At 34.2% G+C, this 72,089-nt stretch overlaps 3 protein-coding genes and 1 long non-coding RNA gene across 4 annotated transcripts; all 4 read right to left on the minus strand.

Annotated features, from left to right (window-relative positions):
• Positions 1-8,659: 8,659 nt before the first annotated feature.
• Positions 8,660-15,620, minus strand: LOC126697485 (heat shock cognate 70 kDa protein-like). Its single transcript, XM_050394502.1, has 2 exons — positions 15,344-15,620; positions 8,660-10,639 (listed from the first exon to the last, which is right to left on the minus strand). Exons 1-2 carry the CDS (start codon positions 15,555-15,557, stop codon positions 9,015-9,017), a joined length of 1,839 nt encoding a protein of 612 aa, XP_050250459.1. The 5' UTR covers positions 15,558-15,620; the 3' UTR covers positions 8,660-9,014.
• Positions 15,621-24,783: 9,163 nt separating this feature from the next.
• Positions 24,784-30,213, minus strand: LOC126697477 (heat shock cognate 70 kDa protein-like). The gene is made up of 2 exons (XM_050394490.1): positions 29,903-30,213; positions 24,784-26,781 (listed from the first exon to the last, which is right to left on the minus strand). Exons 1-2 carry the CDS (start codon positions 30,114-30,116, stop codon positions 25,124-25,126), a joined length of 1,872 nt encoding a protein of 623 aa, XP_050250447.1. The 5' UTR covers positions 30,117-30,213; the 3' UTR covers positions 24,784-25,123.
• A 21,088-nt stretch (positions 30,214-51,301) lies between these two features.
• On the minus strand, positions 51,302-54,869 carry LOC126697490 (uncharacterized). The gene is made up of 2 exons (XR_007646210.1): positions 54,585-54,869; positions 51,302-51,514 (listed from the first exon to the last, which is right to left on the minus strand). It is a non-coding gene; the product is annotated as an uncharacterized LOC126697490 (long non-coding RNA).
• Positions 54,870-59,158: 4,289 nt separating this feature from the next.
• LOC126696582 (heat shock 70 kDa protein 4-like) lies at positions 59,159-61,165 on the minus strand. Its single transcript, XM_050393294.1, has 2 exons — positions 60,709-61,165; positions 59,159-59,847 (listed from the first exon to the last, which is right to left on the minus strand). Exons 1-2 carry the CDS (start codon positions 61,163-61,165, stop codon positions 59,159-59,161), a joined length of 1,146 nt encoding a protein of 381 aa, XP_050249251.1.
• Between the last annotated feature and the right edge of the window lie 10,924 nt (positions 61,166-72,089).

Below are 72,089 nucleotides of genomic sequence, written 5' to 3' on the forward strand. Positions count from 1 at the left end.
CAAGATAACCGTATGGCCAGTTGTCCTGTTTTGTCCTGTAGTGCTCTAGCTAACATGACTGTTCACCTTCTGGCATGCTTGGCACGTGTGCTGCATCTGGCGGCTTGCAACCGCAAGTCACCCGCGAGATCAAGCCGCGAGTTTCTGTTTTCTTGCACACTCTTGAGCAATCACCACTCTATCTCACTCACTACCCTTACAACAAACCCACCTAAATACAAGGTTACTAAATGCTGAAATAAAAGCAAATTTGGCACAGAATAAGGCCAATAAGATGGTTGATTAAATTCAACCTTACAGTTTTCCCTCCAATTTCTTCAAGGGTTTTTGACTTCTAAGGTCGGTAAGACCTTTTTACCCTTCCTTTTTAATGTATTTTCATGTTTCATGCATTTTTGTGATGCATTTTGGGAAATATTCGAACCTATGAAAATTTGGGGTTTTTGTTGATTTCAACATTTTCTTTCAAAATTGATCATTGGGTTTTGTTGTGGGATGTTAATAAACTGATCCTTGTAGTTTAATTTGATCAATTTGGTGATTTGGGAAAAATTGAACTTTTCTAGGGCTTAGAACTACCAAAATTGGGGATTTTGTTCAATTGAGCATAATTTGATGAAATTGGCTTGTTAGATTGATTAATTTGATCATTATAATCTGTTCTCTATCTTGTGTAATGATCAATTGGCCAATTTGTTGAAATTTATGAAAGTGAGTTTTCAAAAATTGGGGTTTTTGGATATAAACTCTATGCTTAAGCCAATTTTGTGATTTTACAGTGAAATTGAACTTATTCTCACTGCATTAGAGCATGCATCATGGGTTGATATTGTTCATGCATCATATAGATTGTTATTTTCTATATTATTTATGTTCTAACTTGCAGTCTGCCCTTGGTTTTTCTTGTTTTTGTCTTTTGTCTCTTTTCTGTCTGTCCTTTCTGCTCTTTAGCATCATGGTTAGGAAGACTAGAGCCCATAGGAAATCCTCTTTTTCTTTTACTCCATCTTTTGATAGTGAGAGGTTTCTGAGTGAGAAAAACCAAGAGACGTATGAGAAGCTGAACATTCTTAGGAATGTGTGGGCAGAGCGGAAAGTAGTTTTAAATGAGCTTGACTCAGAGATTAGGAGAAACTTTGAGCGTAGGGGCTAGTTGCCTTTGTTGGATGATGATCCTCCTCCTCCAGCTACCTTGATTAGAGAGTTCTATTCAAACCTCTTTGTCCACTCCTATGATTCCAACACTCTGGTGAGAAGTTGGATACGGGGTGAAGAGTACACCATTACTCCTACAGTAGTGGCCTTTGCTCTTGGGGTGCCTTTGGTCCAGCATCCTATTTATCCTTATGATGAGTCTCCTCCCCTGAATGACATCATGTCATATCTTACTGGATCTTCTATCTAGTGGGGTTCTAATCCAAGGATCACCTCTCACGAGTTGACCAAGATTCATTATCTTTTTTTTAGGATTTCTTGCCATTCGATTTGGCCCATCTCTCATTTGCATACTATTCCTTTAGAGAGATGTGCATTTTTGTATGCTCTTGTCACAGACGCTCCTATGAGTTTTTCTCATCTTTTCATTCGTTCTTTGATTGAGGTTCATAGGATTAGTTCTTTTGCTCATGCTTTTTTTTTTTTTTTTTTTCCTGTTTTTATTCATAGGATTTTATTACATTTAGGGTTAGAACAGTTTCTGGCGTCGAAGCCTGTTCATATCATAGCTCCTATAGGTGCCACCTTCCTTCAGCAGTGGGCTGCTTAAATGCGAGCTAGCTCTAAATGCCCTAGGGTTGAGTCTTCCTCTGGTGCACCTCCTCCTTCTCGTCCTCCTTCTTCAGGTGATGTAGCTGCTGATGAGTTTATCAATCTGACTGCTGCTGATGCTCCTCCATTGTCTGCTTCGGATGTTGCTAGCATTCGTTGTACATTGGATGCTGTCATGACCGTTCAGGCAGCTCATGGTTAGCTTCTGGTGGATGTTCTCACCAAACTTCAGGCTTTGAGGGCGGATTTGGCGAGTTTGAGACAGTCACCTCCACCACCTCCTTTTAATGATGAGTGATTGCCCTTTGGCAATTCGTCACAAAAGGGGGGAGTATATTTGGATAGGAGATTTTGTTGATAGGGGGAGATTTTTTGTTGTTTCGGAGCTATTGGAACTTTTAGATTGTATTTAGGTGCTTCATCTTGTATTTATATTTTTTGGCTCTTGATGTATTTTCTTTTAGTTGAGTTGTCTATGATAGGGGGAGATACTATGATGTATTTATATCTATTTCTTGTTTCACATTGTGCTACATTGAGTATTGATTTATGTTTATGAGGTTATTCATGATATATGAGGTTATTCATAGCTCCTATAGGTGCCACCTTCCTTCGGCAGTGGGCTACTTAAATGCGAGCTAGCTCTAAATGCCCTAGGGTTGAGTCTTCCTCTGGTGCACCTCTTCCTTCTCCTCCAGGTGATCTAACTGCTATTGATGCTCCTCCACCGTCTGCTTCGGATGTTGCTAGCATTCGTTGTACATTGGATACTGTCATGACCGTTCAAGCGACTCATGGTCAGCTTCTGGTGGATGTTCTCACCGAACTTCAGGCTTTGAGGGTGGATTTGGCGAGTTTGAGACAGTCACCTCCACCACCTCCTTTTGATGATGAGTGATTGCCCTTTGGCAATTCGTCACGAAAGGGGGGAGTACATTTGGATAGGAGATTTTGTTGATAGGGGGAGATTTTTTGTTGTTTCGAAGCTATTGGAGCTTTTAGATTGTATTTAGGTGCTTCATCTTGTATTTATATTTTTTGGCTCTTGATGTATTTTGTTTTAGTTGAGTTGTCTATGATAGGGGGAGATACTATGATGTATTTATATCTATTTCTTGTTTCACATTATGCTACATTGATTATTGATTTATATTTATGAGGTTATTCATGATATATGTCTTGTAGTTTATGCTTATGTGAAATCAAGAATTTATTTTGTTTTACTTGTGTTTTCCACATATGCGTTTATGTGTTTGTTAAGTGTTACAGAAATACATAGGTTAATTTAGTTGCGCTGCTGTCTACACTTGCAACTGATAGATAGTAGTTAGGTTGAATTTGTTTTTGTTGGGCAATGTTTTTGTAACTTTGAGCACTTTGTCTAGTTTGTGTTTTGTCATGGATTGCCAAAGGGGGAGTTTGTTGGGTTCTAAGATTTTAGGTTTAAATGTATTAGAACTTCATTTTATAATGTTGGCAAACCATGATCAAAATATTTAAGTCTTGTTTTTAGACTTGCTCAAAGTATGCTTATGTGTAAAGTTGGAATCGAGTGTACTATAGGATTTACTGTGTAAATCTGCCTGGCTCGATTGTTAAAGCTCGTGCAGATTGTTTTTCTGCAGAATTTTCCAACTCATCCCAAGCCTGTTTGACGTGTAGAGTTTTATGTTTTGCTCTAAGTATAAAAGGAAAAATCCTAGCCACGTTTTATTGTTGTTGTTTATGCTGTGTATGTGAATCTCTTGTGAAATCTAGATGTGTTTTCCTTCACATATACTTAGGGTTATCAAAAATCAAGATTATGTCAAGAACTTAATGATCAATTCAGTTGCTGCATAAAGAGCTTAAAGATACACAAGCGAGAGTGCTTGTACTTGCTGTGAATCCAAGAAAGAAGTAGTTCATGGACTTGGAGCTGTCACGTGGTCATGGTAGTAATTTCCTACTCAAAGTAGCAATAGGATGTTAGTAATCTAAGTCGCTATTGTGTAAATTTCAATTCTTTCATAGTGGATCTATTTTATCTTGAGAATAGCTAGGTTAAATCCTCTTTAGGTTTTTTACCGGTTTGGTTTTCTTGGGTTATTATATCGTTGTGTTATTTATTTTCTGCACTTTACAATGATATGATATTTTTGTGTTAACCTAGATTTGAATAATTTGACTAAGTAATCACTTGGCTAATTAATTAGGTTAATATGGTTGTGTTTTAAGGGGTCTAAAAACATACAATATGGATTTGATTTCCATATAATCAATATGTATTTGATTTTATCTTGTATGCAATAGGGATTTGATTTCCAAAGTTTTCAACTTAAGGTAATTAATACGGATTTAATCACCTTGGTTTTCAAATTGGTTAATTAATATGGATTTAATTACCTGATCACACTATGATTGGAGATGTGGCATATAATCATGCTTCAAACAAAAGTATGTTTATAAGATTTTGAAACCTCTTATGTATATTATTTAAGCATATTGAAGTTAATATTACTTATTTCATGAACAAGATGTTCAAAGAAAATATTGTACATGTCTTGCTTATGAAATGTTATATAAAGGTATGAATTTTATTATGATGCAATTTTTAGGTAATGTCCTCTAGTATAATCTAAATTTGGTCAGTAGAGGTTAAATTATTAGCTTTCCACCAAAAAAATAAATAAAAAGTTATGTGATTGGCCATTAAAAATGGTGAGTACGAACTAGAAAACCAATAGCCTACCAATTAAAAATAGAGTGGCTATAGTTACATTTTCAATTTCTATTTGCAACTATGGAATAATTATTTTCAATCATGAATATAATCAAATTAGATTTCTCAACAAAATGGAAGATGATATTCTAGCGGACTCTTTTATTCTATACATAAATGAAAAGAAATTTAAAAAAAGAAAAAGGAAATTGTTGCAAAATTTGTACAAAAATAATCATAAATGATTTTGAAGGGAAAAACATTGAGTTCCATTTTAATATATCATATGATTTAGTTGAAATGTATTAAGAAATAGTCATTTGTGGCTTTCATTTGTTTATATTTGCTAATGGTGAATTAATATTTAGATTTTTATGTATTACTTGTTTTTTGAATTTTTGTATATTTCTTATTCTTAAAGATCAAAATTGTTTTATTCATATATTGGCTCCTAAAACAAATTCCTAGGGTACGTTTGGTAAGACTGTAATAGACACTGTAATATAATAGTTTGTCCTATGATTTAGTTATTCAGTAGTTTGGTTATGTTTTTATTATAGGAAATAATCATTCTTTATGAATAGTTATTCTTTAAAATGAGGATTAACTATTCATCTCTAAAAGGATTGTAATAGTTATTCCTTAGTAGGTATATCAATTTATAAAATTAATATATTTCTAAATAAAGAAACTTTCCATATGCACATAATAATTATAAAAATAAAAAATTATAAAAAAAAATAACTAATCTCTCTTTCAAATTTAAATATATTACTTTTTAAGAAATATAATTATATGAGTAAGATATTTCCTAAAATACATCTTAAGTTTGATTTAAAATACTTTCATTCCATTATCTTTAGGGTTCTATTATTGTATTATCACCAAATAAATTAATAGTAATAAGTATTACATTATAGTATATTGTATTCCTTGTAATGCATATTTCTATTACTATGTTATTATTGTTATAGTCTACCAAACATGCCCCTAATTTTGTCTCTAGGCATAGGTCTCAATATGACCCCCATTTTTTTAAGGGTTGTTGATACCCAAAAAATCACAACAACAAGCCCAACTTGGGGAACTAGACCATGGGCCTTATGTGAATACAAATGATCCATTTTTCTATAAAGACACTCTTGTAAAAGAGTCTAAAGAACCATGAAGAATGGGGTAAAAGCCTATTAGTAAATAAAGAGAGAAAATGGCCTTGAATAAGGTGCAAATGACCCCAGAAAATGGTCATCAAAAAGGGTCCTTGGAAAGTCTAGCAAGAAATTGGGCAAGCCCAAAGGAGCCCACCAAGGAACCAATCACCAGGATCGAGTTCCTTGGTAAAAGGAGAATGAAGTAGACGCACTATGCTCCAAAAGGTATTGAAACTTTGGAATTGAAATTGACTAATCTATAGGAAAAGATTCGAGTGACCTCGGTCAGAGGAGGAAAGCAAAAGGAGAAAGATGCTTGGGAGGCTTTCGGAGTTCACCCATCTCAAAAAAAAAAAATATATATATATATATATATATATACTACTTTCAAGAAAAAGAGCCAACAAGAGAAGTTGCTATTAGCCTAAGGAACCTTCGAAATGTATCTTTCTCAACCTTGAACAATGGGCCCTTCCTTGATGAACTCAAATGGCATCTGATCTACAACTTTCTATGAAGAGAAAATAATTAAAATACTTTCGGATGTGGGTTCCTGAAAAACAAAACAAGAGTGGAAAGAAGAAAAAAGGCCCACCAAGCTCCTTCAAATTCATGGTAGGAAGCCATGGTTGATCCAACAGACTAAAGACTACACCATTTTGAGGAACTGAACCATACCCACTCTAAAGGAACATCAAAGTAGAAGAGAAAAAGGGGGGGGGGGGGACACTGAGCATCTAAGATCTGCACAGTATGAGGAAAAATAAGCAAGAAACACTAGCATCAAGGACCTTGGGAGGAAATATTGTGTGAATAGAAATTTCAACTTGTAGAAATACTTGGGAGCTCCACACTAATCTAAGGTCCCAGATCTCACAAGTCTTGTAGAGTCTCAAGGACCTACTTAAGTCTATGAAGTTTGGGATTTATAAGCATTGTGGACTTTTTCCCTAGACTCTCTAAGAAAAAGAAGCATTGTAGAAAGGAAAATCTATACCTATAGAACTTGTATTTTTGAAAACCACATTGATCTAGGCTTCCAAGTCTCACAAGTCTTGTGGATCCTAAAGGGTCTATTGAAGTTTGTGGAACTTGGGATTCAAAGGTCTTGTGGTTCTAGGAACCAATATTTTGGGTTTCACAAATAAATAATAAAATCAATTAGACTATTCTTTTTTCTCTCTAATTCTTTTAGTTCCTTAATATACATATATGTATTTTTCCCTCTTGGATTTTTGGATTTGTGTTTGCACACAGGTTGGTTTTGTGAATCGGATTTATCTTCCGTGGTGAAACCAAACCCAGCTCACCCATAACTCTATTATGGCCTTGCAAAGCCCAAGTCTTAAAATTAGAGCATGGGCTTGATTAATGACAAAAAATTGGCTTTCAACAAGGGTTTGGTTTATTTTCAATACTTTTTTTATTGGAATCTCATTTTGTTTTAATGAGAAACTACCATATCACTCATTAACTAAATAAAATATAGAGATTCAAACTCATTACCACTTGTCATTGTGTATTTAAAACAAAAGGAGACCTTCAGTTAAAAAAGCACTGGGGGTAAACCAAACCCTTCTTTTAAGATCATGCAACATACCATTTATATAAGTGTAAACTATAAAAAATCAAATATAGTCTTCGAGTTGTACTAAGAAAACAAAATCTGAGAAACTTGCTCAAGCGACCATGAGTGTCACATGAAATTTTTGTTTCTCGAATAATGATTGCTTGAGTTGTCGAGCAATCTAGAACTTACTTGAGCAAACTTGCTTGTCTTCAAAAATTGAAATTGTTGCAAAATTTGTACAAAAATAAACATAAATGATTTTGAGGAAAAAAAATTGAGTTCTATTTTAATAAATCAAAGAAACTTGCTTGAGTGACCATGAGTGTCATATGAAATTTCTGTTTCTTGAATAATGATTGCTCGAGCAGTCAAGCAATCTAGAACTTACTTGAGCGAGCTTGCTTGTCTTCAAAAATTGAAATTGTTGCAATATTTGTACAAAAATAATCATAAATGATTTTCAAGAAAAAAAAATTGAGTTCTATTTTAATATATCATATGATTGAGTTGAAATGTATTAAGAAATAGTTATTTGTGGCTTTTATTTTGTTTCTATTTTGCTAATACTTGAAAAAATTATTAGTTTTAAAATTTCATATATTACTTGTTTTTTGAATATTTGTATATTTCCTATTCTTACATAATCAAAATTGTTTTATTAATATATGTGGTCCTGGAAAAATTCCTAGTTCTATCCCTGGTATCGATCTCAGTATGGCCACCATTTTTTTTAAAGATCGCGCAACATGTTATTTATATTGTAAAAACTCAAAAATAGTCTTCAAGTTGCACTAAGAAAACAAAACCCGAGAACCTTGCTCAAGCGAATAGCCCGTGTCACACGAAATTTCTGTTTCTTGAATAATAATCTCTCGAGCAATCTAGAACTTGTGCAAGCTTGCTTGTCTTCAATTTCTTCAAAAAAAAAAAAAAAAAAAAAAAAAAAAAAAAAAAAAAACATTGTAAAAGACTAATACACTACTTATATACATTGAAATACAACCCTTAATATGTCACAAGGCATTTACCAAATTAAAACCTAACGGCACCTGCATAAGGATGCTCCGACATCAATTTCTCTGTTCTTCAGTAATTAAAAAAAAAAAAAATTGCATCTTTTATTTTCACAAAATTGTACATGAGGAACTATCTTTGGAGGCACAGTTTGCTTTTATTAACTTATTTCAATTACTACTGGATATTCAAGTGGAGTTGTAAAGTAAAACGTGGGGAGGGGAAAATTTAAGGTTGCCTTCCTCGTCTTTTATGGAAAAACAAGCTTATGATCCTCACTTAGACTTTCCGGTAGAATATAGAAATCCCAGTGTTGGTATCTGGATTGATTCAGGATCCGTTGCTCTCCACTATTTCTCTCAAAACCAAAAAAGAAAATTCTCATATCCTTGAATCTGGGTTTTTTTTTTTCTTTATATAAATTCAGGGTCAGGTTACATTTCACAAAGGCTACGTAACAGGGACAATTTATCCTCTCCATGAGCAGACTCACAGCTAACCATTTATCAATTCATATGGGTTCTTAATCTAATCTAAGACTCTAAAACTCAAACAAACTGGGGCTTTTACTGGGATTAATCCACATTCGAGCTAGACAGGTTGAGGCTCAACCTTTTCAGTGGACATAAAAATGACAAACCAGAAATTAAATCAAAAATTTTCAACCAAGGACAAATTAGAAAGAAAATAATAGAGTTTAAGGTTTGGACAAATAAAGTCGAAATAGTCACACTAGTAACACGATTTGTGGCCTAACATATGTTGCACTGTTGAGAGGTGCTGCTCAATTTTATTTTTATCTATAAATTCTCTAAATGATGGGATTGCAGATGCTCTCAAGCTTTTTCAGCTTGCCCTCATACTCTTCTGAATCTACGAGCTGGAGGCCATCTAACCACTCAATCACCTGTTCAATAGCATCTTTAATTTCTTTCTTACTTTTAGGGGCAAGCTTGGCGCCAATCTTCTCATTATTGATAGCATTCCTCATGTTGTAGGTATAGTTCTCCAAAGCATCCTTAGCCTTGACCTTCTTCCTGTGTTCATCATCTTCAGCCTTGTATGTCTCTGCGTCCTGGACTATTATGTTAATCTCTTCACTGGACAGTCTTGCCTTATCATTAGTGATGGTGATATTGCTCGTTACACCAGTGGTCATCTCCTTAGCAGAAACATTCAAGATACCATTACTGTCAATATTAAAACAAACGTTTATTCTAGCAACACCCCTGGGTGCTGGAGGAATACCAGAAAGATTAAATTGTCCCAATAAATTGTTATCATAAGTTCTTGCTCTTTCACCCTCGTAAATTGAGATCAATGCAGAAGTTTGGTTGTCAGAGACAGTGTAGTACCCCTCCTTCTCAGTAGGAATGGCGGTATTCCTTGGAATCACAATACTCATCTCCGTTCCTTTAACACTTACACCAAGGGACAGAGGGGTGACATCTAAGAGCACGACGTCTTGCAGTTTCTCATTTCTTATACCAGTCAAGATTGCAGCTTGAACAGCTGCTCCATAAGCTACAGCCTCATCCGGATTAAGGCTCTTGCAAAGCTCCTTCCCATCAAAGAAGTCTTGCAACAACTGTTGCAGCTTGGGAATTCGGGAAGAACCACCCGAAAGAACAACAACATGGACGCAGCTCTTATCCATCTTAGCATCAGTCAAGCACGTCTCCACAATAGCGATGCACTTCTTGAATAAATCCATATTGAGTTCTGAAAATTTGGCACGGCTAAGAGTTGAAAAGAAATCAATACCATTATATAAAGAATCGACTTCAATGCTAGTCTCAATTGCAGAAGAAAGAATCCTCTTTGCTTTCTCACAAGCAGTTCGCAACCTTCTAAGAGCTCTGGAATTCCCACTAATGTCTACCTTGTGTTGCCTCTTAAATATTTCAACAAAGTGCTTTACCACTCGGTTATCAAAGTCTTCACCTCCAATGTGAGTGTCACCAGCAACGGCCTTCACTTGGAAGACACTCTTTTCAATGGTAAGTAGTGAGACATCTGCAGTACCACCACCCAAATCAAAAATCAACACATTTCTCTTGTCATTGCTATCTGCAATCTTGTCTAGACCATAAGCAATGGCTGCAGCAGTTGGTTCATTGATTATACGCAGGACATTCAGGCCTGCAATGCCTCCAGCATCCTTTGTAGCCTTACGCTGGGAGTCATTGAAGTAGGCGGGTACAGTAACAACCGCATTCTTCACAGTTGTGCCCAGGTAGGTTTCGGCAATCTCACGCATCACTCTAAGGACCATAGATGAGATTTCTTCCGCAGAAAAGTGCTTCTCTTCGCCCTTATAGTTGACAACGATCATAGGCTTGTCATGAAGACCACAAATGACCTTGAAAGGCCAAAGCTTGATATCTTCCTGAACTAAAGGATCACTGAATCTCCTACCAATCAATCGCTTCGCATCTACATGACAATACCATTTTAAGGAATTAAAAAATGATTTGACAACAATAAAGCATAAAGAGCAGAAATAAATTATTCATTTCTTGTCCGTAGATATATATATTTAAGTATAATTAGAAAACATAAAAAATTGGCAGCTTAAGCTTTTGCTGATGACCTAGAAATTTTTTAATTTAAATCGATACTATATGCCAGAAATTTGTTACAAAGAACTTTAATTAAGCCCATATTCACTACAGTTAATAAAGCCAAAATTGTCCATAATTGATAGCTTTTAACACCATGCGTGGTAGAATTTGAATGAGATTGTGGCCTATAAAATGGTGAATATGAGTGCTATAAAACATTGTGATATTCGTGTAAGTTAATTTTTTTCCAGGTTTTTTTTTTTATTTTTTTTATTTTATTTTTTACTTATTTAATTAGGTAAAGTATAGTAATATATTTATCATTCGAAGAAAAAGTAAAGTTATATTTTTATTAAAAAACATAAGTATAGATATTGTGGGGGGGGGGGGTAAAAGACTAATAGGCCCATTCAATATCTATACTGGGCCAAGGGGCCCAGCCCATGGAAAAACCCCTCTTCGGCCATGGGAAAATCCTCCTCGGATGGATATAGCCAAGGGTAAAAGAGGTAACAGACCACCGGTAGCGAGACTCCAAATCGTTCCACAGGGCAGGGAAAGCACGAAAGTAAAGAAAGACAACAGATAGAATAGAAGCGTCTAAGGGAAGGCTGCCTTTATTGCATTCAGTGCCTTGTGCCTGACACAGCCATACTTCTCTGTCCTTACAACCACTCCCAACAACTGGAGATAGGAGCTGATGGGACAAGTACCTATCCTAGGGACCCCAGTCAGGAGGAAGAAAATGACTATAAAAAGGGGAGTAAAGAGAAACAAAAGAGGGAAGAGACCCCCAACACGCGAGAAGCACCAGAAAAATCTCTTCGGATTATGATGAGGACCCATTCTCTCTGTTAAACTCGGCCTATGGGGAATACCTTGGTGGTCGTTATTCACACACCATAGCCCAGCTCTTTGACCCACTCTCTACAAATTCGTTGTATTGGGTTCACTGGTCTAAGGTTCCATGCACTTTAGGCTTGGCCTGAAAAGATCGTGGCCCTACAGATATATTTTTATGTAATTTAATTTCAAATAAAATAAAAGGCAAATAATAATAAGCTCGTCCAAACATATTACAATGATTAAGTTGACTAACCCCTGCATCTTTTGGCTAATATTTGAGTGTAAACTAATTTTGTAAAAGGAATAACTAGAAACGTCTGGAAAATAAGTTCCATTTTTGCTTTAAATTATTCACTAATCTGATCAATTAATGCATGGAAAATTTGATAAAAGAAATTTATATACCAGACATTCAATTATTAAGTACTGTTAATATTCAATAATAGAAAAGTACTATTAATAAATAACAAGTTAAATTAGAGAATTTGTGGAAAGAATCTTTCCTAATTTAATTAGAAATTATTAAACCTAAAATTAGAATTTGTTTAGTTTTAGGGTACTAGTTATCTCTATGCTCTAGGGGAAATTTTATTTATATATGATACATATTAATTCAATAAGTACTAATAAATAAAATTTAATTAGATAATTTATAATATAAAAAAAGATCAAACCTAATTTAATTGAAATTTGTTGTACCATTTGTTTATTATAAAAAAATGGTGAATTTTAATTAATTTAAACTAATATAGTTTGATATTATTTCTAATTATAAAAAAATAAATTAATATATTAGAATGAGACCAGGTGGAGCTAGGGGTGAGAGGGGCCAATTGCCACTCATTCAATTTCTTCTGCACTTAAGTAGTTTGCCTCCCTAACACGGTTGGAAATAGAAAATAAACGACTCCCACTCTAGAAAAACAGACAATGATACCAACATAAAAATAAAAAACAAAAAACCTTCCCTCACATATCAAAGAATATAAGGGTATGTTTGGTAACTGTTTTTCCCCCTATTTTCTGTTTCTAAAAACAATTTTCTATTTTTGAGACTAAAAAACTTGTTTGGTAACCCAAAATGAACAGAAAACAAAAACTATTCTCAAATCTCAATTTGTGAAGGAAACTGAAAACATGCAAAAGGCTGTTTTCAATTTTTATTTTTTAAAAGTCAATGAAAACACGAATTTTATTTAATGAATTTATCTTATTTAATGAGTTAGTATTAGAGTTTAAATTCTAGTAACAACACATTATAGTATTTTCTATTTTTTTTCTTCGAAATTTTTTTTTTTTAATTTCAACTAACCAAACATGTTTTTTATTTCAAAAATACAAAAAAAAAAATATATATATATATATATATATATATATATATTTATATTCCCAAAAACAAGTTTTTGAAAATAGAATATAAAAATTATTATCAAACATAACCTAACTTTTTCACCTACTTTACTATTCTTTTAAAGTAGCTTTTATTTTGTCTCAGGATTTCATCCACTTTTCTAGTTTCTTTTCTTTTTCATTATTTTCCCCCATTTCACTATTTATGTCTCTTTTCTTGTTGAGTAATTTTACTTATATTGCAAATTTTACTATATTAGTCTTATAAGATGATATATCACAATCACAAAAAAATCAATTTATATAATTATTTATTACCTTTTCAGTGGCACTAATCACATTCTTACCATATCAAATTATTAGGATTTTGTAGTAAAATTTGTAGTAATTTAACATTTCTTTTTTTATTTTCTCATGGAAATTCAATTATTGGGCCCCATAATTACATAAATTAATATATTTTTAAAAAATTTAATGCTCTTATACTAGACTAAATCCCTAAAGGCTAAAGGATCCTCTCTATTGGTTTTTAGACCCCTTAAAACACAATTGGATTAACCTAGTTAATTAGCCAAGTTGTTACTTAGTCCAAATTCCAAGTCTAGGTTATCACAATCAAACAATCATATCATGCATAGCAGTGGAAAATAAATAAGACAATGATATGATCACCCAGGAAAACCAAACCGATAAAAAACCTGGGGAGGATTTAACCTAGCTATCCTCAAGGTAAAAATCAAATCTACTAGAAAGAATCGAAGTTCATACAATAAGACTTACAAGCCCCCACGCTCGACTTCTTATTACTACCAACCAGTAGAACTTACTGACACGACTACGTGCAAGCTCCGAATCCACGGACTCCTTCTTTCTTTGGCCTTTGCAAAACACAAACACCCCCGTTTGTGACTTTGAGATCCTACTCAAAAGTTTAGCAGCACAAACTCTCCTGTTTGTGACTCCAAGACCACCCTTGAAAGTTTAGATCATCAGCACCTTTGTTGACAAGAGAAGGTAGCAACTTCTACAATACCGGATCTTGAGGTTTTTCAAGGAATAACACCGGTAGAAGACATAAGAGAGCTTTTTAGGAATAAAACCCTAAATACAAAAGAGGCACACTTTTTTCTCTCTGAAAAGCCACCTAAAAACGTGCTTAGGATTTCCTTTATATACAGGGAGAAGTAGATTAGAAACCCTAATCCTAAATGGGCTTGAACTGCTGTTTGGGCTTAATTAAAATTCTGCAGATACGACTTTTGATCGATTGAGCCTGTTCTTCGATCGATCGAATCAGGCAGAATATGAAGTCTTCTTCCTGCAGCTTGTATGTTCTTGAATTTTGACTTGAATCACCTTGAACATTATCTAATAATACCTATAGACTCTAAGATCTATATCTAGACAAGTTTGTGTTCACGATTGCCAATTATTCTAAACATTTAGAACCTAACACTCTCTCTATCTCTTTAATGTTTTGAACTTTGGTTATAAAATATAAACCCAAATTTTAAACACATTGAAGAATTTTTATTTTATTTTTAAATTGCAGTTATACTCTTAAAAGTTTTAGATTGATTTTTTTCTCAATTTATTCTAACAAGTCAAATTAGGTGAGTGTTTGGAAACCGTTTTGCGTCCATGTTTTGTGTGTTTGGCTGAAAATTACCTGAGTCCCTCGATACTATTCACGAACCCCACAAAAAGATGAAAAATGCAGATGAATTATTTTGTACTGTTCACGTCACTATTCAGCTGAAGTTACAGTACTTTCAGCCTAAAAAATCAACTAACTTATAAATTATTTTGCTATAGTACTTTCAGTAATAAGTTTTCAGTTTTTAGCAAAATAAATGATATCTAAGAATATAAATCTCTTACTAAATTTTGTACTGTTCAGTTTTCAATTTTCATTTTGTACTGTTCACGATCTAAATTTTGTACATTTAGATAAATCTCTTATTTTTTTATTTATTTTGATCTCTAATATATAAATCTCTTACTAACAAGAATAAAAAAGAATAAAAAAAATTATACTCTTAAAACTTTTAGATTGATTTATTTTCTCAATTTATTCTAAGGGATCAAATTAGATGTCTGAATTTTGTATATTCTAAGGGATCAAAATTCCAAATATAACTTTATCTAAATAATAATTCCACATATAACTTTTGAATTTTTATATGTGGAATTTTTTTAATGTTATATGTGGAATTATTATTTTCATGCGATGAGCTAACAGTATATGTGATCAAAGTTATTTTCACGAATAACCTTATTGTTATTAATGGGGGAGTATAACACTAAGTGCTTAAGAACAACACTCAAAAAAAGAAAAAAAAAAAAAAAAAAAAAAAAAAAAAAAAACTTTAGAGATTACCGAAGATGGAGTTGGTGGGGTTCCTGGCGACCTGGATCTTGGCGGCATCACCTACCAAGCGCTCTATCGGAGTGAAAGCAACATAGGAGGGAGTGGTCCTGTTACCCTGATCATTAACTATTATCTCTACTCTTTCATTTTGCCACACTGCCACGCACGAGTACGTCGTTCCCAGATCGATCCCTATCGCTGGACCCTCTCCTTGGTCGGACATTGTCGTCGGGAATAGAAGCCCAAAGACTTTTGTTAATCGAAACTAAAGTAGATGAAAGTAGACTATGACGCACTCTAGAAACTGAAAGGTTGAAGGCCCTAAATACTTAACATGGGCGGGTGCTTTTAGAAAAAAGCAAAACGAAATAGAAGAAAGCAGTGTGTATGAGACACTTTTGACCATGAAAGGTTAAAGACGGTACAATCTCTTTAACCCTCTTTTTTTTTCTTGACAAGCTATATCCCTTAACCTCGAAGTTTCCTCCTTTCCACGTCTCTTTTTTTTTTTTTTTTTTTTTTAAATTTACTGAAAAGGTAGAATTTGTATTAAAATAATGAGATAAAAGTACAAAGGTGTAAGAGTCCTGATGTGCTCCAGGGCTATACATACCAGCCTGACACCGGGGACAACTAATGTGTACGTTGGTTTGTCACTAACTTTTGATATTCATGCAAAATGGACCTCGCGAATGGTAGTTTCTGGTCTAGGCTGGAAGTCCTCAAAACAAAACTTGTTATGTGCCCTTCATATTGCCCATGCAGCAATCGTCCATCGCTCCATCTCGTCTTTTGGCAGCCTCTCCAACATGCTTCGCGTCAAAAGGAAAAAATCTGTTGCATAGACCTTGCTTTTCTGAATCTTACCACTGACCAATCCCCACACATTACGAGCCAAGGGGCATTCCCAAAGAGCATGGCATACCGTTTCTCTATGTTGGTGGCACACCAATATAGAGAAACGGTATAAGTGATGATTACATAACAATGTGTACATTTACATAAGTGATGATTACATAACAATGTGTACATTTACATCTAAGTGATGTGTTAATTTTAATTCTTTTTCTTCTTAATTTCTATAATTTCTATGATGATTACACAACAAACATTGCTGTTAAAAAAAACACTCACACCAAAAAAAAAAAAAAAATACATTTAAACATAAAAATTTGAGGAATATATAATATAAATTGCTAATATAATAGCGTTCACAGTTTTGCTCTTAATTTGCTTTAAAAAAACTATTTTTAGCAACATAAACAACAAAATGCATGCTGCATTGATTGTGTTAAAACTAAAATTTTTAAACCCGAACTACAGTAAACTGCCAAAAAAAAAATATGATAGCTTACTATAGTTACAAAGTTATAAATTTTTTTTATTCCAATTCTCTCTCTTCTTCTATTTCTTTATCTTTTTAGCTCTCCAGCCTGTTCTCTCTCTTTCTTCTATCATTTTGTTTTCTCTCTTCTCCTCAGACTCAAACCCTTTTTTTTCTCTCTTAGCTCTCTCTTTTGTAGTGATTATGGGTTTTGTGGCCTGTTGTGGGAGTAGTGGTGATAGGTTTTGTGGCAATAGGTTTTGTGACCGGTTGTGGGTTGTTGGGTTTAATGTCGTTTTATGCCTAGTGGTAGTAGTGGCAGTGGCTGGTGGTGTTAGGTTTTTGTGGCCAATTGTATGGGTTTGTTGGGTTTTTGTGGTAGAGAGGAAGAGGGAGGACGTGAGAAAGAAATTAATAAATTAATTAACAATGCTTGGCTTAGATGTGAAAAATAAGAGAATTGATGTAGGGAAAGTTATGAAATTGTGTGTTAAAATAGATAAAGTAAGCTTTTGAGATGCTAAAAGCCAAAAATTTTACCTTTACCATTGTGAATGCTCTAACAATGCATAATTAATTTAAGTTGTAATGGTCTTTGTTACGTATTTTGTAATTTCCTTTTAAATTCATATATCAATAATATTTAAATTTGAGATATTATATATTATAAAAAATAAATAATAGAAGAGGAATTTATTTGTATGTAAGTTTTGTCATGAATTGACAAAGGGGGAGATTGTTAGGTTCTAAAAATTTAGAACAATTAGCAAATCGTGAACACAAACTAGATATAGATCTTAGAGTCTATAGGTATTATTAGACAAGTTGCAGGAAGAAGATTTCATAATCTATCTGGTTCGATCGATCAAAAGACAGGCTCGATCGATTGAAAGTCGTATTTACAGAATTTTAATTAAACCCAAACAGCAGTTCAAGCCTATTAAGGATTAGGGTTTCTAGTCTACTTCTTCCAGTATATAAAAGAAACCCTAAGCAAATTTTTATAAGACTTTTTAGAGAGAAAAGAGTGTGCATTTTTTGTATTTCGGGTTTTATTCCTAAGAAGCTCTCTTATATCTTCTACCGGTGTTATTATTTGAAGAATCTCAAGATCCGGTATTACAGAAGTTGCTGCCTTCTCTAGTCATCAAAGGTGCTGATGATCTAAACCTTCAAGGGTGGTCTTGGAGTCACAAACAAAAGAGTTTATGTTGCTAAACGTTTGAGTGGGATCTCAAAGTCACAAACGTGGGTGTTTGTGTTTTGCAAATGCCAAAGAAATAAGGAGTCCATGGTCTCGGAGCTTGCACGTGGTCGTGTTAGTAAGTTTCTACTGGTGGGTAGCAATAAGATGTTAGTGGTCTAAGTCCTATTGTAAAATTTCGATTCTTTCATAGTGGATTCAGGTTTACCTTGAGGATAGTTAAGTTAAATCCTCCCTAGGTTTTTACCAGTGTGGTTTCTTGGGTCATCATATTTTTGTGTTATTTATATTTCCGTTTCTATGCATGATATGATTGTTTGATTGTGATAGCCTAGATTTGTTAATTTGACTAAGTAATTACTTGGCTAATTACCTAGGTTAATCTGATTATGATTTTAAGGGATCTAAAAACTAACAAATGGTATCAGAGCGAGTAGCTCTTTTGTTTTAGATCTTTTGATTTAAGAACTGATCATTGACCCATGTTGTGATGGATAATTTGAAGTGTCTTACTGATCATGTTTCTGCTCATGCTTCTGTTGATTTTATTGATGCTTATGAAACTCTTCGTAAGGAATTATTGAAATCTATGAAAATTGTTAAGAAATTCAAGGAAGAGTTAAAATTGGCTAATCTTGAAAAAGAGGAATTGGTTGTTAAATTAGATGAATCTAATAAAAAGAATGAATTTTTGAGAAATCAAATTTCCTCTCAAGATGAGAAGATGAAAAGCTTGGAACAAGAGTTAGTTGAATCCAAATCTAAAATTGAAAATTTGACTAGTACCAAGTTTGCTGTTGATAACAGAAGTGTTTCTGTTTCTTTTAAGTCTAAAACTGAGAAAGATTATATTCCTCCTTTCAAGAGGAATAATAAAGAAAAGTATTTTGCTAGGTTAGACAAAGGTAAAAGTTCTAATGTAGATGCTGATGTTTCTAAACCTATGTCTAAACCTATTGTTAGAGAGCATAATAAATTTGTTTTTGTGCCTACTTGTCACCTTTGTGGTGTTGTTGGTCATATTAGACCAAATTGTTCTTTGTTAAGGCAAAAATCGAAATCTAAGACTAGATTTGCTGTTAGAAATACTAATGTTCCTTAATTTGTTCCTGTTTGCGACTTTTGTGGTGTCTGTTGTTACATTCGTCCTAATTGTCATAAATTAAAATTTAAATATTTTGTATTTCAATCTAGGAAAAGTGATGATATTTCTCCTACCATAAGTCCAAATAAATTGTTTCATATACTTTTAAAAAATTTAATCTTGTTGGCTTGTGAAAGGAATTTGCAAGATTTCAATCTTTCTCAGAAGATTGGTGTAATCCCTCAAGTACACTCTGCTTCACATGGATTTTCACCTACAAAGCCGAAGACTCGTGCTATATGGGTGAGAAAAGATTCTCTGAGGTGAGTGTTGTTTTACTTGTCCCTAATTTAATTCTTTCAATTATTTGTGGACATGTTTTGTTTTTTGTTTTTGGTTGTTTTGTTTTTTAGGTTGTTTTTTTAATTAAAAAAAAATCCAAAAACATTAAAAAATTTCAAAAAGACAAAAATATTTTATTTTGTGTCTAGTTTTATTTTTCTTGAGGATTACATGAATTATGATATCTCTCTCTTGATTTAGAACATGCTTGACATTGTAGAGAAACTTACTAGTGTGTGTTATATAAGTGCTAAGCTATTTCTGATTTTGTGTGAATATGTACTAGTTTGTACATATATTCAAGGGTTAATTAAGAAATTGATATTTCTTATTTGTGTACCCTCTATAGCTTAGTTAAGCATTGTCATGCATTGCATTTGCATTGTTCATTTAGCATAATGTGTGTTTTTTGTTTTTGGTCATAATTTTTTTTACCAAAAAGATTTTTGTGTTTTGTATTTCACATCTTGGATGTATAATCAAGGATTGACCATATTATCTTTACATAACATGTTTATGTACCTTGTTTAGCTTGGATGATCTTATTTTATTGCACTTTACTAGTTTGAGATTTGTAGTACATGTTGTGTGAGAAAGATATTTATAGTTTTTGATCACTTTGTCTTGATCTTGAAGTCACATGTCTTTGACTGTCGGACTTGAACCTTTTGAGAAAGGCATAAATAACCATCTCACCACTGTTTACTAGCCAATCATGAACACCTTAGTGCATATCGTAAGATTTTGTACTCGAGAAAGTATAGCACATGTACAAAAAGAACATTAGGTGTAGTCTCGGTTTAAATATTAAAATTGGTGTGTACATTATTGGACTTAATGTTAAATCAAACAAATAAAATTGGTGTGTACATTATCCTGGCTATTTTAATAAGTTTCTGATCAAATAAAATTGGTATGTACAATATGAGGCAATTCAAGAAACTTACATGATTGCAAACTTATTTTCTAGGAGATATGGGAGTTATATAATATAACTCTTTTGATGATAGTCTCCTTCAAATTTATGTGTTGAATTTTGTAGAAATTGTGCTTGATTTCTATTTACATATCACCTCACATGTATCTCAAGGCCTTGCTAGTTGCACACACTACACAATTTACTCTTTGCTAAACTTGGTACATTATATTGTGTGTGGCCTTGTTGTGGCCATCCAAGATTACATGTTCCTGGATTTTGATGCAAAATGTCTTTAATGTTTGAGTTTTGGAGACAAATTGGTTGAAAAACTTGTTTTTGGAAGATCTGGGTTGAATTCAAGTGTTTTTTAAAAACTTTGAATCTCATACTCATGCATTTCATTCATGAAATATTGTACTTTAAGGAGTTTCTACATTAAATTGCTCTGTTTTTCAAAAATTTGATTTTTCTAGATTTTCGATTGATCGAACCTGTCTCTCGACTGATTGAAATTGCGATAAAAATTTTTTGGTTTGGATCTGCCTAACTCGATTGGCATTCGATCGATGATCGATCGAAACTGAAAATTTTCAATTTCTAAGTATTTGACCAAATTTTTTTTCATGCATCATTTATGTTTAGGATTCACATGCATTGCATTGGTTTTTTGTATCCATCTTGCAGTTTTGCGGTCATATCTCTCATTGTTTTCACACATAACATGCATATACTTTGCTAAATTGGATACTCAATTTGATTTAAAAATTGATTGATTAATTTTTTGAGCTATGTACTTTTTAGTATATGCTATTTTTATTTGTGAATTGCAGAAATTTTTTTTCTGAAGAGATATGATGGATAATTAATGTGCAAATATTTTCTCTACTCATGCAACTGTTTTGGATCATATAGTGTCAAGTTTGCATTTATTGAAAAAGAGAATATTTTTCTTCAAGTGTATCCTCAACTTAGTTTTTAAGTTTTGTTTGTGCGTCTTTATTTTCCCCACCTCCTAAATTTTTCCCCAAAACTTGTTTTGTTTTTCCTATTTTTATAGGGGGAGAAACTTGTTTTTAACCTTTGCTCTTTATAGGGGGAGTTGTCTCTATTTTCTATAGAGTTGAATTGTTTTGTGTTCCTTTAATTCTTTATTTTCTCTTGAATTTTGTTGCGTATGTTGGCTAATTCTCTTTGTATGAGTTGTCTTTGTCAATACGTGACAAAAAGGGGGAGAAATAGTTGAAATGTGGGAATCCTGTTTGCTTTGTTTAGGAGGAGTTGAAATTGTTTTTGAAAGGGGGAGAATATAAAAACTTTTTGCTGTATCTAAGTTAAGGGGAGAGTTAGTTTACTTTTGTTTTTTATATTCTGTTTCATATTATTGTTTATATGTCTTTCTTTCCACCAATGTGGTGATGTGTTTGTTGAGTGTTTTAGGAAAGACAGGTACATTTTGATCAAGACCTTCTACCTCTTATTGGCAACTTCTTGGTTAGGAAGTCTTAGATTGGGATTTGTGATGTAATTGGGCATTTTATTGTATTGGGTTGTTCTTGTATTTGAGCATTTCATATTTTATGTAAGTTTTGTCATGAATTGTCAAAGGGGGAGATTGTTAGGTTCTAAAAGTTTGGAACAATTGGCAAATCGTGAACACAAACTTGTCTAGATATAGATCCTAGAGTCTATAGGTGTTATTAGACAATGCTAAAAGTGATTCAAGTCAAGATTCAAGAACATACAAGTTGCAGGAAGAAGATTTCATAATCTGTCTGGTTCGATCGATCGAAAGACAGGCTTGATCGATTGAAAGTCGCATCTGTAGAATTTTAATTAAACCCAAACAGCAGTTCAAGCCTATTAAGGATTAGGGTTTCTAATCTACTTCTCCCAGTATATAAAGGAAACCCTAAGTACGTTTTTATAAGACTTTTTAGAGAGAAAAAAGTGTGACGCTTTTGTATTTAGGGTTTTGTTCCTAAAAAGCTCTCTTATATCTTCTACCGGTGTTATTACTTGAAGAATCTCAAGATCTGGTATTGTAGAAGTTGCTGCCTTCTCTAGTCATCAAAGGTGCTGATGATCTAAACTTTCAAGGGTGGTCTTGGAGTCACAAACAGGAGAGTTTGTGTTGCTAAACCTTTGAGCGGGATCTCAAAGTCACAAACGTGGGTGTATGTGTTTTGCAAAGGCCAAAGAAAGAAGGAGTTCATGGTCTCGGAGCTTGCACATGGTCGTGTCAGTAAGTTTCTACTGGTGGGTAGCAATAGTATGTTAGTGGTCTAAGTCCTATTGTAAAACTTCGATTCTTTCATAGTGGGTTCAGGTTTACCTTGAGGATAGTTAGGTTAAATCCTTCCCAGGTTTTTACCAGTGTGGTTTCCTGGGTCATCATATTTTTGTGTTATTTATATTTCCGCTGCTATGCATGATATGATTATTTGATTGTGATAACCTAGATTTGTTAATTTGACTAAGTAATCACTTGGCTAATTACCTAGGTTAATCTGATTGTGGTTTTAAGAGGTCTAAAAACTAACAAGTGGTGTTTGAAAATAAATAGGTGGTGCTTAAATAAAATCAGTTGTAAAAAAAAAATGTACCTTAACAACTGGAAAGCAATTGGTAGAGTTCTTGGTTATTTTATAAAAAACCATTAGTTTGGGACTCTTTTATTCCAAATTTCCAACTATGTTGGAAGGTTATTCAGATGCTAGTTGGATTACTACTATAAGTGATTTCAAATCCACGTCTGGTTGGATATTCACTCTTGGTAGGTATATACATGAATATGTTGTAATAATGATATTTGTGTTGGAAGAATATTGTTTCATAAAGTTTATAAAGTGAAAATTCAAGTTCTGGAATTTTCTAAGTGAAAATTCAAGTTCTGGAATTTTCTAAGTGAAATTCGAAATTCAGTATTTTCGATCGGTCGAAGTCTTTCCTTGATCAATCGAAGATGAGTAAAATTTTTCTAGAGTCTCGCCTTGGTTCGATTGATGCTCGATTCTTGTTCGATTGATAGAAAAGAGCATTCGATTGATCGAAAGGAATGCTCAATTGATCGAGACTCGTAAAACTAAATTTTCTGCAGAATTTTCAGTAACTGTTCTGAATGTTTGAAAATGTTTTAAACATTGTGAATAGTTTTATGAAACATTTTAACTCTTTATACGTGCTTTTTGGTGAAATATAACGCTATGGATATAAATAAAGGTTTATGTTCACTTAAAAAGAAACACAAAATAGTAAGTTACAAAAAAAATACAAGAAATCCTTTAGTCATTCTCTAGAATTGCTATCTGTAGAACCCAACAACTTGGATGTATCCGGAGACAAGTTTGCGATAACCCTTTAGCAACAAAAGTGTGGGGGCAAATATTGTGTAAGGAAAATGATATTGTGCCTCTAAATTATCTATTTTTTGTTTGTCTTTAGTATTGACATTGTTCTTCCATCATTAATTTGTATAATATCCCCAACAACATGAAATTTTTGTTTCTTGAATAATGATCGCTCGAGCAGTCAAGCAATCTAGAACTTACTTGAGGGAGCTTGCTTGTTGTAAAAGACTTTTACACTCTTTAAACCCTAACTAACTTACATTGAAATACCGCCCTTAATTTGTCTCAAGGAATTTGTCTTAAGGAATTTACCAAATTTTTCATATCTTTAAATCATTTTTTTTTTCTCAATGTGAATTCAGGGCCATGATACATTTCACAAAGGCTACGTAACAGGGGCAATTTATCCTCTCTGATAGTTTTTAGACCCCTTAAACAATTGAATAAACCTAGGTAATTAGTCAAGTTGTTACTTAGTCCAATTAAACAAGTCTAGGTTATCACAATATAAAAGATCAAATCATGCAAAGTAGTGGAAAATAAATAACACAAGATATGATCACCTAGGAAACTAAACCGGTAAAAATCTAAAGAGGATTTGACCTAGCTATCCTCAAGGTAAACTTGAATCCACTATCTTGAAAGAATCGAAGTTCATACAATAAGACTTACAAGCCCCCACGCTCGACTTCTTATTGCTACCAACCAGTAGAACTTACTGACACGACCACGTGCAAACTTCAAATCCACGGATTCCTTCTTTCTTGGATTCACCACCAACTACAAGCACACCCACTTGTGTTTTCTTTAAGCTTTAATGGCAGCAACTGAATTGATCATCAAGGCATAGATAAATCTTCTCCTTGAAAACCCTAAGTTTGTGTAAAGGAAAGCTCCTCTAGATCTCACAAGAGATTTACACAAACTGCAAATATGAGCAACACTAAAACGTGGCTAGGGTTTGCTTTTTATACTTAGGACAAATAAGAAACCCTAAAAACGTTTTAAAACACTTAGGGCTGAGTTGGACGAATCTGCAGAAAAACATTCTGCCCGAGCTTCGATCGATCGATCGAGCCAGGCCGAAAGGCACAATCCTTTCCTGTTTTAACTCGATTCCAACTTTACATAGACGCACAACTTTGAGCTAGACTTAAATACTTCTAAACACATTGTTTTGATCATGGTTTGCCAACAATACAAATTAGAGTTCTAAATACATAAAATCCTAAACTTTAGAACCTAACACTCTCCATGAACAGAGTCAAAGCTAACCCTTTATCAATTCATATGGCTACTTAATCTAATCTACGACTCTAAAATCCAAACAAACTGTGGCTTTTACGAGGATAAATCCACATCCAAGCTAGACAGGTTGAGGCTTAACCTTATCAGTGGACATAAAAATGACAAACCATAAATTAAGTAATAAATTTCCAACCAAGGACAAATTACTAATAACTAGCAAGAAAATAATCGAGTTAAAGGTTTGGACAAACAAAGTCGAAATAGTCACACTAGTAACATGGTTTGCACCCTTACATATGCTGCACCGTTGAGAGGTTCTGCTCAATTTAATCTATAAATTCTCTCCATGATGGGATTGCAGATGCCCTTGAGCGTTTTCAGCTTGTCCGCATACTCTTCTGAATCCACGAGCTGGAGGCCATCTAACCACTCAATCACCGGTTGAATAGCAGCTTTAATTTTTTTCTTATCTTTACGGGAAAGCTTGGCACCCTTGGCACCAATCTTCTCATTATTGATAGTATTCCTCAGGTTGTAGGTATACTTCTCCAAAGCATTTTTAGCGTTGACCTTCTTCCTGTGTTCATCATCTTCGGCCTTGTATATCTCTGCATCCTGGACCATCCTGTCAATCTCTTCGTTGGACAGTCTTGACTCATCATTAGTGATGGTGATATTCCTCATTACACCAGTGGTCATCTCCTTAGCAGAAACATTCAAGATACCGTTAGTGTCAATGTTAAAACAAACGTTTATTTTAACAACACCCTTGGGTGCTGGAGGAATATTAGGAAGCTTAAATCGTCCCAACAAGTTGTTATCACAAGTTCTTGCTCTTTCACCCTCGTAAACAGAGATCACTACAGAAGTTTGGTTGTCAGCGCCAGTGGTGTAGTACCTCTTCTTCTCAGTAGGAATGGCGGTATTCCTTGGAATCATAATATTCATATCCATTCCATTAGCTTTTACACCAAGGGAAAGAGGGGTGACATCTAAGAGCACAATGTCTTGCAGTTTCTCATTTCTCATATTGGTCAAGATCGCAGCTTGAACAGCTGCTCCATAAGCTACAGCCTCATCCGGATGAAGGATCTTGCAAAGCTCCTTCCCATTGAAGAAGTCTTGCAACAACTGCTGCACCTTGGGAATTCGGGAAGAACCACCCGAAAGAACAACATCATGGACGCAGCTCTTATCCATATTAGCATCAGTCAAGCACTTCTCCACAATAGCGATGCACTTCCTGAATAAATCCATATTGAGTTCTGAAAATTTGGCACGGGTAATAGTTGAAAAGAAATCAATACCATTACACAAAGAATCGACTTCAATGGAAGTATCAATTGCAGAAGAAAGAATCCTCTTTGCCTTCTCACAGGCAGTTCTCAACCTCCTAAGAGCTCGGGAATTCCCACTAATGTCCACCTTGTGTTGCCTCTTAAATATTTCAACAAAGTGCTTTACCACTCGGTTATCAAAGTCCTCGCCTCCAAGGTGAGTGTCTCCAGCAACGGCCTTCACTTGGAAGACACCCTTTTCAATCGTAAGTAGTGAGACATCTGCAGTACCACCACCCAAATCAAAAATCAACACATTTCTCTTCCCATTACTATCTGCAATCTTGTCTAGACCATAAGCAATGGCTGCAGCAGTTGGTTCATTGATTATACGCAGGACATTTAGGCCTGCAATGCTTCCGGCATCCTTTGTAGCCTTACGCTGGGAGTCATTGAAGTAGGCGGGGACGGTAACAACTGCATTCTTCACAGTTGTGCCCAGGTAGGCTTCAGCAATCTCACGCATCATTCTAAGGACCATAGATGAGATTTCCTCCGCAGAAAAGTTCTTCTCTTCGCCCTTATAGTTGACAACGATCATAGGTTTGTCATCAAGACCACAAATGACCTTGAAAGGCCAAAGCTTGATATCTTCCTGAACTAAAGGATCGCTGAATCTCCTACCAATCAATCGCTTCGCATCTACGTGACAATACCATTTTAAGGAATTAAAAAATGATTTGACAACAATAAAGCATAAGGAGCAGAAATAAATTATTCATTTCTTGTCCATAGATATATATATATATATATATATATATATATATATATATATATATATATATATATATATATATATATATATATATATGTATGTATATATATATTTAAGTATAATTAGAAAACATAAAAAAATGGGCAGCTTAAGCTCTTGCTGATGACCTAAAATTTTTTTTAATTTAAATCGATACTATATGCCCGAAATTTGTAACAAAAAACTTTAATTAAGCCCATATTCACTACAATTAATAAAGCCAAAACTGTCCATAATTGATAACTTTTAACACCATGCATGGTAGAATTTGAATAAGATTGTGGCATATAAAATGGTGAATATGAGTGCTATAAAACATTGTGATATTCGTGTAAGTTCGTTTTTTTCCAGGATTTTTTTTTAACATATTTAATTAGGTAAAGTATAGTAATATATTTATCATTCGAAAAAAAAGTAGTTATATTTTTATTAAAAAACAGAAGTATAGATATATTTTTATGTAATTTAATTTCAAATAAAATAAAAGGCAAATAATAATAAGCTTGTCCAAACATATTACAATGATTAAGTTGAATAACCCCTGCATCTTTTGGCTAATATTTGAGTGTAAACTAATTTTGTAAAAGGAATAACTAGAAACGTCCGGAAAATAAGTTCCATTTTTGCTTTAAATTATTCACTAATCTGATCAATTAATGCATGGAAAAGTTTGATAAAAAAAATTTATATACGAGACATTCAATTAATAAGTACTGTTAATATTCAATAATAAAAAAGTACTATTAATAAATAACAAGTTAAATTAGAGAATTTGTGGAAAGAATCTTTCCTAATTTAATTAGAAATTATTAAACCTAAAATTAGAATTTGTTTAGTTTTAGGGTACTAGTTATCTCTATGCTCTAGGGGAAAGGTTATTTATATATGATACATATTAATTCAATAAGTACTAATAAATAAAATTTAATTAGATAATTTATAAATAAATAAAAATCAAACCTAATTTAATTGAAATTTGTTGTACCATTTGTTTATTATAAAAAAATGGTGAATTTTAATTAATTTAAACTAATATAGTTTGATATTATTTCTAATTATAAAAAATAAATTAATATATTAGAATGAGACCAGGTGGAGCTAGGGGTGAGAGGGGCCAATTGCCACTCATTCAATTTCTTCTACACTTAAGTAGTTTGCCTCCCTAACACGGTTAGAAATAGAAAATAAACGACTCCCACTCCAGAAAAACAGACAATGATAACAACATAAAAAAAAAGGGGAAAAAAAAAAAAACCTTCCCTCACATATCAAAGAATATAAGAGTATGTTTGGTAACTATTTTCCCCCCTATTTTCTGTTTCTAAAAACAATTTTCTATTTTTGAGACTAAAGAACTTGTTTGGTAACCCAAAATGAACAGAAAACAAAAACTGTTCTCAAAACTCAATTTGTGAAGGAAACTGAAAACATGTAAAAAGTTGTTTTCAGTTTCTATTTTTTAAAAGTCAATGAAAACACGGATTTTATTTGATGAATTTGTCTTATTTAATGTGTTAGTGTTAGAGTTCAAATTCTAGTAACAACATATTATAGTATTTTCTATTTTTTTCTTCAAAAAACTTTTCTTTTTTTTTTAATTTCAATTAATCAAACATGTTTTTGATTTCAAAAGTATTAAAAAAAAAAAAATTCTTTATATTCCCAAAAACAAGTTTTTGAAAATAGAGTACAAAAATTATTACCAAATATAACCTAACTTTTTCACCTACTTTACTATTCTTTTAAAGTAGCTTTTATTTGTCTTAGGATTTCATCCATTTTTCTAGTTTCTTTTCTTTTTCATTATTTTCCCCCATTTCACTATTTATGTCTCTTTTCTTGTTGAGTAATTTTACTTATATTGCAAATTTTACTATATTAGTCTTATAAGATGATATATCACCATCACAAAAAAAATCAACTTATATAATTATTTATTACTTTTTCAAGTGGCACTAATCACATTCTTACCATATCAAATTATTAGCATTTTGTAGTAAAATTTGTAGTAATTAACATTTCTTTTTTTATTTTCTCATGGAAATTCAATTATTGGGCCCCATAATTACATAAATTAATATATATTTAAAAAACTTAATGCTCTTATACTAGACTAAATCCCTAAAGGCTGAAGCATCCTCTCTCTATCTCTTCAATGTTTTGAACTTTGGTTATAAAATATAAACCCAAATTTTAAATACTTTGAAGAATAATTTTTTTATTTTTTTTTTAAATTGCAGTTATACTCTTAAAAGTTTTAGATTGATTTTTTTTTTCTCAATTTATTCTAACAAGTCAAATTAGGTGAGTGTTTGGATAGTGTTTTGCGTCCATGTTTTGCACGTTTGGTTGAAAATTACCTGAGTTCCACAATATTGTTTACAAACCCCACAAAAAGATGAAAACACAGATGAATTATTTTGTACTGTTCACATTACTATTCAGCTAAAGTTACAGTACTTTCAGCCTAAAAAATCAGCTAACTTATAAACTACTTTGCTACAGTACTTTCAGTAATAAGTTTTTAGTTTTCAGCAAAATAAGCGGTATTTAAGAATATAAATCTCTTACTAAATTTTGTACTGTTCAGTTTTCAGTTTTCATTTTGTACTGTTCATAATCTGAATTTTGTATATTTAGATAAATCTCTTACTTTTTTTTTTTTTTTTTTTTTGGATCTCTGATATATAAATCTCTTACTAACAAGAATACCAAAAAAAAAAAAAAAATTATACTCTTAAAACTTTTAGATTGATTTATTTTCTCAATTTATTCTAAGGGATCAAATTAGGTGTCTGAATTTTGTATATTCTAAGGGATCAAAATTCCAAATATAACTTTATCTAAATAATAATTCCACATATAACTTTTGAATTTTTATATGTGGAATTTTTTTAATGTTATATGTGGAATTATTATTTTCATGCGATGAGCTAACAATATATGTGATCAAAGTTATTTTCACGAATAACACTCAAAAAAAGAAAAAGAAAAAACTTTGAAGATTACCGAAGATGGAGTTGGTGGGGTTCCTGGCGACCTGGATCTTGGCGGCATCACCTACCAAGCGCTCTATCGGAGTGAAAGCAACATAGGAGGGAGTGGTCCTGTTACCCTGATCATTAACTATTATCTCTACTCTTTCATTTTGCCACACTGCCACGCACGAGTACGTCGTTCCCAGATCGATCCCTATCGCTGGACCCTCTCCTTGGTCGGACATTGTCGTCGGGAATAGAAGCCCAAAGACTTTTGTTAATCGAAACTAAAGTAGATGAAAGTAGACTATGACGCACTCTAGAACTGAAAGGTTGAAGGCCCTAAATACTTAACATGGGCGGGTGCTTTTAGAAAAAAGCAAAACGAAATAGAAGAAAGCAGTGTGTATGAGACACTTTTGACCATGAAAGGTTAAAGACGGTACAATTTCTTTAACCCTCTGTTTTTTTCTTGACAAGCTATAATGCTATATCCCTTAACCTCGAAGTTTCCTCCTTTCCACCCTTTTTTTTACTGGAAAGGTTGAATTTGTATTAAAATAATGAGATAAAGTACAAAGGTGTAAGAGTCCTAATGTGTTCCAAGGCTATACATACTAGCCTGACACCGGGGACAACTAATGTGTACGTTGGTTTGTCACTGACTTTTGATATTCGTGCAAAATGGACCTCGCGAATGATGGTTTCAGGTCTAGGTTGGAAGTCCTCAAAACAAAACTTGTTATGTGCCCTTCATATTGCCCATGCAGCAGTCGTCCATCGCTCCATCTCGTCTTTTGGTAGCCTCTCCAACATGCTTCGCGTCAAAAGGAAAATATCTGTTGCATAGGCCTTGCTTTTCTGAATCTTACCACTGACCAGTCCCCACACATTACAAGCCAAGGGGCATTCCCAAAGAGCATGGCATACCGTTTCTCGATGTTGGTGGCACACCATACAGAGAGGCTCTATTTGCAACTATTTTTTGTGTAAGTTGTCGTGGGTTGGCAAGATATTAGAACAAGCCCTCCATAGGAAATTTTTTACCCATCCATTTGTGCCAGCCATAAAGTGGTCTCCACCTGGATATTGGCGGTTTCAGAAATTTTTCTTAGAATGTTCTTTAAGAAAGATAAATTACATAATTTAATAAAAAAAAAATTCATATATTGACAACAATAACAATAAAAAACATGCAAATACATAATTCTAGCAAAAGAATAAACAATAAACTATAAATTCATTTGAAATATTAATAAAATTATTAATTATTATTGTTTAGTTGTTTCATTAATTTGTTTGTCTTTTATAAACTATAATTTGTTATATTGTTGTTTCATTAATTATAAAATTATTAATTGTTGTTTAGCCTAACATAATTTAATTTGTTTATCTTTTATAATGTATTGGTTAATTAAATTATTAATTATTATTTATTAGTTGCTTCCTCCAATTAATTATTCATTAATTAAATTATTATTTATTAGTTGCACTAGCACACAACCCATGTGCATTTACTTCCCCCAATTCAAATATTCCACCCAGACCCCATGCCCCCATCTACCCCCCACTCAACAAACAAGCCCCATGGCCCCCAATCACAAGAGCCAATCAAATAAATTCACAATCACAAATCACAATACGCTAAAAGACAATTAATTTTATCTCACCAACACCAATACCAACAGTCACCAACACCAACAGATAAAGCCAAAAACAGGGGCAAATATTAATAAAGTGATAAGGTAAAACTAAGCAATCAGATATAGTCTCAAATAAAGTCTCAAAGAGAGAGAGAGAGAGAGAGAGAGAGAGAGAGAGAGAGAGAGAGAGAGAGAGAGAGAGAGAGAGAGAGAGAGAGAGAGAGAGAGAGAGAGAGACTCTCATTTGCTTTCAATCTTCAAATAAAGAGAGAGAGAGACAGAGAGTCTAAGAGAGAAGCCCATACTCATTAACCCATTAACCCGTATATGTAAGAGACTAGAGAGAGAAAAAGATGAAATACCTTGAGGTTGAGAGAGCAGGGATGCCTGAGGTTGAGTTGAGGGGCAGCGCCATCGGGCAGTATGTTGAGGCGTGACTGATCTCTGATCCAATCTGACCGATCTCCGATCTTCGATGCCCAATGTGCTCTAGAGCTCGAGTTTGAAGCTTGATCACTGATGATCGATGTGCTCTGGAGCTCGCGCCGTCCATTGGTTGTTGTTATTGATGGTTGATGAGGGTTTTTTTTTTTTTTTTTTTTTTTTTTTTCTGGTTAGGTTTCTGATTTCAGTTTTTGCTTTACTTGATGAATCGGACGCATATATTGGGTTTTGGTTTGTTTGTTTGTTTGTTTTTTTTTTTTTTTTTGGTTGAGAATTCATGGGTTTGCTACCATCTGTAATCTGTTTGTTTGATGTTGGGCTTTTTTTCCCTAGTGGGCTCACTCTATTACAATTTTTTTTTTTTTTTTTTTTCAGATTTTAGTTCAAAATTTATTTTGGGCTTTTTTTTTGCTTGAAAGTAGAACAAATATATATATATATATATATATATATATATATATATATATATATATATATATATATATATATTATTTTATTTTATTTTATTTTATTTGAGGGTGCTCCTAATTTTGCTTGAGGGTGTTCCTAATTTTTTTCTTTTTTAAGGGTAAACAAATAAAAAATTTTAAATTATTATATATAATTTTTTTTTTCAGGTCAGGGTGTTCCTAGGAACACTTTGGACTGAACGTGGCGCCACCACTACACTCGGAGGGATGAGCAGCTATGAAGGACGGGTGCGTTTCCGGATTTGGGTGTGGGTGTGGGACTAAGAAATTTTTGAAAAAATAGGGTCCAGGTGCAGCGATTAAAAAATTATTAAAAATATTTTTATTTATATTTTCTATATATTTCAAAGGCAAAAATAAATTTTTATTCTGGAAAAGAATGCAAACAACATCCTTTGAAAGCATGCAAAACAACATTCTGGGAAAGCATGCAAACAACAACTAATAACAAATATATTTCATTACTGGGACAGCATGCAAACAACAACTGATAACAAATATATTTCATTGCTGGGAAAGCAGGCAAACAAAACAAAATGTTATCCTTTTCTATATATTTTCTATATGTTATCCTTTTCATTTCAAATATATTTTCAAAGGCAAGAAACACAAAAGAAGCAACAAATATTTAGAATAAAATTGAGGAAGGATAGATTTAGGATGTTTGGGCCTCATTCAAAGCTGATTTTGACTGTTCTGACATGATTCAAGGCCGATTTCGACCTATTTTGGTCCATTTCGGCCGCTGGCCGATACAAACCGATTTGGCCGATACGACTCAATTCTGGCCGAATCTGCCTGGTTCAGCACAAATCGGCCCGAATCGGCGCAAATTGAAGCCGAGTTTGCGCGAATCGAAGCCAAGTTGGCTCGAATCTGTAAAAAAAAAAAAAACAACAAAAAAAACTTAGATGCGGCACCAACGCACGGGTAGCGCGTCGGACTCCGGTGCGGCACCCTTCCAACCGCGTCGGTGTTTCCTAGATGAGCAATCTCTGTGCCACACCATACACTGTTTTGACCGTAAATCTCTGGGCCTTGTTCTCCTTCCAAATGATTACATCATTGCCATGTGCATCACATGTATATCTTTCAAACCAATATGCTAGCTTTGCTCTGTCCCACTGACTTGTAGCTACATCCACCAACTCTCTCACCTTCGTCGGTCCTAGCCCATCTCGCCGGAAACATGGTGGTCAAGGCAACCACACGTGACATGCAATATCCACTGAGTTACCACTTCCCACCGTCCACTTTGACCTGGCTAGTATGACATCCCTAGCTTGTAATATGCTTCTCCACACATACGATGGATTGCTCCCTAGTTTGGCTTCCAGAAAAGAGCACATGGGGAAGTTTCTGGCCTTATACACTCTGAAGAATAGGGAATTCTATTGGTTGAGTAACCTTCATGCCTGTTTCGCTAGCATAGCCAAGCTGAAGGCATTAATATTCCAAAAGCCCATTCCACCCTTTTTCTTAGGCTCACACAACCATTCCTAGTTTATCCAGTGTATCTTGCTCTCGTTGCTCGTCTATCCCCACCAATACTTAGCAATGATAGAGTTGATGTCATTGCATAGGCCTTTTGGAAGCTTGAATAGGCTCATTGAGTATGTTGGTATTGCTTGTGCCACCGATTTGATCAGAACCTCTCCCTGCTTTCAAAATAAGCTTTTCTATCCAACTCGTGACCCGTTTTGCTATTCTTTCCCAAAGGTCCTTAAACGTGTTGGCCTTATTTTTTCCTCCCACCATTGGCAGTCCCAAGTATTTCTCAAACTCCGTTACTATCTGGGCATTTAGCAACCTATGAATATCGTCCCTCATTATCCGGTCCATATTTGGGCTGAAAAATAATGTCATTTTCTGCCGTTTAATAGCTTGGCCTGAGGCTCTTTCATATGTACTAAGCACATGGATGAGGTTACTACATTCCAAGTGGAGAGCTGGACAAAACAATAGGTTGTCGTCGGCGAAGAGCAAGTGGGAGATACTAACCCCCCCCCCCCCCCACGGCAAGACAGCACCACATGAAGTTGTTGTCACTCTATCTCTTTCCGAATCAAGGCAGATAGGCCTTCAACACAAAATAAGAACAAGTACGGCGATAAGGGTCACCCTGTTTTTTGCCACAAGTTGGAGAGATGAAGCCTCGTGGCTCCCCGTTAATAAGCACAGTATAGTTTGCTGTCGAAACACACCGCATAACCAAGTTTACCCACCTCTTTGTGAAACCTAGTTTTAGCATTATCTTATGTAGGAATTCCCATTCCACTCAGTCGTAAGTTTTACTAATGTCAAGCTTCACAGCCATGTGACCTATTTTGCCTTGTCTTTTGTTTCTCAACTGATGCAACATCTCATATGCAACCATCGTATTATCGAAGATGAGTCTATCAGGAACAAATGCGCTTTGTGTATTAGAGATGATATTCAGGAGGATAGTTTTTACATGATTAGCCAAAACTTTTGAGACTATACGACTCACCCCATTGCTCAAATTGATAGGGCGATAGTCTACCATATGTTGTGGATCCTTAATCTTTGGGATGAGTAGGATGTGGGTGAAATTCATCTTGTTAAGGATGTGGCCCGTGTTTTGGACTGAGAGCAATGCTTCGGTGACATTCTCACCCATTATGTGCCAATATTTTTGAAAGAAAAATGGCGACATAGCATCTAGGCGCGACGATTTTGACGGATGCATCGTAAAGCATGCGTTCCTCACCTCCTCTCCCATAACAGGTCTATTCAACTCCTGGTTCATTTCCTCCATTACTACACTATCTACCGAGGTCAGAACTTCCTTCACATTGGTCTGGTGTGATGTGGAGAAAATATCCTAGAAGTACCTCTTTGCTATACCACCTATTTGCTGCTCATCTGTCCTCCAACTCCCATTTTCATCCATCAGGCCCTCAATCTGATTTTTTTCATCTTCTTTGGCTTGCTCGTCTGTGGAAAAACTTGGTATTTTTGTCCCCTGCTGGGAGCCATATGGCTCTTGATCTTTACAGCCAAAACACCTTCTCATGGTGTAACAAGTCATTAATATCATCCCGCACTTGGTTGATCTGGTCCAGGTTGTTGCCATAGCCTGTGTTGATCAACTCCTCTAGTACCTTCTGTTTTTTGTCCAACTAGTGTCCTGTGCTCCCAAAGACCTCTCGACTCCAAGCAACCAATTGCATTCGACAAAACTTAATCTTCTCAAACAGTCAAAACATAAGGCTGCCATTAGCCATGTGTTGGGACCATGCTTCCTTGATTTTTCCTCACACCCTTCATGAGTCGCCCATCTTTCCTCAAACCTGTGAAGCTGCTTATGCCGTGGCCGAACTTGTTGGACAGAATATTAGGTGTTTGTGAGTATAGGATTATGATCAGAGTATGTAATCTGCTAGTGGAACACCTTAGTTGTAGGGAACAAAGCCTGCCAAATCGTGTTGGCACACGCTTTATCCAAATGTAGCTCCACAAATGCTGCACTTGGTTGACCATTCCACCAAATGAATGGATAACCATGGAATCCGAGGTCCATCAAATTACAGTGAAGAAGCGTCTCCTTGAATGCTAGCATTGGTGACAGCTATTTAGGAAGACCACCGTGCTTCTCTGAAGAGTGAAGTACTTCATTAAAGTCACCCATGCAAACCCATGGCAGTGAGGATCTTGCATGTAACTGTCTAAGGAGTTGCCACGACTCATGATTACGGTGTCCCTCCAGTCTACCATAGAAACCAGTAATCCTCCATGGTTGTTGGCTATCAGGTAATATATGTGCATCAATATGGTTTGAAGAGAAGGTCTGAATGTGTAGGTTGCACTCTGACTTCCAAAATATACCCAACCCTCCACTACGTCCGTCACTTAGAACAACTAGCACTTATTGGAAGTTCAAGTCAAAACATAGTTTTCGCATCTCTGCTATAGACCACTTTGTCTCCATAAGAAACAAAATGGTGAGTCCTTTTTTTCTCACTAACTTAGTGAGTACACCCACTGCATGTTAGTTCCCAAGTCCTCGACAGTTCCAGCTAATGATAATCATTGTGCTCAGTAGGGTTGCATTGCAGCCTCCACCGTTAATGCATCCATATAAGTATGGTCCACCCCAATTTTGATATGTTTTCCATCCTTAGTAACATCGAGTTCAAGCTCCACTGAAACACTTTCATGCAATCTCTTGTCTCCCACTTTATCAAACATCCCATCCTTATGTTCATCCCATCATTTTCCTATATGCGTTCTATTTGCTTCCACCTAGGTTGCACATGTTCGGAGTGAGTTTTCTTGCTCACGTGGTTTACTTTGCATGTCTCACTATCATCACCAATAACATGCTCCCCACCCATGAGTTTGTGTTTGTCAACTATCCCAATATGGCATTGGTCTAAAGTCACGGGTTTGATCCCATAGATATTGTTTATTTCCTATTCAGTACTCTCTAGAGCATTAAACTGTGACAAATCAGCGCCCATTAATTACGGCTTAGGCCCACTAGGATCCCCACCCCCTATATTTGGGTTCATGCAATTATTCCCCTCCAAGGATTCCGCTGTATGTGCCCAACTTGTGGTCTCAGTCCTAGTCAGCAACTCAATATGTTTAGAGGGAGACGAAGCCCTACTTTGTGCGCCACTGCCACCCTTGTGCTGCTGTTGTGGTGTGTTACGTTCATGGACTTGTGGTCCCTCCATGCTTCGTCAACCACTAGCCTTCATCCAGTTGCCGTATGGAGTATCCTTGCTATCCATTGGGTTTTGTGACGATCGTCAATGACGACAGCCCTTCAACTCATGCCCGAGTCTTCTACATAAGAAGCGCAATCCTACTATTTGCTCATACTTGAAGGTGACCCACGTCCTATCGCCCTTAGGACTAACAACTAGAGCCCGCCGCCACAGAGGTTTGTCCAGCGAAATGTCAATCCTAACTATTAAGAAAAGCTTCTGGAAACTATTTGAGAGAGAAAATATATTCTGGAATTGATTAAAATGAAAAAATGGAATTGAATTGTTTTACACTGATGCTCTGCTTTTATACACGGGTTAACAGAGCTAAGAGAGGGAAAACCAATAATCTAACTAACTCTTAACAGACTAACAGACTAACTAACTCTTAATTAATACAGCTGTACACTCCTTAATACTCTCACGTGTTTGCTGTCTCACGTGCCATCACTTAAGCTGAGTGATGTCGTTTTCCCTTTTATCTTTCCTTTCTTCTTTTTCTTGTGAAGTCTATCGTTTAGATCATTAACACAGCTGCTGTGTCGTTCTTCTTTCTTTGTCTTCATGCCTTCTTTCTCATTCACATATTCAACACTCCCCCTCAAGTCATGATTTACAGAATCATTGACTTGGCTAGTTGAAGTCTTCAGATTTGGGGAGTAAATATCTAACAATCCCAGACAGTTGATCAACTTGCTAAAAGCTGGGAATCCTAAAGCTTTGGTAAAGATGTCTGCTATTTGAAATTGACTTGAAACATGAAAAGTTTTAATTACACCTTCTGTTATCTTGTCCCTGACCAAGTGACAGTCAACTTCTATGTGTTTTGTTCGCTCGTGGAAGACAGGATTTGCTGCTATATGCAATGCAGCTTGGTTATCACAGAAAAGCTGAGCACTGCATGGATGATCAACCTTTAAATCTCTTAGTAATTGAAGAACCCACACAATTTCACAGGTTGTTGTAGCCATTGACCTGTACTCTGCCTCTGCTGAAGACCTAGAGACTGTACTCTGCTTCTTGGACCTCCATGAGATTAGAGAATCTCCCAAGAACACACTGTAACCTGTGATTGATCTTCTGGTGTCAGGGCAGCCAGCCCAATCAGCATCACAGAAGGCCTTTACTTGCATTGTGGAGTTGCTGGAGAAAAACAAACCTCTGCCTGGAGTGCCTTTCAAGTACTGCAACACTCTATTGACTGCCAGCATATGAGGCTCTCTTGGTTCAGCTAGAAATTGACTTAACCTATGCACTGCATAAGTGATGTCAGGTCTAGTTAAGGTGAGATAAAGCAGTCTTCCTATTAGTTTTCTGTACTGACTTGCATCTGGAATCAGCTTGCCTGCATCTTTTGAAAGATGTAGATTTTGTTCCATTGGAGTCCTAAGTGGTTTAGACCCCAAGAAGCCTGTATCATGCAGAATTTCCAAACAATACTTCCTCTGGTTCAAACTTATACCCTTTTCACTTCTAGCAACTTCTAAACCCAAGAAAAACTTCAATAAGCCTAAGTCTTTTAAGCCAAACTTATTATCAAGCAACTGCTTCAAGTCAGTAATGCAGCTCGGATCATTTCCTGTGAGCAAAATGTCATCCACATATACTAGTAAAACAGTGAAGGAAGCTCCTTTAGTGTATGTGAAGAGAGAGTAATCTGCCTTGGATTGGATAAAACCAAAATTCAACAAGGTGGAAGAGAATTTAGCAAACCATTGCCTAGAGGCCTGCTTCAAGCCATACAAACTTTTGTTGAGTTTGCAAACCAAAGGACTAGAATTAGAACCAGAAAGACACTCCCCCTTGCTGTGAAAACCAGGTGGAAGGCTCATGTAAACTTCTTCATCCAAGTCACCATGAAGAAAAGCATTGTTTACGTCCATTTGGTGAAGAGCCCAACCTTTCACAGCAGCCAAAGACAAAACCATCCTGACAGAAACAGATTTAGCTACAGGGGAAAAGGTATCAGTGTAGTCAAGACCCTCCCTTTGTGTATATCCTTTAGCAACCAGACGAGCTTTATGTCTTTCAATAGATCCATCAGATTTATACTTAGTCCTGAAGACCCATTTACAGCCAATAGGAATCTTGCCAGGAGGAAGGGAAGTTAAAGACCAAGTATTGGTAAGTTCAAGGGCTGCAATCTCCTTATCCATAGCAGCTCTCCAATCAGGGGATTGAACAGCCTCTTGGAAGGAAGTAGGGTCAGGAGAGGTGGAATCAATGGCCATGACAAACTTCTTGTAATGTTTATTTAGGTTGGAATAGGTGAGACAAGCAAATATGTCATAAGGGTGGCCAGGTAAAGGTGAAGGTGGGCTGGATGTGACAGACTTGCAAGAATAATCCTTTAGGTAAGATGGAGGGTTATGTGGTCTAATGGATTTTCTGAGAGGCCTAGAAACAGGCATAGAAACAAGGTCATGCTCAGAATCAACAGCAAGTGGAGCAACATGTGGAATTGGGGAAGGTAATGGAGAGATGCAAAACTGATCTGCAGAAACATGATCTGCAGAATCAGTGAGTGTGGTTGGACTTTCATTTAAGAAGGTGGAATCTGAAACACAAGAGTCAGGAACAGAAAGAGGCAGAACAAAAGAAGTGGAATCAACAGAGAAAGAGTCATTGAGGTTCTCAATTGAAGAAGAAGAACCAGAGGCAAAAGGAAAAATGTGTTCATAGAAAACCACATCTCTAGAGACAAAAATGGAATTTGTTGCCAAATCCATGACCTTGTACCCTTTAATACCATTGGGATATCCTAAAAAGATACATTTTCTTGCTCTTGAGGCAAATTTGTGTCGGTTTTGACAAAGTGTGGAAGTAAAGCATAAACAACCAAAGGTTCTCATATGGACATATGAGGGAGATGTGTTGAACAGCATTTCAAAAGGGGTTTTATTTTGTAAGTGTTTGGAGGGTAGCCTGTTGATGAGATAGACTGCAGTGAGGATGCAGTCACCCCACATTTTCAAGGGTAAGGAAGAATGGAACCTCAAGGCCCTTGCAACATTTAAAATGTGTTGATGTTTCCTCTCAACAATTGCATTTTGTTGAGGGGTCTCAACACAAGTTAATTGATGCAAAATACCCTTGGATTTGAAAAAATCTTTCATAAAGAATTCTGTCCCATTATCACTTCTAAGACATTTGATTTTCACACTAAATTGTGTTTCAACCATGTTGGAAAAATGTTCAACAAGACCCTGTGTTTCTGACTTGGATTTAAGCAAATAGACCCAAGTACATCTAGAGTAATCATCCACAATGGTAAGAAAGTATTTATAACCTTCAATAGTTGGAACAGAAAAAGGTCCCCAAAGGTCACAATGTACAAGATCAAAGATACAATTAGAGACATGACTGCTATTAGGAAAAGATAACCTCTTTTGTTTTGCAAAATGACAAATGTCACAACATGCTGCTTTATTAGGATTTAAACCAGATACAAACTTATTCAGTAATGACAATTTGGCATAAGAAGGATGCCCTAAACGGAAATGCCACAAATCAGCATTGTTGACAGAGTTATTACTAACAGAAGGAATAGAAATAGGTATCTGTGATGAGACAGCAAGGACAGATGAAGGTGGAGGACTTTGTTGCAGAAGATAAAGGCCCTTTGATGCTTTACCCAGTCCAATCATGTTCCAATTGGCCAGGTCCTGGATAAAGCAAAAAGAACCAAAGAATACAAGGCAGCAAAAACATGTTTTAGTGAGTTGGCTAACTGATATGAGATTAAAAGTAAAAGAAGGGACACAAAGAACCCCATAGAGAGTGAGTTGATCTGAGACATGGACTGTGCCTATGTGAGTAACTAGAGCTCTCTCTCCATTTGGTAAGTAAACGTGAGTGTTAATGGTAGAAGTAATGGAGGTTAAACAGGCTACTGAATGAACCATATGATCTGAGGCACCAGTATCAATGATCCATTCATTGGTTTTATGAGCATGCCTATCAACTATATGTGCAGAAAAAATGGAATGGGAAAAGTTTGGAGGCAACCAGAAGGGATTACCTGAAAAGTTTGCAAGATAAGGCATGGAAGAACTGGGCCCTGTAGCAGCATTAGCACCATTCAATGGAGACTGAACTGAAGCAGCTTGGTGATGAGAGGCCTGAGAGCCATTTGTCTGAGAAGAAAGGTAAGAAAGTAACTGCTCACATTGGCTCTGAGTGATAGGACACTGAGGTGCATTGAATTGAGATTGGGCTGCCCTAAATTGAGGCTGTGGCATGGTCAATTGTGGTGCATAATGCATCTGATCAGGTTGGGTATGAAAATTGGACATAGACTGAGAAACAGCATTCCCAAAACCACCATTGTTGCAAAAGAAATTTCCAAATGATCCAATTCCACTGCTGGAAACCTGATTAGCCAATGCCTTCCCTTTGTGCTTATATCCTGGAGGATACCCGTGCAATTTGTAGCACTTGTCTGCTACATGACCAACAAGTCCACAGTGAGTGCACACAGGTCTTTCCTTCTTTGCATTGCCATTCTTTCCCCCTTGATTACCCTGAGGTAAACCTTGATTCCAGCCTTGATGAACTTGATTCCATCCTTGATGACCTTGATACCCCTTTGAATTAGGGTTATTAGCATATAAAGCTGTTGGTTCAATGACCAAATCAGCTTGACCAACTTGCCTGCGCTTTTCTTCTTGTAAAATCAAGGAATATGCTTTGTTCAAAGCAGGTAATGGCTCAGTAATTAAAATATGACTAGTAACAGTGGAGTAACTGTCATTGAGTCCCATAAGGAATCGAAAAACTTGATCCTTTTGCTGAGCACACAATTGATTTCTTTGAGAACCACAAGTGCAAATACAAGTGCAGACAGAAAAAGACTGAAAATGCACAAGTTCATCCCACAAAATCTTGAACTTAGTGAAATAGGAACTCACCGATAAGGAACCTTGTGAAAGTTTCGAAATTTCTTTCTGAATTTCAAAGAATCTTGGAACATTTGGCTGAGAAAACCTGTCACGCATGTCAATCCATAATTCCCTTGCAGTGTGAATATACATAACACTGGTAGCTAGATCCTTGTTCAAGGAATTCACCATCCATGAAAGGATCGTAGTGTTTGCTCTGTGCCATGCATTATACAGAGGATGGGAGAGATCAGGTGTAGAGATTGAACCATCAAGAAAGCCAAATTTGTTCCTACCACTGAGAGATAGAAATATAGCCCTCGACCAACTGAGATAATTTTCTGGACCGATCAACGGTTGAGAAACCAGAACAACATCAGATGGTGGAATGAAATAAGGGCTCGAAGGATTGGTATTCGCATCATCCATTGAAGGAGCTTGATTGGATGATCTACGATTCTCAGTACCAGAAGCGTTTGGAAGAGTTTCAGAATCTGAAGCAGCGTTAGAGACGGAAGCCATTGATGAACTATTGAAGCTCTGATACCATATTAAGAAAAGCTTCTGGAAACTATTTGAGAGAGAAAATATATTCTGGAATTGATTAAAATGAAAAAATGGAATTGAATTGTTTTACACTGATGCTCTGCTTTTATACACGGGTTAACAGAGCTAAGAGAGGGAAAACCAATAATCTAACTAACTCTTAACAGACTAACAGACTAACTAACTCTTAATTAATACAGCTGTACACTCCTTAATACTCTCACGTGTTTGCTGTCTCACGTGCCATCACTTAAGCTGAGTGATGTCGTTTTCCCTTTTATCTTTCCTTTCTTCTTTTTCTTGTGAAGTCTGTCGTTTAGATCATTAACACAGCTGCTGTGTCGTTCTTCTTTCTTTGTCTTCATGCCTTCTTTCTCATTCACATATTCAACACTAACTCAAAGAAAGCATGCCCGTTCAAAGTTTATGGCCTTAACATCCACGTCCAAGACCTCACCCAACCCGCTTCCAATCTCCCTCCCTACCTCATTGTTCATTAGGTCGAAGGGCAAACCCCACACCTAAACCCATAGTTGTATACTAGGGAAAGAGACATTTATCACCGATAATCGTTTCTCCCATCGCTAGAGTACTAAGAGATGATTATCAAAGCACTAAGGTCCGTTATCAACGACCCACTTCAGTTGGGTCTCCAAAGAAAACTTGAATTGAAGTAGCCCTTCACCAACCTCCACAATCTAAAGATCGTTCCCTAGTTGCCACAATGAGCATAGCAGGTTCTTTGCCGCCCTGAGATTAATCGGTTTATCGCACAGAAATCGTCCAAGCATGCTAAGGGATCATTCCTCAAGGATTTCTTTACGATGGGTAACCCACACAACGATATCTAATTCCTAATCCTTTGTGAGTGATATCTTACTAAGCTTATCAAGGAAATCGGAATCCATGACCACCATGCCCACCAGATTAGTGTAAGAAAGTCTCACCCACAGTGAGAAGGAGCACTCCTATGGAGAGGAAAAAAAACTTTTTTCCTCCTTTTTACTTCAGATTAAAAAAAAAAAAAAAAAAAAAAAAAAAAAGAAGAAGAAGAAGAAGAAAAAAAGGAGGTCTTAAATATATAAACAAGTCCTACATTTAAAAGGGTAATTATTGAGTATTTCTAGAGTCTCATAAATGTATATTCCTCTCTCACATAATTGTTGGTCCCACTAATTAAATTCATGGTGGGACCCATAATTCATGTGAGAGTAGGGAATATACATTTATGATACTCTCGGAGTCATTACAAAAAAAACATGACTTGTTTCAACCCACTTTTTCCAAGGGTTTAGTGAAAATGGTTGAAACAAACACTAAAAACTGGTGCACTAATTAAAATATGACTAATCTTGTTACAATGGTTATTAAAACCCTTGAAATAAACTAAAACACTAAAATCCCACGTAATTGTTGCCTCAAATTTTTACATTCTTCAACAGAATTCTAACACAACCCTTAATAAAAGATATCTGAATGTTTCAACCTTCAGAATAAAGTCTCTCTCTCTTACTCACAAACTCAGAATTCAGAAAACTAATTTTCGAATAAAGTCTTTGCTCACTCTCTTTGAAAAGTGATTTTCATTTTGTTCAACCATCTTCTCTCTCTCTCTCTCTCTCTCTCTCTCTGTTTTTTTCTTGAGAAAAAAAATTGAATTTGGAAATTACCTAGTAGAACTTTGCAAAGGAATTTTGGTATTCTCTCTTGTTTTCTCTCTCTCATTCTCTCCATTGATATTTCTCTTCCTCGCCAATAATATAATTTGGGGCTAGGGTATGGATACTTTGGAAATGGAATTACATACCTGTCCTTTGGAATCTGAAGTATGGGTTGGATGTCTAAGGGTCCGTTTGGATTGAGCTTATTGTTGCTGAAACTGAAAACTGAAAACTGAAAACACTATAGCAAAATAATTTTTAAATGTGTGAAAAGTACTGTGAGACCCATTTTTAATATTTTTAATGCGTGAACAGTGGTGCTACAGTACGTGAACAGTGCTGCTACAGTGCATAAACAATAATTTTTGTCTCTGCATAGTAAATTTACTGTTCATGCGCTGAAAAAAAAAAAAAAAAAAAAAGGACAGAAACGCAGAAATGAAAACGTGAACGTTGGTTTTAGCTAAAACCAAACGCTCACTAAGGTTTGAACATATTATATTGAAGAAATGCTTAAAAAGGAGTTGGTAAGTGTAAATGGAGTAGTATTTCAATAATATCAATTTAAGTATGGGTTGTATCTTTAAGGTTTTTTTGTGTTGCTGTGCTTCTTAATTTTCGGTTTCCTGTGGAAACAAGCATTGGTTTATCAATAGTATCAATTTAATTTTTACTTGGTTTGGGTCATTGCAATTCAATGCCCTGTTCAGCTTCTTTACATTGCAGAGATTTTTACACTCATTTTGTTTATAAGATTTACTAGAGCTTATGAATTTTATAAATTCATTTTCAAGTTATGTAGCTTGGAATTGGTAATCTATTTTTCCCTTATATTTGTTATTGTTCTGTTCCAATGAATACAAAGCTTGCATTCTTTTTTTCTTTTTGATAAGATATTTATGTCTAACCTGAAAGTATTAACTCGGTGTAGTTATGGCATGGTGTCAATGCATCATATTGGTGCATTATTCCATAGAAATTACTTTTAATTTTAAGGTAAATGTATGCTTTATGAGAACTTGGAAGTCATCATTTAAATGTCAAATTGCCCATATTTGCAATCAAAATTTTAACTTAGATGGAAGGTCTTATTCCCGTTACCTACATGGTCAAATGGTGAATTTTCCAGCACTCCAGGAAGTTTTACAAGTTTATTAAAACTTAAAAGCCATCATATTTAAATTCAGATTTGCTGCCCAGTGGTAATTAAAGTTCTGTTTATAAATTTCAAGCTTGTATTCAAATTGAAGATTTTAACGTGAGATCAAAACGAGTAAAATCAAGGCACAAGCCGCACAACAAAACCCAAAACGAGTGTAAACTAAAATCTTCCTAAATTTTGAGGAACCAACAAAAAAAGATTACAGATTTCATCAAACACCAATATTTTCGAACTCTCTTTTTGGCTTCAAATTCAATGAGGTAAACTTAAAACTGATTTTGGTCTTTAATTCCTTTACAGGTTCAGTCTATGGAGACATCTCAGCTTTGGGCCTGTAGTCGAAGATGGTCACATTGTTAGGCCGAATTGGAGGTACGAAATGTTATATGTTGGGGATTTTGTGATTGAAAGTGATAATCACCGACCAAGAGAAAAATGGTACAAACTACCTTTTTGGGCTTTTGCAAATCCATAAATGTAATGCTACAAAATTTTTGCCATTACTATTATTATATAATTGGTACATAATAAAAAGGAAATCAAGGTAAATTTATATGTAAGTGATGTTATTCCTATCACAACTTATTACTTTTAATATATTGTTAAAAATGTTATGAAAAAAAGTTGTCATTCGTATTAGTAAAGTCTCTGATGGTTGAATAAAAGATTTGGGATTTAATCTTCACCTATACCAAAAATAATTGGTGTCTTGGTCTAATGATAAAAAACTATCATTAAGAGCGGACGCCATAGGTTGAAACTCTTTCTCATAAAAAAAAAAAAAAAAAAAAAAAAAAAAAAAAAAAAAAAAAAAAAAAAAGAAATAACATAATGCAAATCATTAACCAGTACAAACGGTACAATACATGAAAAAGTTGGACAAAAAAATTTATATATGATATTGATATATAAAAAGCCAAATTAGAGAATTTATAGAAAAGAATATATCTAATTTAATTATAATTTCAAAAAATAAACCAGATTTATTTGGTATTGGGTAACTTTATTAAAAAAAAAAGTGTGGATTTTAATTAGTTTAGCACTATTTGTTATTATAAAATTCAAATTAAATGTATATTTGACTAATTATTTGAAAAAAAAAAAGGATTTTAAAAACTTATATGTAACTTTAAAATTATTTAACAAAAATAAAAAGATTTAACGCTACATAATTACATTATATAAAAATAAAAATAAAAAATTCCTAAAAAAAACATGGGTAAACTACATATTTGGTTTCTATCCTTTACACCATATTTCAATTTAGTCCATAACATTTCAATTGTGTTAATTTGGTCCCTAACCTTTTAATGTTGTGTCAATTTAGTCCCTGCAACTATCTTTTGGATGAAAATTGCTAGCATGGCAAACGGTCAAAATAAAAAATTAATTTATTGCCATATTGACTGCCACCTAGTCTAACATGTCAGAATAATCTTAAATAAAAATAAAAAATAAAAAATAAAAAAAAAGTTAAGTGAGTAATTTCTGGGATCAAAATTCCTAACCCATGATTACTTCACATTTTTTTCATTTTCTTTTAAACCCAAATCAAATATTTTTGTTTGAAAAGAAAGCTTCCTGATTTCATTAAACAAGGGTAAACCTAAATTAAATCCAAAATCCCTCCCTCCCTCCCTAAAATCCAAAATCCCCAATGGTGAGGATGAGAATTTTTTTCCATTTGGCCTTAAATTTTTAACAATTTTGTTAGTGGTGATTTTTGCAAAACATAGTGGAAAAATAGCATCTTGAGTTTTTAACACTCGAGTTTCACGATCGAACTCGAGTCTTAAATGCTTGAGTTCCTGAGTTGGCAAACAAAAATTATCCACGTGGAATCCACGTAGAACTCGAGTTCCTCCTCTACACTTCTTCTTCCTCATCTGCTTTTGCAGAGTCTTCCTCCTTTGTTTTTCAATTCTGCTTCTCTGTTTTTCAGTTCTGCATTCTCCACTCCAAATCTTTGTTCAGATCATTTTGCGTTCTTCGGATCTGTGTTTTCCAGTTGAGATCGTTCTGCGTTCTTTGGATCTACATTTTCCAGTTTAGATCGTTCTGTGTTCTCCACTCCAAATCTATGTTTTTCTTCTTCGGATCTACGTTTTCTAGATCATGTCTTCGAATCTGCGTTTTCCAAATCGTTCTTCTTCCTTTGGATCTGGTTTTTCGATTCTTCAAATCATCTTCATCTTTGTTCTTTAGATACTTCTTGAGTTTGAGAAACTCGAGATCCACGTGGATAAATTACTACACCTTAGCACTAGAACTCGAGTCTTTAGGGCTCAATTTTGTCACTGAACTCGAGCTTCAAAGACTTGAGATGCTAGTTTCCTAAATGGTTTCAAAACCTTGCTAACTAATGATATTCTCTCCCAAAATTATGCTAGCTTGCAAATTACCTTTGAGGATGACAACACCTTCTCCCTTACAACAGTGTCTTCTCCTTCCAGCAACGCCTTCTCTATTCCAGCAACACCAAGCCCTCTCCTCACCGGTTTGTTTTCAACCCATCCAAGCCATTCTAATTCTATCAGTGCACAAACCCACCTGCTATTCTTACTCCTTTATGATGATGGCGAGCCAATGAATAGTGACCTTGGCAAAGACTTTCTTCCTCATACTTAAAAAGTGCAGCACTTGCACTCCAAGCTAAAAAAAAAAAAAAAAAAAGCATGTCTCCCTTGCATAGAATACCCAAAAGATGAAAACTTTATTATAAAATTAAAGAAGAACCCATGAGTTTTAAAAAACCATAAATAACAAAAAGAATGAAAGAAAGATAGATACAAGTTTTGATGTACATCGCATACTTGTATATGTAGATTTGTTCTCCTTCCAAAGAAGTTTTGGTTTCAGAGAAAGCATTAGACAAGTGGGTGGGTAGTCACCAAAGAGCAAAAGGTTGAAGGGATGCTGGCGGTGAAAATTGGGTGGAGATGTTATGGTGTTCTAATTTAGTTTGAGTATTTTTAAAATCTTAATGAATACTTTAAATTTGACTTGTTATAATTTTATGTGTATTTTAGTATTTTTAAAAAGCTGATGTGTATCGTCCCATATCAACAGTTTGTAAAATAGTTTATACCTATAGGCATGTCAGCAATTTTTATTCAAGAGATAATGACAATGACTAAATTGACACAACACTAACAGGTTAGGGACTAAATTGAAATACGGTGAAAAGGATAGGATCAAATATGTAGTTTATCCAAAAAACATTATATAAAAAATTATGTAAGTATAGATATAAATATAGATTAGAAAAATAAATGTTTATTTTCCAATTTTTTTTTAGTGGTCTTGTTGGCTGTCACCTTGAAATTTCGCCCCTTTGATTTAGCAAAATTACATGTTAGATCTCTACAGAAAGAAAAATAGGACGTAATTTCAAGCTTATAATCATGTTAGTAAGGCTTATAATCATGTCAAGTGCAACTTCTTAAAAGCCATTATGCTCAAATTGAGATTTGTTGCCTAGTGGATAAACCCAATTTTGGAGTGACTCTCAACTCTCAAGTATTTTGTACTCTGTACTCTATAGTATACTATAGAGTACAAAGTACTTGGGAGTTGAGAGACACTCCAAAATCAGGGGTGGGGGTATTGGACAAGGAGATTCCACTTGAATGCATTCTCAAAGGACTTGTATCCAATAAAAGATTTTTTTTTTTTTTTTTTGGTTGAAAGTAAATTCCTCTTCTATTATTTATTTTTTATAATATACAAATTTAAATATTATTGATATATGAATTTAAAAGGAAATTACAAATACATAACAAAGACCATTACAACTTAAATTAATTATGCATTGTTAGAGCATTCACAATGGTAAGGGTAAAATTTTTAGTTTTTAACATCTCAAAAACTTACTTTATCTATTTTAACACACCATTTCATAACTCTCACTACATCGATTCTCTTATTTTTCACATCTAAGCCAAACATTGTTTATTTATTAATTAATTTCTTTCTCACTTCCTCCCTCTTCCTCTCTACCACAAAAACCCAACAAACCTACCCACAACTGGCCACAAAAACCCATCAAACCCACACAATCGGCCATGAAAACCTAACACCACCACCACTACCACTAGGCTCAAAATGACATTAAACCCAACAACCCACAACCGGTTACAAAACCTATCACTACTACTCCCACAATCGGCCACAAAACCCATCATCACTACAAAAGAGAGAGTGAAGAGAGAAAAATAGGATTCGAGTCTGAGGAGAAGAGAAGAAAAAAAAAATGATAGAAGAAAGAGAGAGAACAAGCTAGAGAGCTAAAGAGAGAAAGAAATAGAAGAAGAGAGATGAATTAGAATAAAAAAATATTTTATAACTTTGTAGCTATAGTAAGTTGTCATTTTTTACAGTTTACTGTAGTTTGGATGCTAAATTTTTTAGCTTTAGCACCATGAATGCAACATGCATTTTGTTGTTTATGGTGCTAAAAATAACTTTTTAGCAAATTAAGAGCATCATTGTGAACGCTATTATATTATTCTTCAAATTTTTATGATTAAATGTAAATTAAAATGTTTGTTGTGAGTGTTTTTTTTAACAGCAATGTTTGTTGTGTAATCATCATAGAAATTATAGAAATTAAGAAGAAAAAGAATTAATGCTTGAAAAAGGTATTAAAAAAACCTTAAGAAAAATTATTTTAAGAGTCGAATCGACCCTTGATAACCTTTGAAACTTATACCGTTAAACAGGAAATTTTGAAGACCTTCGTGGCCCTCAAAACAGGTGCTCTATCTTATTTTGAGGGTTAAAAGACCCTTAAATAACCTTATTTACCAAGGGTTAAAAGATTTACATGTACAACCCTTGATGAATAAGGTTATTTAAGGGTCTCTTAACCCTCAAAATAAGATTTAAAAAAAAAAAAAAAAAAAAAAAAAAACCACAATCATGCACAAAAACCACATACTACAACCAAATATATCAAAAGTTCAATATATACAACCAAATACAAATACATCGTCCAATGTATACAACCAAATACAAAAACATCAATAGTCCAATGTACTATAACCAATCAACCCAAATCATTACAAGACAAAAATTAACATCTGAAAATAAGGATATTGTAAAGGTACTGAAAGAGCATGACCTTGGCACTAAATTCTTCTTTCGAAAGCCAGGAACCCATTTTCAACAAGGCAGCCAAAGCAGGGCAACAGCTGAACCAAATTCAAGTGTAGAAGCTAATAATGGAACTAACTGTATAAACAAGAAAACAAAAACATAAGCTGGCATTCAAAGACATTTTAGGTAGATATATAACATTAGAATTTTAAGAAAATGTATTTTCAGTGACGAAAACATTCGTCACTAAAAGTCCAGTTTTTCGTCACTAAGGACCTTTAGTGACGAAATTGGACTTTTAGTGACGAAACTCATTTCGTCACTGTAGCCCCATCACTAAAAGTCCGATTTGATTTTAAAAAAAAAAAACTTTTAGTGACGAAAACGTTTCGTCACTAAATGTTTTCCTCACTAAAAACACCATTCAGTGACAAAAATATTTCGTCACTAAAAACACTTTAGTTTACTAAATCATATTTAGTGACGAATAATTTCGTCACTAAAACTATGTTTGGGTACACATAATGACGAAAAAATTCATCACTGAAACTTTTTTTAAGAAAATCTAGGCACATATAGTGACGAAAATTTTCGTCACTAAAACCATTTCTTACAAAATTTTGCAATATTTAGTGACGAAAATTTTGTCACTAAAACAATTTTTTGTTGCTATATTTGTGACGAAAAAATTCGTCACTAAAACTTATTTTCTGTTTGTATTCTTTTCATAGCTTTGATATTAACCTGTAACCTGTCTTTACATTATTAAAACCTCACATTTGAATAACACATTTATTTCAACAACATATTCATAAAAAAAGATCCATACATTCCACAAATAAAAAATAAAACAAGTATCCAATTCAAACTCTTTCCATACAATAATTGTTTGCAATACATACAATAACTCTACCTAAACCCTATTTTAGAACTAACAGAAGATGTCCTCATATGTCTTCAAGTAATACCAAAGGTAAATCCCCTAAAAGCCACCAGTAAGAAATCTGTACAAATATAAAAACAATACTTCGTTAAAATCGTAAAGTAAAAACATTAACTATGTTATAAAAACATTTCTAACAATGCTATAAGAAACATTTCTAACAATGCATTAAGAGTAACCACACCAATAAATTAAAATCACAACTCCTAATGTATAAGTTGTAGAAAGCAAATAAAGTACTAACCAAAAAGAAAGTACTAACCTAAAGTACTAACCAAAAAGCAAATAGTTTAACACCATGTAAAGAGTGTTAATTTTTTCCATAACACTGAAAACAATTAGTTACTTTTATATATATATATATATATATATATATTGAGTGGATATTACATACTATTAATATAAGCTTTACATGTATCACTTTTAGACTTTAATTTTCAAGGAAATAAAGAAATTAAAAAAAAAAATGCTAAAGTGAGAATAAAGAAATTACAGCAAGCAACTTTTAGATTCTTCCAATGCCTCTACACTTTACCCCAATTTAGCACTCTCCAAACGCCACCCACGCCATGCATGCACTCTTAAAGAAAGCCACATTAAAGAAATGGACAACTTAAGAAAGACCAACAATTAAACATTCATATCCTCCACTTTTTCCTTATCCAGACTAAAGTTTTCAAGTACCAAAAAGAACCCCCTTTATTTTCTTATTTGACAAAACCTCTTTAAATTACACAATTAAATGAATGGGGCCCAAATCACGCTCTTGCTTAGCTGCTCTAAAAAGATTTTTATATTGAAAAAATTAGAATACATGAATAAAGGGAAAAGAACTACCATTTCTCTTTGATTTATGGATTGATATTTGCTTTTAAATAATGACACCTAATAATTAATATTTTGTTTTGTTCCTATGATCAATATGAATTTATTAGGACACCAACTCTAAAATGCAATTAACATAAACGGATACCTGAGATTGATATCAATTATCCCATGAATACAGCTTTATCAATTAAGGGCTCCACTGACCTCATGAATAGACTAAATCATACGTTCATCAAAAAAAGAAAAGAAAAAAAAATAGACTAAATCATACAGCTAATTACAAAATTTATAGTTTTAAATTATGTACCCCAAATGGGTCAATAGAGATACATGTAATGAACTTTACATCACAGTAACACAAATGGAAAACCCAGTTGGTATTTTCCCACATCACACATCAAACAAAATGCTCTAAAACTAAAAGAAAATCTAAAAAAAATGAATTACAGCAAAATAGAAACAAACAAAAAAGGAGTGCGCACATCTCGAGCCAGTGGTGGTTTGTCAAGCAGTACTCTTCATTTATGCAGCAGCTTTTTGTGAAATCAAATTGGAAGGATCCTAACTATTAAATAAAGACGTCGTCCAAATAATTCGTTTCTATTATAACTATTAAATTATTTTTAAAATAAAAATACTAAAAAATAAAAAAGTAAAAAAAGCAAGACAATATATTTCAACTTTTGCTTTTTAAGCATCCAGAATTTTGGGTAACAACTCAATTATGAGATGCAGCTGTGTTTCTCAAGCTGTACATATTAAAATGGACCTCTGTATGAACAATGCTATAAGAAAAGCCTCTCAAGTATCTAAAAAATACTACAAAAATCTATAAGAAAAGCAAAAGCAGGACAATATATTTGAACTTACTTTGAAAGCATTCAAAATTTTGGATAACTACTCAACCATGAGAAGCAACAGAATTCTCAAGCTGCATATATTAAAATGGCTTTCTATATATACAAGACTATACTCTCAAAGTAGCTAAAAAAAACATTGAAAATTTAGAAGATAAACTAATTTGCAACCACATCTTTTCCCACTTTAATAAATATAAAAACCACCATGACTATAACCAACGTGCATACCACAACTACTTCCTCTTCATATACACCATATCCCTACAACTACACCAACAACAAACACCTCTCATTTTAGACCATTTATCCATCCTTTTGCTATAATCACCAAAGCTCCGGTAATTAATCAAACACATTAGGCATACAAAACAAAGTCGCCAAGACCAGCACCAGCAATGCCCATAGACTTCAAGGATGACCTCAATTCCTTCCATAGAATTAACAACTAAAATTTGTCATAATTAATATATGATACCATAACTAAGTTGGGTAATTCTTCTGCAATCTCATCAATTTATCTTCACTCGTTGAATGCTTCATCAATTTGAGGCTTTGATAAACACTTGATGCCACAGAAAAATGATGCCAATGGCCCAATACAAGAACAAGGAAGTAAATGGACATAGCATATTGCTACCTAAATAAATCTCCAAACAGTAGCACAGAGTGCATTGAGTTTGGCTCCCCCACCCAAAGCACTTTACATAAGTATCAGCCATGAAACACATATAAAACAAAACAAAAAAAAAAAAATACAATTCTAAAAATACGTAGCAAAGCATATCTGGCTCTAGAGAAATCCATGCCAGCTACAAAGAATAAGTGATAAAGGATACTGGGTTGCCAACCGAGAAACTTTTAAAAATAGACTAACTTATACTTTCTAAGCATTCTACTGAGAACATAAGGAACAGAATAATAATGAAAAATAAAATGTAAATATGTAATACCCTTATATAAAAAGTAAAAAAACTTGAAAGGAACCTGGTGGGCACCACATTTGGCAACAAGGTAAATTGTCCATCACTTGGCACTCAATCTAATTGCCCAAAATCTCATTTGAAATGATCACAGTTCACACCCACATAGAAACTCTACTGCTACCCCTGAACTAAAAGTTAAAAGTAAAACTTTATTTTTTACCTAAAATTTGCCCCAAACCCCAACCTCTAAAAACTTCATACAACACAACAAAAAAAAAAGTATACACACAATTTAGAAGGCATTTCAAAACCACAAGCGCCGTCACTACCACCACCACATTAAGCATACACGTTGGTATTCATTCAAAGTCAAAAAGTAACATTAAAGTTTTGGTTACTTTGACACAATGACAATCAAAACTACAAACTAAAAATAATAATAATAATAATAACAACAACAAAAACATAATTAAGAAATATAAAAAAAAAAAAAAGAAAAAAAAAAAAGGAAGAAACATACCGTCGGACTTCGTGGTGGCTGTCGATGGAAGCAAATCCTTGGAGGAGTCAAAGGTGTCGTTGGTGGCTATCGATGGAGGTGTCGCCGGTGGCTGTCGATGGAAGCAAAGACGGCGGCAGTGGTGAGGTTATCGGTGAGGTGAGGTGGAGTGCGATGGCATGGTGAGGCTAATGACAAGTCTTAATGGCGGTGTGGCGAGGTGGAGAACGATGGCGGAGCAAGGATCGGTATTGTGGCAAGCATCGGCGACGGTGGAGTGTGACGGCGCCAAGAGAGAGCAACACGTTAAAGAGAAGCTGAAAAATGACTAAAATGAGGGTTTGGTTTCTTTTATAGTAATACTTTTAGTGACGAAATTATTTTCGTCGCTATAGACCACTTTCAGTGACCAATCAGAATTTCGTCGCTATAGAGCACTTTTAGCGATGAATTAGAGTTTCGTCACTAAAATGCCTTAAGGATAATCATACCAATTTTTCATCAACGACTTTGTTTCGTCACTGTTGCATTCTTTTAGCAACGACATTTGTTTCGTCGCTGATAATCTCCCAGCAAAATCTACAACAACGAAATTATTTCATCGCAAAAAACTTAGAGTTTCAGCTACGAAAAATGTCGTCTCTATAGACTTATTAAATTCGCGCCATACTTTTTCCTTTTGGCGCCCTTGTTTCAGATCAACAAATAGTGACAAAATTTCAATTTTGTCGCTAAAGATCATTATTTTTTCATTTTTAGCGACGAAATTCAAATTTCGTCACTAAAGGTTATTATTTTTAGTGACGAAATCCAAATTTCGTTGCTAAATGTAAGTTTTTAGTGACGAAAAACTTTTCCTCACTAAAATTTGTCACTAAAAATACATTTTGTTGTAGTGTAAAGGTACTGAAAGAGCATGACCTTGGCATTGAATTCTTCTTTCGAAAGCCAGGAACCCATTTTCAACAAGGCAGCCAAAGCAGGGGCAGCAGATGAACCAAATTCATGTGCGGAAGCTAATAATGGAACTAACTGTATAAACAAGAAAACAAAAACATAAACTGGCATTCAAAGACATTTCAGGTAGATATATAACATTAGAATTTCCATGTCACACTTTTTCAGGACAATTGGACAAGGAAGCTGCTCTGCTAAATTTGGAAGCTTGCGGAAGAAGGTATCCTTTTCAACAGTGTCTTTTAAATTTAGAGTCTCCATAAAATGTATTGTGTCCACCAGTTGTAACACCATATGTGGGGCAACAGATGTAACTACAAAATAACACAACCAGCCACCAAGAGATCCATACTACATTAAATTCAACACACAGGTATATTATATTCAAAATGGATGAATTATATCCAACCTTTGCCGCTCCAGAAATAGGGTTAGTAGAGCATACCCACTTGATAAAGATCGAATAATAGTATTTAGAAACCGAAGCTGCCTATGAAGAAAACTACAGAGAAAGGGATAGTCCAAGCCATTACTGACAAGGTAAATTCATAGCACTATTTGTACTCCAACTTGTGCATCCTATTTCCAAATTGAGATTGCACATAATTTTGTAGATCGTAAGAAAAATGCTTGCATCATGAACTGAAGCAGAGATGCGAATTAAAGTAAACACATGCTCAAAATTTTCCTGACAAATTTTTCCTCACAAAACAAGCATATTAGTATGGTCATTCATTGGCAAATTCTTGGTATATTTCTATATATGAGTAGCCAAGTGGCCATTTCTCCATTTACTGCCGCATTAAGCAAAAACTTGGGAACAACCAGTCCCATGAACCATCAAATTCATTTGGTGCATGTGGCCAAAACTTGGAGGTGGTAGAAATTCAAAATAATCTAGGTATCCATCATTTAGTTAGGACTTTGAAACTACTTCTATTGCTTCTAAAAAGACAAAATTTTGCCTTTGGCACTTATAAACCAGTATTGTAGTTCTAAGGATGCAATTTCTTATTTCCAGAGATTGAATAAAATTCCACAACAAAGAACTTTGATATTCAATATAATTCCTAATAATCCAGTAAGGAAAGAGGAAGGTTTATAAAAACAAAAAACCTCAGAAATTCTTGAGAGTTATGAGAGTCATATCAGGAACTAGACAACATAAATCACCCAAAAAAAATCTATATGTTTTGTTCTAGTAGCTCAACTATTGTATTGACAATGTTACTAACACTGCACATTGTAAGCATTCACAACACCAAACACAACCGTAACAGTTATAAAATACTCAAAACTATATATATTTTTTTAATCTCATTTCAAGCACTAAAGGGAGATCTGAGAGGGATATAGCAAGAAAAACTTCAACAACAAAAAAAAAAGACATACCTGATCAGTTGGGATACTCACTCTTTAGTGCATAAGCATAACAATCAAACTCAACTATGAATGGTTAGAGAGAAAAAGCATTTTTTGCAAAAACCAATCCTAATTAACTAACCATACTGCAACAATAGTAAAAAAAAAAAATTAGTAAAATGGCTGGCTGTAATTATGCAGAATCAATTCAAGCATCAAAAGCTTAAACGCAGGAAATTCGTGAAATATTAAATTGTATAAACAAACATAGCAAAATCTCCTAGATTTAACAAAGTTTGGATGATCTAATTAAATAATTATTTGAATTTCGTATTTAATTAAAAAAAAAAAGGCGGAAAGTGTAATTTACATCAATTTTTATTGATTAGATCAATTATGTAACTATAATCAATGTTTCTTGGACTCCTCAAAATCGCAGGTGATACTAGAGCCAAAAACTCTTGTTCAAAGATCCTTATAATACAAGTTCAGACAACAAAGGAATGAGATGTGGCATATTGGATTTTGGCATACAAGTTTAGACAATTTTAACAAGTGGTTTAAAACTTTTATCAAGAGAAACAACACAAAATACCCAAAAATTCCAGCCAATTACTACAAAAAGTCAATCCCATAAATCCCTGTGAAACATACCTTATGACACAAATCAGTACTTTGCCCCCCTTTAGACATCTTCACTAGAAAAAAGGGGCCATAGAATGGATCAATTAGAAGGAAAACATAAAAGAAAAGTAGCAGGATCTACCAAAAAACAACCAGGACAAACAACATAAACAAACTTCAAGCAATTAAATAGAATAACCGTTCACTCATCAAATATGCATGCAAAAAGCCAGGTTTCATCCCACTTAATTGTTTGGAGAAGGTGCCAATTGGTCATGGTTTCTACACTAGGACAGATGAAAGTCGCTAAAAGTAAGAAATAGAAGAGAAACAACTGCATAGAATAAAGAAGGGATCATTTACAGGAATAACACCATCTGCAATCTGCAGCTTGCACAACTCAGTAGCAGTAATCCTTAGTTTCTTAGTTGCCTGCACAAAAAAAAAAAAACTTTTAATAGATTAAAATTAAATTAACAACAGGCAGAAAATCCTAAGAGTGAATGCTGTATAAACCTGTGGAGCAGCTAAGGCACTCTTCCACAAGATTGCCGCGCATGCTTTTGGATTGAACCATGACAAGAATAGAGTCAAAAAAAAAAAAAAAACCAGATGAGAACGTGGGGATTTAACATATTAAAACAATTTGTGAAAACTGAGTTAGGAAGGACTTGTATCCATAATGGGAAAGAAAAAGAGAAAACTGCATCACATAATCCAAAAGCATGGGTATGTGGCCACATAAAACTAAAGATGAAACTATTTTGTTATAAGGCAGGACCATTAAACAACAGAAACATTACTTCATTTAGTAAAAACAGCTCTTTGCCCATCTCAAATTGAGAATCAAAATGGAGAACTCCGCTAGCAACTTTTAATGCTTATAAGGAGACTCAGCCCATTTTACATATATTATCAATAGCAAATGGATATATTCAGCAACCTCACAAGCAATTATTACAGATGACACTTTTTGAATCTAAGTACATTTTTCTACAGCATTAAGTTTTAACACTAGACATGATTATAAGCTTTCCTGAGATTGAGCTTCAACACCATTTCCCCTTGTTTTCCTTTCCGTTTAGAAGACAGGAAATTTTGCTGAGAGAGAGAGAGAGAGAGAGGGGGAAAAAAAAACCTTTCTAGGATTTCAAGGAAACAAGGCCACTAAAAATTGGTAAAAAAAAAAATTACTTTCTAATCTATATTTATATCTATATATACATCAATATTTATATATAATATAAAATGAATTTTTTTTTTTTAACTTATAGTTGATTTTTTTTTTTAAGTTACCATACAAGTTATCAAAAATCCACAGTTTTTCACATGATTAGTCAAATACATATTTTCAATTTGATTTTTAAAGTAACAAATATTGATAAACTATGTTTCTTTAAATTATAATTAAAGCCCACACATTTTTTTTTTTTATAAAGCAACCCAATACCAAATAAATCCTTATAAAATTAGCTTTATTTTCTAAACAATAAAAATTAGATATGTATACTGAAAAAGAATTCAGCAACACCAAGCTATGGTTTGAAGCTATCCTTATTAGTGGAAATGTCTTCAAAATTCACAACAATTGCCTAACAAAGACCAAATAACTAACAAGAATACACTAGAACGAACACAAATGTAGTAAAACACTAGAAACTTTTTGGGGGCTGCCTCAAATACGTACTAATGGGATTGCAAACACTTTGGACCAATTTTAGCTTGTCTTCATAGAGTCCTGAATCCAGGAGCTCATGGTCATCTAACCACTGAAATACCTGTTCAATAGCATCGTTAATCTTTTTCTTACATTCAGGGTCAACCTTGGCACCAATCTTCTCATCATTGATAGTATTCCTCACCCTGCAAGCATAGTCCACCAAAGCTTTCCTAGCATTAGACTTCTTCCTGTGTTCATCATCTTTAGCCTTGTATGTCTCTGCATCCTTCACAATCCTCTCAATCTCTTCACCGGACAGACTTAACTTATCTTTAGTGATGGTGATCTTACTCATCGAGCCAGTGGTAATCTCCTCAGCAAAAACATTCAAGATACCATTAGCATCAATATCAAAGCAAACTTTTACCTGAGCAACACCCTTGGCTGCTGCAGGAATACCATGAAGCACAAATTCCCCCAAGAACTTGTTATCCGTAGCTCTTGCTTTCTCACCCTTGTAAACTGGGATGATAATAGAAGTTTGGTTGTCACATTTGGTGGTGATGTTTCCCTCCTTTTTGGCAGGAATGGAAGAATTTCTTGGAACCAAAACAGACATATCTTTCGTAGGATCAGTTAACATGCCAAGAGACAAAGGGATGACATCTAAGAGCATGATATCTTGAAGTTTCTGATAGATTTTAGACCCCTTAAAACTCAATAGATTTAACCTAGGTAATTAGCCAAGTTGTTACTTAGTCCAATTTAACAAATCTAGGTTATCACAATAACAAAGATTATATCATGCAAAGCAGCGGAAAGATAAATAACACAAGATATGATCACCCAGGAAACCAAACCGGTAAAAACCTGGGGAGGATTTGACCTAACTATCCTCAAGGTAAACTTGAATCCACTATCTTGAAAGAATCGAAGTTCATACAATAAGACTTCCAAGCCCCCACGCTCAACTTCTTATTGCTACCAACCAGTAGAACTTACTGACACGACCACGTGCAAGCTTCGAATCCACGGACTCCTTCTTTCTTGGATTCACCACCAGATACAAGCATACCCGCTTGTGTTTTCTTTAAGCTTCAATGGCAGTAACCGAGTTGATCATCAAGGTGTAGATAAATCTTCTCCTTGAAAACCCTAAGTTTGTGTAAAGGAAAACTCCTCTAGATCTCACAAAAGATTTACAAAAACCGCAATATGAGCAACACTAAAACGTGGCTAGGGTTTGCCTTTTATACTTAGGACAAATTAGAAAACCCTAAAACGTTTTAAAACAACTAGGGCTGAGTTGGAAATCTGCAGAAAAAACATTCTGCCCGAGCTTCGATCGATCGAGCCTAAGCTTCGATCGATCGAGCCAGACCAAAATGCATAAATCTTTTCTGCATTAGCTCGATTCCAACTTTACATAAATGCACAACTTTGAGCAAGACTAAAACACTTCTAAAACACATTGTTTTGATCATGGTTTGCCAACAATATACATTAGAGTTCTAAATACATAAATACCTAAGTCTTTAGAACCTAACAGTTTCTCATTATCTTTACCAGTCAAGATAGTAGCTTGAACAACGGCTCCATAAGCCACAGCCTCATCTGGATTAATGCTCTTACAAAGCTCCTTTCCTTTGAAGAAGTCTTGCAACAACTGTTGCACCTTAGGAATTCTGGAAGAACAACCCAAAACAACAACATCATGGACACAATTCTTGACCATCTTTGAGTCAGTCAAGCACTTCTTCACAATATCAATACACTTCTTGAACAAATCCATGTTGAGTTCCTCAAATTTGGCACGGGTAATAGTTGAAGAGAAATCAATACCTTTATACAAAGAATCGACTTCAATGTCCGTCTCAATTGCAGAAGAAAGAATATGCTTTGATTTCTCACAAGCAGTTCTTAGCCTCCTAAGAGCTTTGGGGCTATCACTAATGTCCACCTTGTGTTTCCTCTTAAAATCTTTGGGGCTATCACCCATTAGGTTCTTTAAATATATGGGTCTAAGGGGGGTATTTTAGTAATTTTTAGGTTTCAAGGGTATTTCGGTCACGTTTTTAGGTTTTTGGGGGGTATTTTGGTCATTTTAAAGGCTTTGAGGGTATTCTAGTCATTTTATAGGTTTCAGGGGGTATTTCAACTATTTTTTTATGTTTCAGGGTATTTCGGTCACTTTTTAGGTTTATGGGGCATTTTGGTAATTTTACAAGTTTCGGGGGTATTTCGGGCATTTTTTAGGTTACAGGGTAATTTGGTAATTTTTTAAGTTTCAGGGTATTTTGGTCATCTTTTAAATTTCGTGTGTATTTTGGTAATTTTTATGTTTCGGGGGGGTATTTTGGTCATTTTTTAGGTTTAAAGGGTATTTCGGTCATTTTTAAGGTTTAGGTGTTATTTTTGTCATTTTTAGGTTTTGGGGGGTATTTTGCTAATTTTAAAGATTTTGGAGGTATTTTGGTCATTTTAGTGGTTTTTGAGCATATTTGGTGATTTTAGAGATATCGAGGATATTTTGGTCATTTTAGAGGTTTTATGGGTATTTTGCTCCTTTTAGAGATTTTGGGGATATTTTGGTCATTTTAGTGGTTTTTAAGCACATTTGGTAATTTTAGAGATATCGGGGGTATTTGGTCATTTTAGAAGTTTCATGGGTATTTTGCTCATTGTAGAGATTTTGGGGATAACTTTGGATGTCTAAGGGTATATTGGTAATTTTGGAAGTGTATGGGGTATTTGGGTCATTTTAGGTATTTTAGGGTATTTTAGAAATTTTGGAGATCAAGAGGGTATTCAAGTAGTTTTAAAGGTATTTGGGTCATATTGGGTTAAATGAGTAGGTTACTAATTAAATGGGTTAGGTTGGGTTGGTAATGGATAATTAATTTATATATAAACGGGTCATAAATGGATAAATAGGTAATTATACACCCAACCCGCCCATTTGCAACCCCTACTCTGAACTAAGTGATCAAAGAATCTCCTATCAATCCACTGCTTTGCATATGCAACATAATAACTTTTTAGAAATAGTTCAAATAGAAAATGAAAAAAATTATAAGACAACAATAAAGCCCAAGAAGCAGAAATTAGATATTGATTTTCTTTTTTTGGTTGACAATTATATTTTATTTGTGAATCTATATATATAATAATAGGTAAAGTAAAGAGAAAATTCAATTAAAGTTCAAATTGGAATTCAATTAGAGTCTAATTTTGCACCATGTGTCTCATCTAATGTAAATTTCTGAATTTTGTGCCTAGTGAGTTAATTTAGTATAAAAAATTATTTTCAATTAGAGTTTAATTTTGCGCCACGTGTCCCATTTAATCTAAATTTTTAAATTTTTGTGCCAAATTAGTTAATTTAGTGTAGAAAACAAAGAGTCCAATATGATAAACCATAAAAAACATAATCATATAACTAAAAAAATTCAAATTTATAAGTCATCTATATATATATATATATATATATAGGTAAAATTTAGAAAAAATTGAATTAGAATTTGAAATTATAATCCAATTTAATTTGCGCCATGTGTCTAAATTTATGTGAGAACTACACCATAATTATCCACTTAAGCTTGTGCCATGTGTCTATTTATATTTTTTAATCTTTGTGTCAAGTGAGTTAATGAGTGTAAAATACAAAAAATCTAATATTAATGAACCATAAAGTTATATATATATATATAAAACAATCACATATACTCAAATAAAAATCACTACTTGTTTCTCAAAAAATAAATAAAATAAAAATCACTACATAACAAAAATCACCACATGTTCTATCTTATTAAAAATTAGAAAAAAAATGATCATAAGTAGTATTAAATTTAGGTAAGAATTTTAATATATGACTAATTATGTTTACTTTAAAAAAAAAAATGTAAGTTTTTAGACCCTTTAAACACAAACAGATTAACTTAGTTATTTAGCCAAGTGATTAACTTAAGAAAATTATGCAAATCTAGGTTAACACAGATAAATCATATCATTGAAACAGTGCAGAAAATAAAGAACACAACAATATGATAACCCAGGAAAACCAAACCGGTAAAAAACCTGGGGAGGATTTAACCTAGCTATCCTCAAGGTAAAACAGATCAATTATGAAAGAATTGAAGTTTTACAATAGCAACTTATACCACTAACATCCTATTACTACCTCGAGTAGAAAACTTACTACCACGACCACGTGATAGCTTTGAATCCACGGACAACTTAGCAACCACAAGTACTCCCACTTGTATTTCTCTTTAAGCTCTTTGTGCAGCAACTAAAACGATTATCAAGCTCTTGATATGAATCTTGATTCTTGATCACCCTAAGTATGTATGAAGGCAAACACCTCTAGATCTCACAAGAGATTCACACATACAGCATAAACAACTGCCATAAAACGTGGCTAGGGTTTTTTCTTTTATACTTAAGACAAAACATAAAACCCTACACGTCATACAGACTTGGACTGAGTTGGAAAATTCTGTAGAAAAACAATTTACACGAGTTTTGATCGATCGAGTCTAATTTTCGATCAATCGAACTTTGCAGATTTACACAATAAATCCTGCAGTACACTTGATTCTAACTTTACACAAAAACACACTTTGAGCAGCCTAAATCTAGACTAAATATTTTGATCATGGTTTGCCAACATTACACATTGAAGTAAAAAATACATTAGTTCCTAATTCCTTAGAACCTAACAAACTCCCCCTTTGGCAATCCTGGACAAACACATACTAAAACAAAATGCTCAAAGCTACAAAAAAAAAAACAGCCCAACCAAAAAACAATTCAACCTAACTATTATCTATCAGTTGCAAGTGTAGACAGCAGCACAACTGAATCAACCTGTATATTCTTGTAACACTTAACAAACACATAAATGCATGTGTGGAAAATACAAGTAAAACAAAATAAATTCTTGATTTCACATAACATAAAATAAAAGATATATATCATGAATAATCTCATAAATATAAATCAATAATCAATGTAGTACAATATGAAACAAGAAACAAAAACAATAACAAAATGTCTCCCCCTATCATATACAACTCATAAAAAATAAAGACATCATGAGCCAAAAAAAATAAGTATAAAGTGAAGCACCTAGATATAATCTACAAATTCAAAAAAAAAAAAAAAAAAAAAAACTCTCCCCCTATTTCCATCCATATGTACTCCCTCTTTTTGTGACAAATTGCCAAAGGGCAATCAAGACTCATCATCAAAAGGAGGTGGTGGAGGTGACCGTCTAAAACTCGCCAACTCTGCATGCAATGCCTGTAGCTCCGTGAGCATGTCCACCAAAAGCTAACCATGAGCCGCCTAAATGGTCATGACAGTGTCCAACATACGACGAATGCTTGAATTATCCGAAGTAAAAGGTGGAGAATCAACAACAGCAGTTGGATCAACATGCATCTACAGTCGGATCACCTGAAGAAGGAGGAGGAGGAGGAGGTGCAACACCCGAAGACAACTCAAATTTATGTCGTTTAGAGCTAGCTCTCATCTGAGCAGCTCTCTGCCTAAGAAAGGTGGCACCTATAGGAGCTATGATGTGAACAGGCTCAGATGCAGGAAACACCTCAAAACCTAAATGTAATAAAATCCGATGAATGAAAACTGGAAAGAAAAGAGCATGAGCAGAAGAACTACTCCTATGAACCTCAACCAAAGATTGAATAAAAAGATAAGGAAAACTCATAGGAGCATTTGTGACAAGGGCATACAAAAATGCACATCTCTCTATAGGAATGGTGTGCAAGTGAGAGATGGGCCAGATAGAATGGCAAGAAATCCGGAAAAAGAGATAATGAATCTTGGTCAACTCGTGAGAAGTGATCCGAGGTTCAGTACCCTACTGGATAGAAGACCCATAAAGATATGACATAATGTCATCGAGTGGAGGAAACTCATCATAAGGATAGATAGGCTGACATACTAAATATACCCCAAGAGCAAAGGCCACTACTGAAGGAGTAATGGTGTACTCTTCACCCCGTATCCAACTCCTCACAAACTGAGTGTTGGAATCAGTGGAATGAACAGAGGGGTTCAAGTAGAACTCTCTGATCAAAGTAGCCGGAGGAGGAGGGTCAATATCCATCAATGGCAACCAGCCCCTATGCTCAAAATTTCTCCTAATCTCAAGGTCAAGCTCATCTAAAACTACCTTTCTCTCAGGCCACACAGATCTAAGAATGTTTAACTTCTCATAAGTCTCTTGGTTTTTTTCACTAAGAGACCTCTCACTATCAAAAGATGGAGTAGAAGAGGTGGATGTCCTATGGGCTCTAGTCTTCCTAACTATGATGCTAAGGTTGGAATAGGATAGACAAAAAAGAAACAAAGAAAAAAAAAAACAGAGAAAACCCAAGGAAAAATTGGATCAGACACAGTTAGAACAAAAACAATATAGAAAATAACAATCTATATGATGCATGAACATTATTAACCCATGACGTATGCTTTAATGCAGTGAGAATAGTTCAATTACACTTTAAAAACACAAAATTGGATTGAACATAGAGTTTATATCAAAACCCCCAAATTTTGAAAACCCACTTTCAAAAATTCCAACAACTTGACCAAATTATCATTACACAAGTTAGATAATGGTATATAATGATAAAATTAAACAAGAACACAAGCCAATTTCATCAATTTTTGCTTAATTAAACAAAATCCCCAATTCGGATAGTTTCAAACCCTAGAAATTTCAATTTTTCCAAATTCATCAAATTGATCAAATTAAACCTTGAAGAACATGTTAATATCATCTAACAACAAAAACCCATTGATCAATTGTGAAAGAAATTAACTAGAACATCAAAAACCCCAAATTTTATGAAGTCCGAAAATCTCCCTTAAATGCATGAAAAGTGTGATTAATCTAAAAAAGAAAGGGCAAAATAGTCTTATTGGTACAAGATGACAAAAACCTTGAAGAAATTTTGAGGGAAAACAACAAAAAAGTTTTGAAAAGTTTTGAATAGTGAAGAACACGTGAAAAACTTAAGTTTTAAAAAACTCTCGGAACGATTTTTGATTGAGCAAAAAATAGATTCAATCAATTGAAAATTACATTCGATCAATCCAGCAACAATCGAGCATCGATTGAGCCAAGCAGATTCAAACCAAAATTTTAATCGCAATTTCGATCGGTCGAGTTACAAGTTCAATCGATCGAAAATCTGGAAAAATAAATTTTTTGAAAAACAGAGCATTTTAATGCAGAAACTCCTCAAAGCACAATGTTTTATAAATAAAATGCGTGAGTATGAGATAAAATGTTTTTCAAAAACCCTTGAATTTAACCTATATCTTCCAAAAACAAGATTTTGAATCATTTTGTCCCGAATTCTCAAACATTAAACATATTTTGCATTAAAATCAAGAGACTTTTAATCTTGGATGGCCATAACAAGATCACAGACAATAACGTGTACAAAATTTAGCAAAGAGTAACTTGTGTAGTGTGTGCAACTAGTAAAAACTTGAGATACATGTGAGGTGATATGTGAATAGTAATTAATCACAATTGTTACAAAATTCATCACATAAGTTTGAAAATAACTATCACCTAAAGAGTTACATCATATAACTCTCATATCTCCTAGAATAAAAGCTTGCAATCATGTAAGTTTTTTGATTTGCCTCATAATGTACACACCAATTTTATTTGATTTGAAATTTATTCAGATAGCCAAGATAATGTACACACCAATTTTATTTCAATTTGAATTTTATTATAAGCCGAAGCTACACTTTATGTTCTTTTTGTACATGTGCTACACTTTTTCGAGCACAAAATCTTATGATATGCAATAAAGTGTTCATGATTGGCTAATAAACAGTGATAAGACGATTATTTATGCCTTTTTCTAAGGATTTTTTAGTCCTTACAATCAAAAGCATGTGACTTCAAGATCAAGATCATGTGATCAAAAACTATAAACAACTCCCACACAACATGCACTACAAAGCTCAAAGTAGTAAAGTGCAATAAAATAATCTCATCCAAGCTAAACAAGGTACATAGACAAATTATGTAAAGATAATACGGCTAACCTTGATTTCAAATCCAAGAAACAATTAATGCAAAACACATTTTTCTTCCATTTTCCACCTTTTTTTATATATAATTTTTGAAAAGAATAACAAAAACAACCTAGTATGAGATGCATGAATGTTATGCAATGCAAATCCTAGAACAAAAAGAAAACAAAAGCAACAAAGAGGAATGGTCGCAAAGAATAGAACGATGAAGCACAAGGACCATGTTAAGAAAACTCAATTAGATTGAGTCTTTTGCATCCATAACCTTTTAGATGCAACTCTTGCATTGGAGTTATTATTCATATTAGAATGCTGATCAACTCTAGGATTGGAATAAAGGTTTAAAACCTTTACCAATGCACCAATAAGTACCATAGGATCTTGTGCTTGAGGCACAAGTACTTTTGGCTTATTTGCTCGCTTAGCAGCTTGCAACTTGAAACAATTTGGACGAATGTACCCAGACTTTCCATAAAAATGACAAACCCATGCAGGTCTATCATGCACCTTGTCCTTAGGAGGGTTAGAAGTCTTAGGTTTAGACTCTTTAAGATCAACCCTAATCTTTCTAAGAGGAGTAACTTCTGCTGGTTTGACAATCTCACTCACGGGAGGCCTAGAAGAAAAAACAAAGTTTGTGGAATGATTCTTAGAAACAATGATGCTATCTTCAAAACCTAGACCAGTTTTGTCTAAGGGAGACTTCTAAATACTAAGCATGTGATCAAGTTTGGAACTAGCAGTCCTATTTGTTTGTTCTCTAGCAACATATAATTCAAGTTCTAAATTTTTAACCTTATCAAGTAACAACATGTTCTCAGTCTTCACCTTATCAAGCAATTCATTAGCATCAATTAATTTCAAGAGCAAATTTTTCTTATCAAGTTCAAGAAAAGCAATTTTTTGTAAGCCTAAATCAACATTCATAGCATCCTTTGCAGCAATTTTGCAAAGTTTATTATAGGCTTCTTGCAAATTAGCACTCTCAGAGAGTTCCCCATTAGAAGGGTTCTTATCAACTACAACTTCATCAACTACAACAGTAGCTGTGAAAGCAATGAAATTTCCATCATCATCACTACTAGACTCATGATCAGAAACTTCATCATCATTAAGGGTTACAGACATAGCTTCACCCTTTGATCTCAAGAATGTAGGACATATTGATTTCACATGACCATACCCTTGACAGCCAAAACATTGTTGACTCATATAATTATTTGAGGTTTGACCTACTTTCTCTTTAAATTTTTCAGCATTATTCACCTTAGTGGGATCATTCCTCCTAAAATTTTTAGGTTCAACATTGTTTTTATCTCTTGCCCTTCTGTTATTGTTCATAAGAAAATTTCTAAAGTTCTTGGCAAGATATGCAATCTCTGTAGCAAAGAGTTTATTATCAAATCCATTCCCATCAACATCATCAACAGACTTAAGAGCCATTGATTTGGATTTGTTTATCTTGGGTAAGTCTAACTCATAGGATTGAAGAGATCCTATAAGTTCATCAATAGGGATGGAGTCTACATCCTTACTTTCAGTTATGGTAGTCACTTTGGGTCTAAAGTCCTCAGTCAAGGATCTAAGTATCTTCCTAACAATTTTAGGTTGATCATAAATTTCACCCAAATTATAAGTAGAGTTAACAATATCATTCAATTTAGCATAGAATTCATCAAAACATTCATCATCAAACATTCTAATACTTTCAAATCTAGTAGTTAACTGCTGCAGTTTGTTAATCTTGACTGCCTTTATACCTTCATGCACAGTTTGGAGAATATTCCATGCAGTATAAGTAACCTCAACATTAGAGATTCTCTTAAATTCCTCCATAGAAACAACATTAAAAATAGCATTCATGGTTTTGCTATTAAAAGCGGCTGCTTCTTTCTGAGAAGTTTGCCACTTACTAACAGGAGTAGTGGGCTTCTCCCATCCGTATTCAACGGAATTCCAAACTCTCTCATCAATAGATCTTAGGAATGCTTTCATCCTTACTTTCCAGTAGGCATAGTTGTTCCCATCAAAGTGAGGTGGGATCACAAGAGAGTAATTGTGTTCCATGACAATAGGGGTCAAAGATCAACTCTTAGATCAAAGGATCTAAATGCTAGAGCTAACCTGTTCCGATACCACTTATACGTTTTTAGACCCCTTAAATACAAACAGATTAATCTAGTTATTTAGCCAAGTGATCAACTTAGGTAAATTATGCAGATCTAGATTAACACAGATAAATCATATCATTGAAACAGTGCGGAAAATAAAGAACACAACGATATGATAATCCAGGAAAACCAAACCGATAAAAAACATAGGGAGGATTTAACCTAACTATTCTCAAGGTAAAACAGATCCACTATGAAAAAATTGAAGTTTTACAATAGCAATTTAGACCATTAATATCCTATTGCTACCTTGAGTAGAAAACTTGCTACTACGACCATGTGACAACTCCAAGTTCACGGACTACTTCTTTCTTGGATTCACAGTAACTACAAGTACACCCACTTTTGTTTCTCTTTAAGCTTTTTGTGCAGCAACTGAAACAATCATCAACCTCTTGACATGAATCTTGATTCTTGATCACCCTAAGTATGTATGAAGGCAAACACCTCTAAATCTCACAAGAGATTTACACATTCAGTATAAACAACAATCATAAAATGTGGTTAGGGTTTTTCTTTTTATACTTAAGGCAAAACATAAAACTCTACATGTCCTACGGGCTTGGGCTGAGTTGGAAAATTCTGCAGAAAAACAATCTGCACGAGTTTCGATCAATCGAGTCTAATTTTCAATCGATTGACCTTTGCAGATTTACACATTAAATCCTGCAGTACACTCGATTCCAACTTTACACAAAAACACACTTTGAGCAGCCTAAATCTAGACTAAATATTTTGATCATGATTTGCCAACATTACACATTGAGGTTCTAATACATTAGTTCCTTAGAACCTAACAAAAATAATTTGACTAATTATCTATATTTTATGATAAAAATTGTGTTTAATTTTAAATGTATCTTTATGTATGCATGAATGCATGTGTTACAAGCTTTTAAAAAAATAATAATAATTTGACTAATTATTTATATTTTTATAATAAAAATTTTGTTTAATTTTAAATGTATCCATGCATTTGTATGGAGTTACATGCTAGTTAAAGGAATGAAAGGGGACATTTTGTAGCTCATATAATAAAACTAATAAAATATTTTTAAAAGGGAGAAAAAAAAAATCAACTATTGGCTCATGAAGCTGCTCTTGATAACATTGTGATTTCACGTTAAAATCTTAAATTTGATTAGAGCTGATGATACATGGATACAAAGTTTGAAAATTTTAAACGGAGATTTGATAATTACAGTCACTAAGAGTTCATAATTGATGCATATAACGGAAAAAGTTATGAGTTCGTTAAATGATTTTTACTATTGAAATTGTGAATGCTATTAACATTATTAAAGTGATTTAAGTGGAGAAATTTTTATTTTCTGCTGAACTATTGTAGGGAGGAACATCTTTATGGCTAACATGTGAGTGCACAATAATTTTAAAAAGAAAAAAAGAAAAAAGAAAACAAAAGAAGTGAAACTGGAAAATTCCTGAAAATAAGTTTTTTTTTTTTTTTTTTTTTTTTTAAGGAGTATATCATACACCAGCAATAAATTGTGTTTTTGGTGAATGAGAATTTAGAACATAAAACTTTATCTGTGGTCAAATACAATCCGAAATAAGTAGTTCTAACAGTCGCCAAAATAATAATCCATGTATAAGCAAGAGCCAAGAAGACAGGCTTAGACAAACGCAATATATAATATGACTACCAAGAATATACATTGATGTTGGTAAGTAAAAAACCAAATTTTTTAGAATAAAAAAAAATAATAATCTAAAAAAAAAAAAAAAAAAAAAAGGAAAAAGATCTTTGAAGATTACCGAAAACAGAGTTGGCGGGGTTCTTGGCAACCCGGTTCATGGCGACATCACCGACCAAGCTTTGGGTAGGAGTGAAAGCAACATAGGAGGGAGTAGTCCTGTTACCTTGATCATTCACTATTATCTCTACTCTTTCATTTTGCCACACTGCCGCACATGAATACGTTGTGCCCAGATCGATCCCAATTGCCAGGCCCTCTCCTTGGTTTGACATTCTTTTGCGGAACAAATTCAAAGACTTCATTTTTTGGAACAGATCAGAGACTTTTGAAGTAGATGAATTAGTACTATGAGACAGTTTTATGAAAGCTTTATGCATCATACACTATATATAAAAGCATAGACGCACAGTATCTATAGAGTCCTTGATATGCTTCCTTTAATTTACCCTTAGAATAGCAAATCATGATTACCCAGTAGACACCAATTAACTTAAACTTTCTTTTGCATTGGAGGAGTCCAATGAATCACATCCAAATCTTGCATAGAGATCATATACGCAAAAGGTTGGAGAACTTGGCAGTGCAATCTATTAGGAAATTCAAAGAACCAAGCAAAAGCAATAGAAACAATATCTCCAAGCTCGTGCACACTTCCTCCATGAAGGATAAATTTTCGTTGCAGGAACGGAGCCAAGAGTTTATCCTAAGGGGGCCAAATCATGAAAAAATAAATCCTTGTTTAAGAATTAATACTTGATAATTGAAAAGTAAAATTAGTGTCTATCCATTGTTGACAAAATATAAATAAAATAAAAGATATGATAGGGTATTTTGTTCTTAGCACATTTCAACTTAATCACATCAAGATGTAGTTCAATATTCTTTTAAATCCCAAAATTCATTTATGATTAAATTTTCATTAAATTTCTAATTTATGGGATCTCTT

The sequence above is a fragment of the Quercus robur genome, chromosome 8 (assembly GCF_932294415.1).
Source record: "Quercus robur chromosome 8, dhQueRobu3.1, whole genome shotgun sequence".
Lineage (NCBI taxonomy): Eukaryota > Viridiplantae > Streptophyta > Magnoliopsida > Fagales > Fagaceae > Quercus > Quercus robur.

What these genes read in the sequence shown, in the direction of transcription:
- LOC126697485 (XM_050394502.1), bottom strand. Translation starts at nt 15,557, where the DNA reads ATGTCCGACCAAGGAGAGGGTCCAGCGATAGGGATCGATCTGGGAACG. An exon ending in CCCCACCAACTCCATCTTCG is followed by an intron (nt 10,640 to 15,343) that starts GTAATCTCTAAA and finishes ATTGTCATGTAG; the next exon opens with ATGCGAAGCGATTGATTGGT.
- LOC126697477 (XM_050394490.1), bottom strand. Translation starts at nt 30,116, where the DNA reads ATGTCCGACCAAGGAGAGGGTCCAGCGATAGGGATCGATCTGGGAACG. An exon ending in CCCCACCAACTCCATCTTCG is followed by an intron (nt 26,782 to 29,902) that starts GTAATCTTCAAA and finishes ATTGTCACGTAG; the next exon opens with ATGCGAAGCGATTGATTGGT.
- LOC126696582 (XM_050393294.1), bottom strand. Translation starts at nt 61,165, where the DNA reads ATGGGTGATAGCCCCAAAGATTTTAAGAGGAAACACAAGGTGGACATT. An exon ending in AGATAATGAGAAACTGTTAG is followed by an intron (nt 59,848 to 60,708) that starts GTTCTAAAGACT and finishes AGAAACTTCAAG; the next exon opens with ATATCATGCTCTTAGATGTC.